Source organism: Vitis riparia, chromosome 3, assembly GCF_004353265.1.
Source record: "Vitis riparia cultivar Riparia Gloire de Montpellier isolate 1030 chromosome 3, EGFV_Vit.rip_1.0, whole genome shotgun sequence".
NCBI lineage: Eukaryota > Viridiplantae > Streptophyta > Magnoliopsida > Vitales > Vitaceae > Vitis > Vitis riparia.
In genome coordinates, this window is record NC_048433.1 from 11954102 (window position 1) to 12026190 (window position 72089).

The 72089-nt window shown below is 36.0% G+C and overlaps 2 protein-coding genes across 14 annotated transcripts; both read right to left on the reverse strand.

The window, feature by feature from the left end:
* Positions 1-4943: 4943 nt before the first annotated feature.
* LOC117911732 (ubiquinone biosynthesis monooxygenase COQ6, mitochondrial-like) lies at positions 4944-45783 on the reverse strand. Of its 10 annotated transcripts, none has more exons than XM_034826138.1 (13): positions 45741-45783; positions 43780-43850; positions 38539-38634; positions 38326-38432; positions 37243-37357; positions 35404-35503; positions 34975-35118; positions 20746-20804; positions 15519-15586; positions 15384-15435; positions 8839-9000; positions 8100-8702; positions 4944-5350 (listed from the first exon to the last, which is right to left on the reverse strand). In XM_034826138.1, exons 3-13 carry the CDS (start codon positions 38539-38541, stop codon positions 5135-5137), a joined length of 1629 nt encoding a protein of 542 aa, XP_034682029.1. In that variant the 5' UTR covers positions 38542-38634; positions 43780-43850; positions 45741-45783; the 3' UTR covers positions 4944-5134. The 10 variants fall into 10 exon arrangements, with proteins under 10 accessions (XP_034682029.1, XP_034682033.1, XP_034682025.1 ...); XM_034826142.1 differs by having other exon boundaries at positions 37276-37357; positions 38539-38670; XM_034826134.1 differs by having other exon boundaries at positions 38539-38670.
* Positions 45784-60773: 14990 nt separating this feature from the next.
* LOC117910844 (uncharacterized protein At4g26485-like) lies at positions 60774-63876 on the reverse strand. 4 transcript variants are annotated; one of them, XM_034825023.1, is made up of 5 exons: positions 63704-63876; positions 63521-63569; positions 62006-62176; positions 61628-61832; positions 60774-61508 (listed from the first exon to the last, which is right to left on the reverse strand). In XM_034825023.1, exons 3-5 carry the CDS (start codon positions 62160-62162, stop codon positions 61076-61078), a joined length of 795 nt encoding a protein of 264 aa, XP_034680914.1. In that variant the 5' UTR covers positions 62163-62176; positions 63521-63569; positions 63704-63876; the 3' UTR covers positions 60774-61075. The 4 variants fall into 4 exon arrangements, with proteins under 4 accessions (XP_034680914.1, XP_034680915.1, XP_034680911.1 ...); XM_034825024.1 differs by lacking the exon at positions 63521-63569 and having other exon boundaries at positions 62006-62208; XM_034825020.1 differs by lacking the exon at positions 63521-63569 and having other exon boundaries at positions 63704-63875.
* Between the last annotated feature and the right edge of the window lie 8213 nt (positions 63877-72089).

Genomic DNA, 72089 nt, shown 5'->3' on the forward strand with positions numbered 1-72089 from the left:
AATTTTAAAATAAAAAGATTAAAAATTAAAAAGCTAAAAGGATATATATATATATATATATATATATTATATATATATATATATATATATATATATATATATATATATATATATATATAAGTGAAGTGATAGTCAATTTTAAAAATTTTAAAAATATGGTTAATGTAGAAAATATAAAAAATAGGATAAAAATATAAATGAAAGGGTAATATAAATTTAAAATAAAAATTAAAAATTAAACTAAAAGATAAATTAAAAAAGATACAAAATATTTGGATGAAAAATCCCAAAATTTTTATCATTGTTTATAATAAGAGCAAAAGGATTCAATATCTTTAAAAATGAAAAACAAAAAAACATTATTGCTTTTTATTTTACATAAAATAGAAATATAGATTAAAAGAAAATGAAAAAAAAAAAGTTAGAAATGAGTAATACTTAATAGGGAATAGAAAAGGGAAAAAAAACACAAAAAAATTGAAATTCACACTCACTTGTGCCTATGTAATGATGAAGGGTATTTTAGGAATTAATGAAAGACAATATCCTAATGCCATAGCTTTGAATTCAACTTCTACACTTGACCTTGCAACTACATTTATTTCTTGCTTTTCAACGTTACAAGGTTACCTCCGAGGGATGTACAATAGCTTGAAGTTGATCTTCTATCATCAATCGATCCAAATAATCTGCATTCGTGTATGCTTCCAATGTCAATTCATTGCCTCTTTTAAACAACACTTCGTTTCTCGAAGTACCTTTTAAGTACCATAAAATTCAACGTGCTGCTTAAATATGTACTTTTTTTGGGTTGTGCACAAATTGATTCACCACTCCTACAACATAGCCTATGTTTGGCTTGTATGAAAAAGATAGATTAGTTTGTCATCTAATCTCTAATAGAATTCTTTATCTACCTTCACATTTTATTAAGCCTCACAAAGCTTGTGATTATGTTCAATGGGAGTCTCTACTTGTTTACACCCTTCTTTCCCTGTTTTAGTTAATATATCTAGCACATACTTTTGTTATGATATAAAGATCCTATGTCAAGAGTGTGCTACTTCAATGTTAGGGAAGTATTTTAACCTGTCAAGTTCTTTAATCTCAAATTCTTGCAATAGACACCTTTGTAATGCCTATATTTTTTGCAAGTCATCTCTTGTTACCACTATGTTATCCGCATAAACTAATAGAGTTGTAACTCCCCTTGAATTGGAATGTTTGACAAATAATGTGTGATCATCCTGACTTTCTTTATAACCTAAAGCTTTTATTACTCTAGCAAAACTACCAAACTAAGCCTTAAGATACTTTTTTACGCCATAAAGTGTCTTTTTCAACATGCACACCCTATTCTTCTTTGACTCAACCCTAGAGGAACCTCCATATAGATTTCTTCATCAAAATCACAATGTAAAAAGACATTCTGTATGTCAAACTACTGCAAACTCCATCCACTATTAGTTGCTAAAGATAATAGGTATTGTACATTTTTGCAATAGGAGCAAATGTTTCAAGATAATCCATCCCATAGGTTTGAGTATACCCCTTAGCCACTAATCTTGCCTTATATTGTTCAAGTGATCTATCTTGAAGACCTATTTATATCCTACTAACTTCTTTCCTTAAGGTAGTTCCACGAAGTCCCATATTTTGTCCTTCTTAAGTGCATTCATCTCAACTTTCATAGCTTATTTCGACTCTTTAATTCTCGATGCTTCAGAAAGAGTTTTTAGGATAGTAATAGTGTTAAGGTGGATAAGAAAAATTTTATGACCACTAGACAACTTCTCATAGGACACAAAGTGAGACTATGGATAGGTAGGCCATTTAGTACACTTCTTAACACCCTTTCTAATTGTGATAGGAATATCATAATCATCAACAAGTACATTACTTTCATAGTATTATGAATTAGGAGTTACCTCAACATCATCAGTACCAAATATTGGTTTTGAATTATGAACCTGCATTGATTGAACAAGGAGTTCCTTTTTCCTTGAATATACTTGCAATGGGTGAGTAGCACTATGAATCTATTTATCCTTTGCCATCAGACTAGGAGTACTTGGATCTAATTCATTTGGTAAAGGAACAAAAATGGATGGCGATGGAAAAACGGAGGATTTTGATTTTCTAAGGATGGGAAGGATGAAAGATCAAGCAAAAACAAATCTCCATCCTTGTCTTCCATGAATGATGTACCCCCTTGAAGATAACGATTTGGAAAGTAATTTTTAGTTTCAACGAAAGTTACATCTATGGAGACAAAGAACCATTTTGTTGGAGGATGATAACACTTATAACTTTTTTTTGTAGAAGAATACCCTATAAAAACACACTTAAGAGCCCTTAGATCAAGTTTCCTATGGTTATTCGAATGAATATGAACAAAGAATACACACCCAAAGACCTTAAGAACCAGGTGATTTGTTGTTTTGAAGTCAGGAATTTTTTTTTTGAAAATAGTTGCAAGGGGGTTGTTATAATCAATAACTCATGTAGGTAGTTTATTAATTAAATGTGTAGTGGTTATAACAACTTCTCCCCAATAATTTTTTGGAAAAGAAAAACTTAGTTAATAGTTAGAAGATGAACATTTTTCTATTCTACCATACCATTTTGTTGTGGTATGTTAATGCATGAAGACTCATGAATGACGCCTTTTTCATTAAACTTGATTAAAATAATCACTAGCATTATTAGACCAAACTCTTTTTATCTTAACCCCAAATTTATTTTTCACTATTTGGAAAAAAAATTGAAAGGTAAAACTAACATTTGATTTTTGTTTTAGGAGAAAAACCCATGACACTTGAGTATAATCATCAATAAATAAGATTAAGACAAACCAACGAGCCCTATAGATATTATTATGAACTGTACAAGGTCCCCAAACATTACTGTGAATAAAAGTAAAAGACATTGAAGACCTTGTATTCCTTATTGGAAAAGAAACATGCATATGTTTTGCAAGGTCACAAACATCACAATGAAACTGACCCAAATCAAATCCTTTAAACAAACCAGGAAACTTTACTTTAAGAATATTGAAAGAAGGATGATTGAGACAAAAGTGATATAACCATATTCTATTTTTATTTGAAAGGGAAGACCCATAAAGTAGAGACAGCGGGATAGGACCCTTAATGTTATTTTTCCCAATAGGTTCCATACAATTCAAATCCTTTGTAAGCTTGTGAATTGAAACTAGATTGGTGGACAATTTTGTTACATGAGAACAGTTTTTAAAACAAGGTTATGATTTATAACTGCGTCCCCTCGGCCAACAACTATAGCCAATGTTCCATTAGTAAAATCATTTTTCTTATTACTAGGACAAGGACTATAAGAGACAAACCCATGAGAAGATTAGATCATATGATCCGTAGCCCCAGAGTCTACTACCCATGTTCCTTTTGAGATCGACACATTAAGAGCATAGAACTAAGAATTACTTGAAAATGAAGGGACAAGTACCTACACCACCACCTGTAGGCTTTTCTAATGTCCTTAAAAAATATCTCAGCTTCTCAATCTCCTCTATTGAACTCGGGTAGCTCTTAAGAGAATTCTCCTTCGCCTCCTGATTGTGTTGAAGTCAAATGTGCCTGTCCTTGCCCTCTTTGATTACTCTTTGCTATTTAAGAAGTATTTTGAGTATTTGAGGGCTTACCATGGAGTTTCCAGCACCTCTCCTTCTTGTCTTGTAGCTTCTTATAGCAGGTACACTATAGAGTCTTTATTACTTGCTCTTGATCCTTTTGATAACCTATTAGTTCCTTCCATTCCATTAGAATAGGCCTTTGACTATAGCTGGTTTGATTTTACAGTTCTGATATTTGCATCTTTTGTAACCAAGGGTGAACCATCTGTTGATTAAGGCCCCATCACAACCCCTCTTCGTCCCTCTTCTCCACGAATTATGGCTATTGTTTCATTGAGTGAAGGAATTTCTTCCTTTCCTAACACTTGTACTTGAATGCTCTGTTTTCAGATTAAAAATAAAGTAGTTCTGCCAAAAAAATCAGTTTTCTCCAGTCTTTTAGAAGAAAGAAAATCAGCGATGAAGGCTGAAGAAAAAATAGAAATCCTAAAGAGTCTAATTTGGCTTTGATACCAAGGGGAGAAACATATATATTTCTTGTTTCACTAAGTTTCTTCTAAGGATCTGAGCATTTGTCTTGTTTCACAAAATGCAACCTATGTATTTTTTGATGAATAAAGGAAATGACAGATGGGGAAACATCTCCTCATCCTCAATAGTTGATCTAATTCTCAGGAAAGGAGAGGGATCCATTTTGCCTCGGTCTTTGACCACTAACAAGTCATACCATCTCTGTTCACAAGAGAGCCATGCTTAGTTTTTCATCAGTATTTGTTCATAATTGGGCAATCCCAGGTTTGAACTAGATTTAAATTCTCAATGGCATGCACAGAGATTATCCAAGAGTTGATTCCAGTGTTGCCAGGCATCTCTGCTACAATACCACCCGAAGGGCTAAATCGATTATCTTCCCGGGTTGCAGCTCGGCTCATCCGGGATGCATTTTTGTAAGATGAAATTGTAGTCTTATTCTCAAAGCCCCCAGGGATTGTGCATGTTTTTATTAACCATATGTCAACACAAGATGATCTGTCCAAACCATGTCTTATTGGTTCGCACGGTTAGATCTGCCCTGCATATTATAGTATCAAATATATATATAGATATAACATTTAGTTGTGCAATTAAGCGGGCCAGACTTTAATCATTAAATAGAAAAAGGCCAAGTGATAACACTAACTTCCACTGTTATTATAACCCAAGGAACAGAGGAAGCAATGTACCCCAGACAGACTGAACCCAGGCCGATCTCCTGAATGGTGTTAGGATACATGGGTTCTGGAGGGGACAAATTTCTGAGGCTTTTGGAGTCCAATCTTAATTAGAGCTGCAATAAATTTTGAATTGAGATTTACATAATTGCATTAACTTAAGTAAATTTCATCCAAATCCAGTTAGTAGCATGCTATACTGATGAGAGAGAGAATGGCATTACCCAATTTATTTAAAGAAGATACTTAAGCCTTGAAGTACAAAATCCAGGAATTCGAGTTTATTAGTTGACAGAGGAAAGTAACACTGATTTCAAGAGAACAGTGGCAATCTCTGCTCACCCGAGGCATATGAGATGATGCTCCTCTTTAATGGTGAAATATACTGTGCCCCATGGAATGCAGCAGCTCTTAATACATTTAGAGGTCCAAAATCAACAGAGTATGCCTTTTGAAAGCCATCCAGGATAGCCATCATCATAATATTTTCCCGTTTTCTCTCTGCTTCAAATTTTTTTAACAGATGCACCTGAGAAAATGAACAAGAGCACCTAGCAATGGATCAGAAACGACTGAACATGTGGGAGCCAATTCAAAGTATGGCATTCAAATCTCTCATTTAAGGCCGCAAAAAACAATTTCAGAATCATATATGACAAAACGACTCAAGTAAAAACTTCTTTTACCATTATCTTCTATATTTTCTGTTTAGCTACCAGGGCCAACCTTGGTGAATTTAGCAGTATTTCACTTTCACAAATCAGGAAGCATCCCATAGGTTTCATGAAGAAAACATAACAAAATTATAATACATCATGAAAATGCAAAAAATATCCCAAAGTTTTTCAACAAAAGAGAACTAGATAGGTCTCCTTAGACTACAAAAAGGGTTTCCTTATAGCTGGCACTAACTTTTCTTCCAAAAAGAACCTACTTCAACACTATTAGATTACATGCATTATACAAAAGAAGAAATTTCATTGAATTTTCACACAAAGTAAGGATAATGCTTAATTCCAGTTGTAAAAAGGTTTTTCCCCAATTGAAATGTGGCTTGGCAAGCACAAAACACTCATTTGTAAACTTTTGTCCTAGGGGAAATTAATGGAGCTTATTGTCACATCAGATTAGTGCCCTCATAGATGGAGATTATTATGCTCACATTAGAACTAAGTTCCAGTGTGATAACTTTCCTTGATATGAACAATGATTGACCAGCCCAAGATCTTTACAAAGAAAGAATACATGTCAGAATTTCTCTGTTATTTAAGATTTTTGTGAAAATTGAAATGCCACAAAAGAGACATTTGAAACCAACCCACCCCCACACCAAAAAGAAAAAAAAAAGAAAAAAAAAGTGTGGAAATAGGGGCATTTTGCCATCTTAACATTCAAAATAAACGAACAAGAGATCAAAAGATTGCTTCCCACCATAGATGAAGGTGAGAATGGATTCTCAAATCACCACCAACCAACAAAGAACTCTAAAAAGGGGTTGAAAATAACAAAAATGTCGTGAGATGGCCTTCTTAGAACAACACCCAAAAGCCCTCATTGGCATATCAACAATTATCTTGCAGACCACAATTAGTTTTGATGAGGAAGCACCAAAGAGAATTAGCACGTGGGAATCTCCAAGCCAATTTTCCAATGTAAGAGGTCTTTGCTGTTCTAGGACAATAGGGTGTTGAAACTGATTGATATGGAAGCAGGTGGGTCTCTATTTCCTGTCGTTTCATTGTGAAGATGACCTCGCTTGGATATTCCCAGGGGTGTATGGGCCAATTCAAAGGGTGGAGAGGGGATTTTTGGGTAGAATTAGGGCTAAAAAAGGTATCTAGGAGGACCCTTGGTGTTTAGGAGAAGACTTTAATGTGGTCGAATTTCTTGGGAAAAGGAGGAATTGCACAAGGTTGTCTTCAGCTATGAAGCGGTTTTTTGAGATCAAAGGGGATTTTAATTTGAGAGACCTACCTCTGGTTGGGTGTTAATTCACATGGTGTGGAGGTCGGGTTTCAATTAGGCCTAACTTAAAGTGTTTTACCAAAGCCAACTTCTAATCACTCTCCTATTGTCCTTAATAGTGATGGGATGAGGAAGGGGAAGTCTCCCTTCAGATTTGAAAATATGTGGCATAAAGAGAATGGACTTAAAGACCTCATAAGAAGCTGGTTTTTGGATTATATAATGTGAGTGGTTCTTTTAGTTATATTCTGGCAGTGAAGTTAAAGGCCCTCAACCAAGACCTAAAATTGTGGAACCAAGAGGTTTTCATGAATGTCTTAACCAGAAAATTGAAGGCCTTAAACCCGATCAGCTTTTGAGATTACAAAGAGAGAGTATCCCTTTCAATTGAAGATGCAGAGGCTAGAAGGGTGGCAATGGAGGAGTTTAGGAAGTGGGCTTCAATGTAAGAAACTATGTGGAGGCAGAAATAAAGAGAAATATGGTTAAGAGAAGGAAGGATAAACACATCAAGCTCTTCCACAAAATGGCCAATGCATGTGGTAGGAAAAATTTATTGGCAAAATTTCAAGTAAATGGTGCTTGGTTGTTGGAGGAGGCTAAGTTAAAGGATGGGGTGTCTATTTCCTTGGTTAGCCTTTTGGCACATTGGTATACATCATGTGTACCTTGATGTTCCCTTTCTAAGGCAGAGTTAACATATGGAGTACCAATAGTGACCCACTTTGAAAACACCCCCTTTTCCTTAAATGGAGCACCAATTGCATCAAACACCTATTTAGTTTCATGATAAATGCAAATAACTGAATGTGCATGTATCATACTGATGACAAGCTTATTAAGATATAGCAGAGAGATAGTGCCATAATCATATTTGCAGCTAAAAGGAAAGTGTTGGTATAGCTACCACATGATACTGTCTGGATTTGAGATGGCATTGGTACTGATTCCTTCAAAAATAAAAAATAAAGAATCTTTCTGAGTAGCATAAGGAAAAATTTCACTGTGCCAAAGTTTCATGATATTTAATCTTTACATTGTCAAGAATGAAAGAGTCTTTTCGCAGGGTTCATGTGTATCTCAATTGAACAGGCAAACCTAAATAGCAGTCAACATGCCTCTCTGCAGAATACATGTTGATAGTCCATTCATAGCACATAATTTATTTAGTATATAAAACAATTTCAATACAATTTCTGAAGAAACAAAGAGATAATAATTTTATGTAATTATATATTCCAGTAAATAAAAGCAAATAGTTGTAACATAAAATGAAGTCTGCACTCAAATCATAAAAAATTTAGAATGCATACCTCCCCAATGTCAGTGCCTACTGCAATACCCTCAGAAATTATTCTTGAAAGAGCAAATGCATCTCCAAAGCCCAAGTTAACTCCTTGGCCAGCCAAAGGATGTACTGTGTGTGCTGCATCACCAATTAGAACAACACGCTTTGATGCATAATTATTAGCATGCCTTAAAGACAATGGAAACACCATTCTTCCAGATACCAATTTAACCACATCCGGTGGAACTTCAAAGCATTCATTAGCTGAAACTGTCAAATCTCTTCTAAACCAAGAAAAAATGTCTCCATTATTACCCAATAAGTTTGACTGAGGATGAGGACCATATCCATAATTCAAAGCATGGTTTAAGGCCTTCACAAAATCATTCTCATTCATTTCTCTACAGGCTGATGATTCTTTTGGGTTCATGGTCCAAACAATATTGCTAAACTTATCACCCACCGGCAAGAGTGCAATTGGACCAGAAGGTAGAAACCGTTGCCATGCACATTGGTTTTCTGTTTTATGTTCTACTGTACAGATTACAGCATTCTGTGAGTAGTTCCATCCAGTTGTTTTGAATCCTGCTAACTCCCTAACACGTGATTTGGCCCCATCAGCTCCTACCTGTAAAAAGCATCGTTATGCCAATCAATATGTTATACATGAAAAATAATATCCAATAGCTCTTACACCAAAGGGCCCTTTGACCTTTTACTTCTTAACAGACAATGTGACCTCAGTTATATGCAAGTAAAATTACCACCAACTTTGCGTATAGGCTGTTGCCATCACTCAGTTCTAGCTTAGCTAAAGAAGCATGCAATGATGATGAAGTGCTGTCCATCATTGTGGGCAAGTGGTTCTGATGCAGAGTCATTGAATTTAATCTGGAAGGATAGATTCTCTTCTTGAGATCTGTGTTCTGATAGAGTTCAATTTTGTTAGTCTCAAAATAGCATAAAAAATATGAAAAATGGAATTCAAATCATATTGCATGAGATAAGATGCAATAAAATATGAGCAGAATAATGGGTTCATTTATTGATGTTACAGCAGGAAAAAAGATAAAGACTAGCTACAAAAACTCATAAACAACAATAGAAGCACCCAAGCCAAAAGAGAAGAAAAGGGAGAAGGATAGGGTAGTTTGGAAGGGCAATAGCAGAGGAAGGTTCTCCATCAAAGCCCTTTACTCTCTTTTGGAACCAGATTGTGTCATCCCTTTTCCTTTAGGGATTATTTGGAACTCCCTAGATTTCTTCTAAAATGAGCTTTTTCATTAGGGAGGCTTGTTAGGGTAAGGTGTTGAGTTTGGACCAGCTCCAAAGAAGAGGATGGTCGTTAGTCAACAAGTGTGCTTTATGCAAAGAGGAAACAAAATCCATTTATCACATTCTTCTTTATTGTGTGAAGGCTAGAATTTTATGGCAATTGATGTTTTCTTTATCTAGTATTCCTTGGGTTATTTCTACCTTGGTAAGAGACACTCACTTAGGGTGGCGTGGTTCTTTTGTAGGTAGAAGGTGAAAGAAGGCTTAGAGAGCCGCTCCCTTAGGTATTTTTTGGACTATTTAGAAGGAAAGAAATTGAAAAGTGTTTGAAAATGAGGGGATGTTAAATCAAAGACTTAAAAGCTCTTATCTTAACAATCTATCTATAACAATCCGCTCCCAACTGTGTAAATATTGTCCGCTTTGGACCCAAAGGGGCCTTCACAGCTTTAAAACGTGTCTATAAGGTTAAGAGGAGTCCATACTTACATAACGTCAGGAACTTTCTCCCCCATCTGATGTAGGATATTACAAACACTCTCCTGTGCAAACACAACGTCCTCGTTGTGTCCCACGGGATTATGGGGCTAAATTGACAAACGTGTGTCATGGGGCCACACAAACCCTCACACTAGGGTTGGGGATCAACTCTACCCTCAAGTTGGATCATAGATATTAATCATGTCCAACTTGCAAATAAAGTCTTCAAAGCTTGATTTCTGTAACCCCTTGGTGAAAATATCGGTCAATTGTTCCCTCGTAAGGATATAAGTCATGCAAATAATCCCTTTCTCAATTTTTTCCTTTATAAAGTGTCTGTCCACTTCTATATGTTTGGTTTTGTCGTGTTGAACAAGATTATGAGAAATATTAATGGCAGCTTTGTTGTCACAACAGAGTTTAATGGGGAGCTCTATTGTAATGCCTAGTTCTTCCAACAATTTCTGCAACCATAATCCTTCACACATACCTAGTGCAACTGCTCTGAATTCAACTTTGGCACTACTTCTGGCTACTACACTCTGCTTCTTACTTCTCCATGTTACTAAATTCCCCCAGACATAGGTACAATAATCTGTAGTAAACCTTCTATCATTTGCTGATCCTGCTCAATTTGCGTCTGTATAGATCTCTACTTTCTTACTATCAGTCTTCTTAAAGAATAGTCCTCTCCCTGGAGAACCCTTTAGGTATCTGAGGATCTTATATGCTGCTTTCAGATGACTTTCCTTTGGTGAGTGCATGTATTGGCTAACCACACTTACGGCAAAAGCAATGTTAGGTCTAGTGTGAGAAAGGTAGATCAATCTACCTACTAGTCTCTGATATTTCTCTCTATCCACGGGCTTTCCATCGCTTTCCATTCTGTTTCTTGCCTTGATAGGGGTATCTCTTAGCTTGCATCCCAGCATACCAGTCTCAGTCAACAAGCCAAGTACATACTTTCTTTGGGAAATACTAATTCCTTTCCTTGATCTAGCGACCTCCATTCTTAGGAAATACCGCATTTGACCCAGATCTTTCACCTCAAATTCCGTGGCAAAGACCTTCTTCAACCTTTCCATTTCTCCAGTGTCATCTCTAGTGAGAATGATGTCATCGACATACACGATTAGAATGGTCATCCTTCCATCATTGGACTGTTTGAAGAACATAGTGTGATCCGATTGTCCTTGTCGGTATCCTTGGTTCTTAATCACCTTTGCAAATCTATCAAACCATGCTCTGGGTGATTGTTTGAGACCATAAAGAGATTTCTTCAATTTGCATACCTTGGTTTCTTCTTCTTCCTTACAGAACCCTGGTGGTAGCATCATAAACACTTCTTCTTCTAGTTCACCATTCAGAAAGGCATTGTTGATATCAAACTAATGGAGTGGCCAGTCGAGGTTTGCTGCCAAGGATAAAAGAACTCGTATAGTGTTCAGCTTTGCTACTGGTGCAAATGTCTCGGTATAGTCAATGCCATAGGTCTGAGTGAACCCCTTTGCAACTAGGCGGGCTTTGTATCGTTCTATTATGTCATCCGCCTTATATTTCACTGTGAAGATCCATTTACAGCCCACTGGTTTCTTCCCCCTTGGCAAATTCATCACTTCCCAAGTCTCATTTTTTTCCAATGCCCTTATTTCTTCCATCACAACCTCTTTCCATTCTAGAATTTCGAAGGCTTCTTGAATGCTTTTAGGAATCTGGATTCTGTCAAGGTTAGTTGTAAAAGCACGACACTTTGTAGAAAGAGAATTATAAGACACAAATTTCGAGATAGGATGGAGAGTACATGAACGAGGTTGTTTCCTAAGAGCAATGGGTAAGTCATCTGTTACCTGATTAGAATTGGAGCCATACTCCCAAGGGGTTGGAACTATCACCGGTTTTGACTCTTTTAGTGCTTCGGAGATGAGTGTCTCATCGAACTTCGATTTTGGCCTCCTTGAGTAGACAAGTGTTTCCCTATTTGTCTGTAATTCCGTATCTCCCCTTGAGTTTAAGTGTCCTTCTGTATTAGGCGAAGGGGTAGATATAAGGCACGGAGTGGATTCAAACATAGCAACATCAAGATGGTCACAGGTTAAGGAAGGTCTAGTTTCACTCATGGACTCCCCCTGAAGCAAGTAATAGGGAGTATGCTCAAAAAATGTGACATCTAGGCTAACATATAGGTTCTGTGAAATTGGGTCATAGCATTTGTAGCCTTTTTGTGTGGAAGAGTAGCCAAGAAAGACACATTTAAGCACTCTGGGATCAAATTTGTTCCGCTTAGGTCCGTGAGTGTGGACAAACACAATGGACCCAAAGACACGAAGTGGAAGATGTGCATCAAGTCTCGAATGAGGAAAAAACTCTTGGAATTTCTGGAAGGGTGTGACAAAGGATAGGACCTGACTAGGCATTTGGTTAATAAGATATGTGGCTGTCAAAATGGAGTCACCCCAAAATTGTGAGGGCATGTGAGATGTAAATAGCAAAGCACGAGCAACTTCAAGAATATGTCTATTTTTCCGTTCTGCAACCCCATTTTGCTGAGGGGTGTCAACACAAGAACTTTGATATATAATACCATTTTCTTGAAATACTCAATACCATTATCAGTACGAAAAATTTGAATTTTGGTGTGAAACTGAGTTTGTATCATAGAGTGAAAGTTCATGAAGACTGATCGAACCTCAGTTTTATCAGTCAACAAATATACCCAACACAGGCGAGTATGATCATCAATAAAAGTAATTAACCATTTTTTATGGGTCCTATTAGGGGTACGTGAGGGACCCCATAGATCACTGTGAATCAGAGTAAATGGTATGGATGGTTTATACTTAGATTTAGGAAAAGACGCCGATGATGTTTGGCAAGTTCACACACTTCACACTGAAAATCCAATAAAGTTTTATTTGAACATAGTGAAGGAAATAAATGTTTTAAGTACTGAAAACTAGGATGACCCATCCTTTTGTGCCATAACAAAAGTTCAATGTCTTTAGGATAAGATGCAGAATTACAAACAGTAGGAGAACTCTGTCCAAGTACACCAGTTTCATCTAAGTAATATAGACCCTCACATTCCTTAGCACTGCCAATCGTCTTCCCCGATGATAGGTCCTGAAAAACACAGTGAGATGGTAGGAATTTAGCTGAGCAATTAGACCTTTTGGTTAACTGGCTAATAGACAGCAAATTGCAAGACAAATTAGGTACATGTAGGACAGGGTTGAGAGTAATTGACTCAGAAATACGAATACTCCCTTTGCCAGCAACTAATGATAAAGTACCATTTGCAATTTTTACTTTTAAATTACCAACACAGGGAGAATATGTAGAAAATAAATGATGAGCATCAGTCATATAATCAGATGCACCAGAGTCAATAATCCAAGGAGTAGTCTGAGACATGGTGCTAAGTACTATAAAAAAGGTACCTTTTTTTGCCAAAGAACCAAAGGATAAAGAAGTAGAAGACTGGCTAGAGGCTTGGAAATTAGAAAAAAGCTCATATAATTTCGCAAGCTGGTCGGAATTAAACCCCACACTAGAAGTTGACTGACAAATTTCTGTAGGTGTTTTTGTCTGCCTGGGTTTCGGTGGAGGCCTGATGACTATGGGCTTTATTGGGCTATCTGGGCTTCCAATCTGCGGGCTTGCCATGTAAAGCCCAACAAGTGTCTTTAGTGTGGCCCAACTTCTTACAATGCTCACAATAAGTCCTCTTGGACTGTCTTGGGCTTGGCCCACTAGATCCAACAGCATGAGGCCCACTAGCAGCAACATGAGGCCCACGTCCAACAACAACACAAGGCCCATGAGTTAAAAGGGTTGAGCCCTCACGCCCAAATGAGAGATCCAACATCACTCTCCTACTTTCCTCTCGCCGCACCTCGGAGAAGACTTCTCGGATGGAGGGCAACGGCCGGCGACTGAGAACCCTACTCCTGACGTCGTCAAGCTCGCAGTTCAACCCCGCTAGGAACTCGAAGACCCTCTCGTTCTCCATCTTCTTCTTGAAGCGCACACTGTCCCCCGTGCAATCCTCTTCACAGCTGAGATCGAGATCTTGCCACAGACCCAACATCTCGGTGTAGTACTCCGTGACTTCCCGATCTCCTTGCTTCATCTGCCAAAGCTGCGTCTTGATTTCAAAGATTTGGGAAGCATTCTCAATATCGGAATACGTTTCCCGTATCGCATCCCACACGTCCTTTGCCGTCGGGAGGAACACATAAGTCTTTCCAATGGCTGGTTTCATGGAGTTAATCAAGCATGAGGTGATAAAGGAGTTTTCGGACCGCCATTTCTGGGATGCTACTACATCAGTCGGAGGTGATTGCCAAGTCTCGCCGGTAAGGAACCCTAACTTTCCCTTTCTGTCAATAACGAGATTGATTGCTTGAGCCCACTCTCTGTAATTCTTACCATTCAGTTTTTCAACGGTAAGGTGGAGTGGGGAGTTGTCGAATGCACCGACAGGGCCAATTGAAGAGTGTATCTCCGACACTCTTTCATGGTTGTTTCCTCTTTGGGCATCCATGGACATATTAGGGTTTTAGAGCAAACGAGGCTCTAATATCATGCAAAAACTGAGAATGATTTTAAAATTCATTCAACACTGTATTTTTTTACATAAACGTATCCCTATTTAACAAATACACAAGAGAACAATCAAAAAGGAAAAAAATACAAATATGGAAGAACACAAATTATCCACAATTGGGGCCTCAATCTTTCCCTATTATCCTACCAATCATCATTCAAAATTATAACGGATTTCCACAATATATTTATTAATATTCATACTCTTATTAGCCTATTAAAAAAAAAAAAATAAGCATAATCATATTTTCTTTTTCATTTTTCAAGATATAGGTTTGTGTATGAAAAAACATATATTTGATAGGCGACTAGGACTTTACAGTGGTAAACCTCAAACAGAATACTGGAATGATCTGGTACCATACATTCTATTCCAATTCAAAGTTCAGAAACAGCTTATCCATTATACAGCAAAGATAAGTTTCTATCTGCATATAGGATTAAACTCCTCAGCAGTTTTATTAATTTTTTGTCCATGGAACATTATTAGTCATCTGTGTACAAGCCAGGGAACTGAAATGTAAAAAAAAAGCACAAAGACAACTACATAAAGGGATGATAACGGCAAATATTTCTAGAATACTCAAAAAACTTGAATTTTACATTTAGTAACATCCTGTCAAGCAAGAGACCACATTCATTTTTTTTCTCTGCGAAGTGAAATTTTTTAAAGGAAAAGAAGTAAGTTGCAGCATGGAAGGCATCAAGTTGAAGTATATCATGAAAATGTAAGTTTTCAAGCATAAGTTAAAGAGAAACAAACAGCCTGAACTGGTGAACTGCAGATAATTAAAAAATTTCCAACAAATTTTCAAATAAAAAACAATATAGTCTACCATGGTGACTACCTGTATGCATGACAATAAAGAACTATGAAGCACCTTATTTAATTAAAAAATTTCCAACAAATTTTCAAATAAAAAACAATATAGTCTACCATGGTGACTACCTGTATGCATGACAATAAAGAACTATGAAGCACCTTATTCTCCACTACACACCTGAAAGCCAAAACACAACTATCTGGTATTAATAACTGCATGATAAACAAAATGAGAATTATCATTCGAGCAAATACGCTTACCCTAATACTTCTTTATCTACATCTCTCGCATTGTATCTTGTGTATCCTAATCCAGTATAATCCCAAACCTAAAAGAAACATAAAGGTCTGAATGAAAATATAGTTTATTCCCTGATATATCAACAGGCTTATTTCAAAATGAAAAAAGTGAATGAGATACCACATGTTATACCATACACAAGTAAATATAATATATATATATATATATACACACACATATATAAATATATGTATGTATGTATGTATGTATGTATGTATGTGTGCATATACACATGCATAAGAATATATAGCTTAACCTATGGCAATTGTGAATAAAAGAAACGAGTCTGCATGTAAAAAGCAAGTTAACAATTCCATTCTAAGCAGAAAATCCCACAGTGAAAATTACAAGTATAGAAAACCTGAAAAGGCCACAACAGAGGAGAGCTAAGAGCATAAAACAGGATGAAGTTTAAAAATCAGCAATGTTTCTCTAATACATTAGATATTGTTCTTTTCTCCCCAACCAAATTTATATGGAAATCTAAAGTCTCATCTAAGATCAAGGCCTTTGCTTGGTTGGTGCCACGCAAGAAAGTAAACATCAATCAACATGCTACAACTGATAAAACCTTTCAAATCCCTTAGGCTAGATTGGTATGTTTTATGTAAGGGAACTGGAGAAACTACTGATCATCATTTTTTGCATTGTCAAATAACTTTGGGGTTTTAGCACTATTTATTCAGACAAGCCAAGATTAATTAGATTCCACCTAGGAGCATATGCGATATGATGATTATTTCATATAGGGATTTGGGGAGCTCTTAGAAACAAGATCCTTTAGTGCTTATCTCACATTGCTTTGGAATGTGTCGTGAGAGAAAAATGCCAAAACTTTTTAGGATAAGTGAGGGACAGTAGAGGGACTGTGGGATTTACTCCACTTCTATTCCTCTTCCAGGGCCCCCTGCACCAAGGTTTTCAAAGGCATTCCTCTTAGTGTAATTCAACTCAATTAGCATTCAATAAGTTATTTAAAAAGGTCTGAGCATCATTAAAAGGAGCTTATTCATAACTTGAGGAGAAGACATCTTTGTCTATTGTATTGTAGTTCAAACCTTTTGTATAAACTCCTATGCATAGCAATCACATTTTGATAAGGTTTTGCGTAATTGTGGGAAGGACTCCTCTTCCTTCTATATGTTTTCATAAAAATTTTTATATACATCACTTGTTTCTAATCAAAAGGGAAAAAAATCAACAATGTTTGTTGAGAAGATGAAGCATCCTACACTATGTCCTATATTTCATTCATATTTTGCTCTATTCATTGAGCATCATAAGAACTCATGTTTAAATAAGCCCCTAGAACCAATCCTACAATTAAAAATAAAAAGAAAAATACAAAAAAAAAACTCCAATATCAACTAGGTATACTATTGTGCTGAGAGCATTCGAGAGACCATCTCATTAAATGAGACCTAGTGTGCAAATCTAAGGTGGTAAGGGGATTGGGGTATAGGATGATCTCTCTCAAGAATCATGCTCTTTTGGGGAAGTGGCTATAGAGATTTTCTAGGGAGAATTATACTCTTCAGCATCATATTATTGTGAACATCAATAAAACTTTCAAGAATAAATATTGAATAATTTACTTCCAAGCTAGGAATGATTAACAGGTATTCCCCAACTTGAGGGGGAGTGTGGATTTCCAATATAATTCTTAACTTTTAGGAATTAGTTTCCAAGTCTTTTGGGGATTAAATTCTAATTAGATTCTGATTTTACTTTGCATTTTAAATAAAGAGATATGAATGATTATATCCAAAACCTTTATTTTTATTATGTCCACATATATCCCTTATTTGAAGGGATTGTTTGTTACTAGAATTGTGGGGATTCCATGACAGGTCTATTGTCATGCTTCTCCTATATATCCTAGTCTTTTCTACTGTTTGTGTGATAAGAAAAATTAGAGCTTTCCTCTCTAAATCTTATTACTTTATATCATTCTCCTTAGACGGTCAAAGCCCATTAACTTTAATCTTGGCAAAAAAAGTTCCTTCTTCCATGCACATTAGCCATTCTGTGAAAGAGTTTAGGGTTTCTATCACCCATAACCAAATCTCCCTAGATTTTTGTCTCTAAGAGCCAAGAGGCTTTTTCTAACTAGACCCACTTACAATACTCTTCTTTTACTATCCTTCTAGCTTTAAGTCCTCTTTAAGAAAGAACAACTTCTCTCTCCTTAGAATCCTAAAAAAATCCACCAGATTAGAAGTCTCCTTCTAGATTGTAACATTACCAAACACCTCTTTGTTCCAAACTTTTTATGTTTGATTTCAACACTTACAATCTAGAAACTAAAATGAAATAATAATAGCTTCTAAAATTGAAACCCATTCACCAACTCTTAAGCACGTCTTTGAAACTCTCCTCCTAACTACATGTTTTTGAACCTAAAAGAAGTGTTGCCTATCCTCATCCCATCCCCTTCTAAAAAAATGGGCGAGTGATCTACCACAAGCCTTAATAGGGTACACTACACCAACCCATTGAAATGACCTTCCCTGCTAAAAATTGATTTAATCTTGATATTTACTGATCGTTCAAAACCACCACGCCATGTAAAGGGACCCTTAAGTAGAGGAAGATCAGGTAACCCTAGATCATCAATAGTCTATAAGAACATTCTCATGCCTGAAGATAATCTGTCACCTCTAATATGTTCCCTAAGAAGCTGACTATGTTAAAATCCCCTCCAATACACTAGGGGTTATCCCATAACCCCTTGATAGCCCCTAACTCAACTCAAAGCCATCTCTTTCCTTCCTTTACGTAGGCCAATACACCCTTAAGAAGACCTAAACAAAGTCATCCTCGCAAATTTGAAAGTGATGTACAATCAAAACCTCACCCATGTCCATTTAAACAAGCTCCTAACACCTTTTTATCCCAAAAAAACCACTATTGCTCCAATAGCAACCGGACAACCACAGTCCCTCCTCTAAAAATCTTCCCACCTCTAAGCTTCTCACTAACCCTACAAACATCTCTTGTAATTTTGTTTTCCGTGAACAAATGACATTAGCCTTCTAAGTTCTAATCAAGAACTCAATAACCTTCTTCCTCCTTCTGTTTGGCTCCTCTCAACACGTGGCCTCTCCTCATCTTCTTCCCTACCCCCAAAGCCACCAACCGAGCAGCTCTCACTTGCCAACACCACCTAAACAAACCATGGATGGATTTCCCACCATAACTGACCAGCAAAGCAACCCGATCCCACCACTATCTCCAAGGAACTAGGTAACTCTTTACCAACCAACTTCACTAAAATCCCAGCCCACTGTAACTTAGAAAAGAAAGCAGTATCTTCATTCACTGCAATAAAACCTCTGCAACCATCACCTATCTTTTTGAACACCTCTCTACTCCACATTTGAAGAGAAAGACCCGCCACCCTCACCCAAGCCACCTTAGTACAAATTCCTTGCTGAAAACACCCCACCTCTAGGTTTCATCTTGCCATATGCAAAAAATTCTCCTTGAGTCTCCTTTCCCCTACAACAAGAACCCATTCAGCTTCACTCAAAGACTCAAACTCAAATAGCAACAACCCTCTACCCATCAAGGCCACCCTCAGTCTCCCCTATAAAAACCAATGGTGGCTCACCTAGCTCCTCAAAAACTCCAACTCAGAGACGAACATAATCCACATCCCACCAGCCCACCAAACACTTGTCCAACTGATCCTTCCTTCCTAGCAGCTCCCTTTCCCCCAACTCCAACCAAACAGAATCACCTATCCTCCTTGGCCTCGGCTTTGCAATCTCTGTATAAGTTTTTGACAACAAACCCTTGTCCCCTAAAGGAGTTGTTGAACCACCCGAGTCCAAAAACCTTACCAAGGAAACAACTCTAAGGTCTCACAGCTTATCCACCAGAATGTTACAGCCGCCAAACAAAGCCCTCCCTTCTGGGAATATAATGCAGTACCTCTTAGACTCAAGATCGAGAACTGAACGGAGAAGGAACCTTCCCGCCTCATTTGAATGTTGCTCCAATCTATATTTCCTTCCCCCCTCCTCCCAAACAAGAACCCACCTTCTATTTCCATTATCCCTACAACAAGCCTCAACTCCATCTAATAACCAACTTAAACTAACTTCCCCAAACCTGATCCATGAAGTGATTCCTCTACATCTCTCCCACATGCACCCCCTCAACTTTCCACCCACCTCCTCAACCTGCAGCTCAAAAGACTTGGACTCTATAGCAAACCAACTCCTTCCACCTCTTGAAGCTTCACTCATCTGGACAAGCATTGCTGCCTCTACAAACAAAAGAAACCTAGGGACGCAATTGCCCCAATATATGCACTATATGGAACTATAAGCAACCTGAGGAAAATTGAGGAAGCAGGTTGGATTTACACGTGAAAAACATTAAAGCTATTGAAATACAATGTCGACTAGATGAAATCAACATTACCTTGTACAGAAAATCAGCCCTTGCACCATAGAATTCTTAAATTAATTTGCAGACTATAGTGATTTCAATCTTTCTTTGTTGTTCCCACTCCTTTTTCCTACTGCTCCATTGTAGCTTACTAAGCACTACAACTTCCTTACCCCCCTTTGAAATTTTGTAGATAAAGTGGTTTTCCTCCTGTTCACATAGGCCCACCGTTTTGTTGCCTTTCTTAATCTATGCTAATTGGTTTAGACTAATTTTATTGAATTGAATATTTTCTAGGTTACCCGAGAACTTGACAGCCTAGCTTTGGTCCTTATTGGAAATAATTCTTACTTCTATTGTAATCCTTGAGTGATGTTTCCATTCCCATCTTGTCCCCAAACTTCTGTTGAAGTAAAACTTCTGACAATCAATTCATTCCTAATTCTATGGTTTTATCTGTTTCCCTTTATTAACTATGGGAGTTGCACTTCCATCACATATATCCTGATCATGTTGGTTTAGTTATTAGCACTCATTTTCTTTTCCAAGACCTACCACAATGAAACAAACACATAATTAAATTAAATCAATGAGTTATTAACCAATGAAATAAAGTGAGACTACACTGAAAACAAAAGCTTCCTATCCATCATCGATGTACATGATGTTTACATTTAAAATATAAGGGAATTTAAAATTCTTTTTGAAATTGTGATATATTCAACAACTAGAAGTGAGTCATGCTGGAAAAGAAAATGCCACAACAGAAGCAACAATGAGGACCACCACCTGCATTTTATCAAAGTATGCATGTCGATGCTGTTGAACGTACTGCCAAGCACCAACATCTGCATAGCAAAACCATAATCATTGGAAGGCCAAAAAAAGAATGCAGTTCCATCCATGCTTGATGCATGAAATAGGAGGATAGTTACAGTTAATTAAGGGGAAATTAAGCCAAATCAAAGTCAAAACTACAACCAAGCAAAAGGCTGCCTAAAAAAATTGCATCCCTGCGACATGCAATTAGAAGTAAAGGACATTTTTGTTGCAGGATATAAAAAGAGGACAGGCCAATAATAGACCTGCAAATTTATAGAAAAGCATACTGCCTGGTGTAAATGGGTACAACTGAGCAAGAAACCAAAGTTTTTGACCTAGGAATTTGGATTGACATCAGGTCATGCTGTGGAAATTGGACTCAAAGAAGTTTAAAACCTTGACTGCATGGCTATAAACTTTTAGTTGAACTTAGTTTCCAACAAGAGCATTAATGCATTTATAAACCACTAGAATTAAGTAGCAATAGGGGTAGTGTCACGAGTTGGAGAGGATGATGAGGGTATTGGTTGAGAGGAAGACTTTCCTGATCAGGTTGGAAGGCGAGCAAGGAGGCGAATGGTGCTCGATAACAGAGAGAAGTAGAGGCTCTGTTTTCGCATTAGGTTTTGAAAGGGAAGCTGTTGGGTGGTTGGTTGATTATTTGACGAAAGCTTTAACTTTGAAGAGTCATATGGGGTTCAACAAAAAATTCAGAGGAAAAAGCAGGGTGCATCTGATGGAAGTTGGCTTCAACAACCATGGAAGGTTTATTAGGATCTCGGAGTTTATTACCAACAAAAAGCCTTCCATTCTGATCATTCCTGAGGGTGACAAGGGCAGAGGTTGGGAGAATATAAAAAATGCGTTATTGTCTCTGTTGATGGCCCCTTATCCGAATGTAACAGAAAAGGGAAGGAATATAAGAGGGGAAAGCTGGCCTCACAAGTACGAAGGATCGATGCACAGATCATTTGCGAAGGTAGTCAGTGATGAAGGACCAAGAGGAGGTGGTCTAGTCCCAATTGGGAGATGGGCACGAGCTGTGGTGTGTGAAAGCAAGTTTGACAGGGAGAATTGGGCTGAGGTTGGAAGATCAGTGGCGAGAAGCTTAGGGAAGAAAGGCGTTGTAACGGTAGTACCCATTTCAGATAGAAATGGTGTTTTCTTTGTTGAAACAATCGAGGAACCTATATTTCTCCATGATTTGAGGATGATAAAGGTTGGGGAAAGGAACTTCATCCAGTTGCGAAGATGGTCGCCGAAGGAGAACGCGGAAATAGACGGGAAGTTTAGAGAAGGCTGGATCGAATTAAGGGGGCTGCCATTTCACCTATGGTCGGAGGTACACCTGAAGAAGATTGTGGAACAATGGGGGACAGTAAATGAAATCGATTGGCGCACGTTGAAGCTGTTCGATCTCAGAAGGGCGAGGTTAAAGATCACAATGAGGGATAGGGCAATCCTTCCAGCTCTGATAGAAGTGTCTGATGGGGATTGGGTGTTTACAGTCGTCGTCGTAGTGATCGGAGATGAAGAAAGAAGGAGAGGTGGCGAAAAAGGTGAGTCGACTCGGGTGGCTGTCGCTTCTCACTCGGGGACAGGTGGAGGAAGACGAGGGGAGAGTGGAAGATCAACGGCGGAAGAGAGATATCGTGTCGGGGAAGACAGCAGACAAAGAAAGGAGGGAGAAAAGGGTAAGGCCATGCTTACCTCAGCCGGCAAATGTGACAAGGGCTACCAACTCCCGTCTCAGTCGTGTTTGAAAACAAATGGGATGGACGGGATCGAAGTAGCAGGAGAAAAGTGGGCCGGAGAAGACGAAGATATCAACGATGTGGGCTGTCGGGCCTGTGAGAGGAGGGCCCAGTCGCTGGCAAGGCCTGGGCTAAAAGTAGATACAACGGGCTGCAAGCTTAAAGGCCCAATGGGGTTGGGCCTAAGCCCAGAAGGGTTCACTCCATTTGAGTCTGGGGCTCCGTTACGCAAGGAAGAAGACTCGTCTTCTGCAAACGAGAAGGGGAAATCAGACCCCGGACTCCTCGAGGTCCAGTCGAGCAGGATAGCGAAGAAGAAGGCGATGCAAGGTTCAAGGAAGTTGTGGGCAACTTTCTTTCCCCCAAGCTCAGAGCACCGACGGGGATTACGGTGCAGCAGCGAGCCCATTTTGCGCGGAAAAAACAAGGTGGATAGTGAAGAGGACTTAAGGGCAGAAGATTCAGGTGCCGAATCTCAGGCGAAAAGAGATTTAAGTGCAAGCTCTCTTTTTTCTCCTCGATTTCCAAGGATTCACAAGAAAAATTTAGGGGAAAGGGCTTCGGAGCCGAGAGAGGAAGGGATTTCGAACAAAGCTTCATCTGACGAAGATATGGAAGGATTTTTGGGCCGAGTGGGGTCTGTTCCTCGTGGCTCAGCAGCCATGGTTATGCCTTCTTCGCCAGAAACCAGAGGTAAAGGGCCTAACTTGTTGGGGAATTGTGGTTCGATGGTTGTGGAGTCTCTGGAGGTAACTCCTTCACTTTTTCAGTCTTCACAGCAACTTATTCCCTCTTCTAGTGGCTTCACTAATTCCCTCTTGAACCCTTCCGTCCCCATTCTGAGTCCTTCTACCCCCATTCTTCCCGTTTCAGTTTCTCAATCTTTGGCTCCTACGGAAAACCGAGTAAATTCCAAATCTTTTTTCAAAAGAGTCAACGATGCTTTCAAAGGTCAAAATCCTGTTGATATCCCTATTTCAGAAATGGAGGTGACCCAGCCTGCTTGTCCCAACCAGATGTGCGAGAGCGTCAACCCTCTCTCAGTTTCCAGTCAGGCTGCAGTTAATCTGGGAGCCTGTGCGGGCTCTCCTCCAGGCGAGTTCCAAATAGAAGGACTATCCCCTAGGAAAATGGCAAAAGTACGTGAGGTTTTAAAGTCTCTGGATATCAAGGTATATTCCAGGAGGAAGAGCAGATGCTCTACAGGATTGTGAGACCAACTGGATTTGGTCCGGGATCAGGGTCAGAGAGTTTTATATGAAGATAGTCAGTTGGAATACCAGGGGTTTGGGTTCTAAGAAAAAGAGAAGGGTGGTTAAGGATTTTCTGAGATCAGAAAAGCCGGATGTAGTGATGATTCAGGAATCTAAAAAGGAGGAGTGTGACAGAAGGTTTGTGGGTAGTGTTTGGTCAGCCAGAAATAAAGATTGGGCAGCCCTTCCGGCAAGTGGGGCTTCGGGTGGGATTTTGGTAATATGGGACTCTAAAAAGTTGCGTAAGGAGGAGGTAGTGTTAGGCTCATTTTCGGTCTCAATCAAGTTCGCGTTGGATGGATGCGAATCTTTGTGGTTATCTGCAGTTTATGGCCCAAACAACTCAGCTCTAAGGAAGGATTTTTGGGTGGAGCTTTCAGACATTGTTGGGCTCTCTCATCCGCGTTGGTGTGTGGGCGGTGATTTTAATGTTATAAGGAGAAGTTCAGAAAAATTGGGTGGTTCTAGATTAACTCCAAGCATGAAGGATTTTGATGACTTCATAAGAGATTGCGAATTGATAGATTCACCTTTAAGGAGCGCATCATATACTTGGTCAAACATGCAAGAGAATCCAGTATGCAAGAGATTAGATCGCTTCTTGTACTCAAATGAGTGGGAACAAGTATTTCCTCAAAGTCTTCAAGGAGTACTGCCAAGGTGGACTTCGGATCATTGGCCGATTGTTTTGGAAACCAATCCATTCAAGTGGGGTCCAACGCCTTTCAGGTTTGAGAATATGTGGTTGCAACATTCTAGTTTTAAGGAGAATTTTGGAAGATGGTGGAGAGAGTTTCAAGGAAATGGGTGGGAAGGACACAAGTTCATGAGGAAATTACAGTTCGTTAAAGCCAAATTGAAAGAGTGGAATAAGACTTCTTTTGGAGAGATAAGTAAAAAGAAAAAAGATATATTATCTGTCTTAGCTAACTTTGATTCCTTGGAGCAAGAAGGGGGACTATCCCATGAACTTTTAGTCCAAAGAGCTTTAAGAAAAGGGGAGCTAGAGGAGTTGATTTTGAGAGAAGAAATACATTGGAGACAAAAAGCTAGGGTGAAATGGGTAAAAGAAGGGGATTGCAACTCAAAATTTTTTCATAAGGTGACCAATGGCAGGCGAAATAGGAAATTTATCAAGGAGTTGGAGAATGAAAGTGGTCTAATGTTGAATAATCCAGAGAGTATAAAGGAGGAGATCCTAAGGTATTTCGAAAAGCTTTACGCGAGTCCTTCTGGAGAATCGTGGAGAGTGGAAGGCTTAGATTGGTCCCCTATTTCTGGTGAGAATGCGTCTAGATTGGAATCCCCCTTTACTGAAGAAGAGATTTATAAGGCCATTTTTCAAATGGATAGGGATAAGGCTCCTGGGCCGGATGGCTTTACCATTGCAGTGTTTCAAGACTGTTGGGAAGTGATAAAGGAGGATATAGTGAGAGTGTTTGCAGAATTCCATAGGAGTGGAATTATCAATCAGAGCACTAACGCTTCCTTTATAGTTTTGTTACCCAAAAAAAGCATGTCAAGGAGAATCTCAGACTTTAGACCCATTAGCTTGATCACTAGTCTTTACAAGATAATAGCCAAAGTGTTAGCAGGGCGACTAAGAGGAGTACTTCACGAGACTATCCATTCCACTCAAGGAGCCTTCGTGCAAGGGAGACAAATTTTGGATGCAGTTCTCATAGCCAATGAGATAGTGGATGAGAAAAGAAGAACAGGGGAGGAAGGAGTTGTATTTAAAATTGACTTTGAAAAGGCCTATGACCATGTGAGTTGGGATTTTTTGGATCATGTGTTGGAGATGAAAGGGTTTAGTCTTAGATGGAGGAAATGGATGAGAGGTTGCTTATCCTCGGTTTCTTATGCAGTCCTAGTGAACGGTAATGCGAAAGGGTGGGTTAAGGCATCTAGAGGTTTAAGACAAGGCGACCCTTTATCACCTTTTTGTTCACTATAGTGGCAGATGTATTGAGTAGGATGTTATTGAAAGCTGAGGAGAGAAACGTCTTGGAAGGATTCAGGGTGGGTAGGAACAGAACAAGGGTATCCCATTTACAATTTGCAGATGATACCATTTTCTTCTCCAGTACTCGAGAAGAGGATATGATGACGCTTAAGAATGTTCTGCTAGTGTTTGGATATATATCTGGTTTGAAAGTTAATCTTGATAAAAGCAACATCTATGGCATTAATATTGAACAGAATCACCTTTCTAGGCTGGCCGAGATGCTTGACTGCAAGGCTTCTGGGTGGCCTATACTTTACCTAGGTCTTCCTCTGGGAGGGAATCCTAAGGCGAGAGGCTTTTGGGATCCTGTGATTGAGAGGATATCAAGGAGATTAGATGGATGGCAGAAGGCGTATTTATCTTTTGGAGGTAGGATAACTCTCATTCAATCTTGTCTAACCCATATGCCTTGTTACTTTCTCTCCCTTTTTAAGATTCCCGCTTCTGTGGCAGCAAAAATTGAGAGAATGCAAAGAGAATTTCTTTGGTCAGGCGTAGGGGAAGGCAAAAGAGACCATTTGGTTAATTGGGACGTTGTGTGCAAACCGAAGTCGAGAGGGGGTTTGGGTTTCGGAAAGATTTCTATGAGGAATGTCGCTCTTTTAGGGAAGTGGTTGTGGAGATATCCTAGGGAGGGTTCTGCTCTGTGGCATCAGGTTATCTTAAGCATTTATGGTTCTCACTCCAATGGCTGGGATGTCAACAATATTGTTAGATGGTCTCATCGTTGTCCTTGGAAGGCCATTGCACTAGTCTTCCAAGAGTTTTCCAAATTTACTCGGTTTGTGGTAGGGGACGGGGATAGAATTCGGTTCTGGGATGACTTGTGGTGGGGGGATCAACCTTTGGGAATACAATATCCAAGATTACTTAGCGTAGTCACGGATAAAAATGTTCCTATTTCATCAATTCTCGGATATTCCCGTCCTTTCTCTTGGAATTTCAATTTTCGCCGAAATCTTACTGATCCTGAGATAGAAGATTTAGAAAGCCTTATGCGGTCTCTTGATCGTCTACACATATCTCCTTCGGTTCCAGATAAGAGATCATGGTCCTTATCTCCTTCAGGTCTTTTCACAGTCAAATCTTTCTTTCTGGCCTTATCCCAATATTCTGAGTCGCCTCCAGTGTTCCCTACTAAGTTTGTCTGGAATTCTCAAGTCCCTTTCAAAGTCAAGTCCTTTGTCTGGTTGGTGGCGCACAAGAAGGTTAATACTAATGACTTGCTACAATTGAGGAGACCCCACAAAGCACTTAGTCCCGACATATGTAAGTTGTGCATGAAGCATGGAGAAACAGTAGATCACCTTTTCCTCCATTGCTCTTTGACCAAGGGGTTGTGGCACAGATTATTTCAGTTAGCAAAGATGGATTGGGTCTCCCCAAGGAGCATATCTGACATGTTTTTTACTAATTTTCATGGTTTCGGATCTTCTAAGAGAGGGGTTGTTTTATGGCAAGACGCGTGCATCGCGTTAATGTGGGTGGTGTGGCGGGAAAGGAATGCAAGGATTTTGAGGATAAAGCAAGGAATTCAGGGTATCTTTGGGATTCTATTCGTTTTTTGGCTTCTCTATGGGCTTTTTGTTCTAAGGTTTTTAAGGGGATACCTCTTAACGTGTTACAACTTGATTGGTTAGCGGTGTGTAAATAGGCCGTTAGTCTTTTTCTCGTTGTATATCTTATATTTGATTACTTGTAGTCTTGTTTTTCTTTGGTGGGAGGATTTCTCATCCTTCTAATTGTATCTTCTTTTTATCAATATATTCCGTTATCGTTTCCTATCAAAAAAAAAAATAGGGGTAGTGTCACATTTTGTTTTACATTGCACAACTATTCTTCACAAAAACCTAACCTTTGAGAACTTTTATTAAAATTTATTTATTTATTTATTTATTTTTTTTATCGGTAAAAGAGATTCTATTAAAGAAAGAGACACCAAGAAGGCGGCTCAAGAATTACAAACCTATACACCCTCCTTCAAGAAAATGGTAAAAGAACAAAAGGCCCCAAAATACAACCCTAATTAGAGCCCATCCAATCTATGAAATTAGCTATAGTTAGAGGGCAATCAACTATGAACAATTTTGTTTCAGCCCAAAGAGAAAGAATAAAAGAGTATTTCAATCTTTGAATTGACAACATATCATCCTGAAAGCCAAGCAATTCCTCGCCTTCCAAACCGTCCAAAAAATGTGCAGAGGAGCCGCTCTCCATACCTTCTTACGCTTTTTGCCCACAAAAGAACCATGCCAGCTTAGAAGTGTTTCTTTAACAGAAGAAGGCAACACCCAAGAAACCCCAAAAACAGTGAAAAGAAGATCCCATAAAACCTTTGTTCTTGAACAATGAAGAAGGAGATGATCTATGGTCTCCTCATTCTCAAGACACAAAAAACATCTATTTGCCAAAGCCCATCCTCTTTTCTGCACCTTGTCCAAGGTTAGTGCTTTGCCCCACGTAGCCTCCCATGCAAAAAAACTAATCTTGGGCTGCACATTCTCATTCCAAATAAGGCTTGAAGGAAACCGAGCCGAACCCCCCGCTTCAAGGGCCAAGTATAGAGAGTTAACCGAGAATTTACCACTCTTAGTTTCAGTCCAAGATACCCTGTCCTCCACCTCCTCAATAATTCTGTGACGATGTAACCGCTCCATAAAACTTGACGCTTCCTCTACCTCCCAATCATTGAAAGCTCTTAAAAGCATGGATTCCAACCCCCCTTCCCCCCTCCGCCAAGGAATCCCAAACATCTGCCACACTTTCTTCCTTATCAACAGTCAAAGCAAATAGAGACGGGAAGGACGAACACAAAGGAGAATCCCCACACCACTTATCCCTCCAAAACCTCACCCTCCTTCCATTACCAACAATGAAGACCAACCTATTGCTCACTAATTCCCAATCCATCCTTATCCCTTTCCACAACCCCAAGCCATGAGCCTCTCTCACTTCCCGAGAGGACCAACCCCCTCTCTCTTCTCCATATTTCCCTCTAATCACTTGATTCCATAAAGCTTCTCTCTCATTAGCAAACCGCCAATTCCATTTAGCCAGAAGAGCCTTGTTGAGAATATATAGGTTTTTTACCCCTAAGCCCCCTTTCTTCTTACTCAAGCACACCACCTCCCATCTCACTAGATGAGGCTTTCGCTCCAAATTACCCCCACCCCAAAGGAAGTCCCTTTGAATCTTTTCTAGTCTCCGTCTGACTACACTTGGTAAGCACAACAAAGACATAAGATAGATTGGTAAGTTCGATAACGTGCTTCGAATTAAAGTCGTCCTCCCTCCTTTGGATAAGTATTGTTTCTTCCACATTCCTAGCCTTTTACGGAAGCGATCTTCCACTCCATCCCAAACTGATGTTGATTTGAAAGAAGCCCCCAAGGGCATCCCCAAATATGTGGACGGCAAACTACCCACTTTGCACCCAAACTCCCAAGCAAGGTCATCCATATTCTCTACCCTTCCTACAGGAATGAGTTCACTTTTTTCCAAATTTATTCTCAATCCCGAAGCGGCCTCGAACCACATAAGCAACCAACTAAGATAAGTCAAGTGGTCTTGAGACGGCTTACAAACACCAAAGTATCATCGGCGAACAACAAATGGGATATAAGGACCCCTTCTTCACTTCTCCCCTTGACTCTACACCCCGATAAATAGCCTCCCTCTACAGCCCTTTTAAGAAAAGCGCTAAAAACCTCCATTGCTATAACAAAGAGATAAGGGGAAAGGGGATCACCCTGCCTCAATCCCTTTGAACTTTGGAAGAAACCTGTAGGGGTTCCATTGACCAACACAGAAAAACTTGCAGTGGAAGTGCACCATTTAATCCACCTGATCCATTTCTCCCCAAAACCCATTTTCTGCATAACTGTGAGAATAAAAGTCCAGTCCACATTGTCATAGGCCTTCTCTATGTCCAATTTGCACAAGATGGCACTCTCATTATTTTTCAGAGTCGAATCAATGGCTTCATTGGCTATCAGTACTGCGTCTAGTATTTGTCTTCCTTCCACAAACGCCCCTCGGGCCTTGGAAATCACCTTTCCAACCACCTTTTTTAGCCTATTGGCTAAAACCTTGGCCAACCACTTATACAAGCTTCCCACCAAGCTTATAGGCCTAAGTCCCCAAATCTTCAGCTCCCACTTTTTTGGAATTAAGACCAAAAAGTTGCATTTAGGCTTTTTAACAAATTTTCCATTTTCATAGAATTCCTTGAAAAAACACAACACATCCGCCTTCACAAAATCCCAAGCAAATTGCCAGAAAGCCATAGAGAGTCCATCTGGCCTGGAGCTTTATCCCCATTGCAACTCAACAAGGCATTGAACACCTCCTCTTCCGTGAACGGGCTCTCCAACGTACTAGCATCCAACTGATCCAGAGTCTCTAACTGCAGCCCGGATATAGAAGGACGCCAGTCCCCCGAACTGGACAGTAGTAACTTAAAAGCATTGAGGATCCCTTCCTTAATTCCATTCTCCTCTGTGCACCAAGCTCCATTAATCTTGATTCTGTCCACATTATTCCTCCTCCTGTGAGCATTAGCCATCTCGTGGAAAATAACCCGTATTTCTGTCCCCCTCTTTCAGCCACACTTCCCTAGATTTTTGCCTCCAACTGATTTCTTCAATTAAAACCCATTTTTTATAATCTTCCATCGCTTCTTTCCTAGCTTCCAACTCTTCCAAATTCAGTCTGCTAATTTTCTCCTTTGCATCCCAAAACTGCACCTGCTCCAACGCCGCATTTTTTCTGAGCTCAATCCTGCCAAATGAGTCTCTATTCCACTCCTTCAGCTTAGCCTTCAAAACTTCTATTTTTTCAGCCAAAATAAAACTTGCTGATCCATTGATTCTGACCCCCTCCCACCAAGACTTCATAAGCTCCTTCACACCTTCCACTTTCAACCACATGTTTTCAAATCTAAAAGGGGAAGGGCCTCTTCTTACACCCCCTACATCCAATAGAATCGGGAAGTGATCGGAGACTGGTCTTGGAAGGACACACTGCCTCACATCACCAAAGTGGATGTCCCAACCCTCATTAATCAAGAACCTATCCAGCCTTGAGAAGGTCTGATTATTCACCCCTCCGTTCCAAGTAAAAGGGCCCCCGACTAAAGGCACATCCTTTAACTCTAAGTCTTCTATGATTTCTAAGAACCTTCTCATATTCGAATTCAGGCTCCCCCCTCTGTTGCGCTCTTCAGGACTTAGGATGGCATTAAAATCCCCTGCCGCACACCATGGCCCATTCCAGAGCCCCTTAATAGCCCCCAACTCCTCCCAAAAACTCTCCCTTTCTCTCCTCAATATCGGGCCATATACCCCTGTAAACATCCACATGAAGCCGTCCTCGTTGTTCTTAAAGATACAGGAAATGGAAAACAATCCTTTTTGAATATCAACCAAGTCCAATACTCTGTTGTCCCAAAACACAACTATACCACCAGCTGCCCCTCTTGAGTCCACTGCCCCCCAGTCAAGATATCTTTCCACCCCTAGGCTGCGAATAATACCCTCTGACATGTCTTGGATCTTAGTTTCCTGGAGGCAAACCAGATCCACCTTATACTTCTTTATCAAAGCTTTTATAACCTTCCTCTTGTCACAATTGTTGGCCCCTCTTACATTCCAAGTGAGCATACGGAATTTCATTTAGACCTGCACGTGTTTACCCCTTCTTCTCCTCCTTCTCCAATATAGTTCACTGTCCATTCCAATTTCCTCAATTCTCTTTCAAATTTTGACGACTTCAATTTTTTCTTTTTTCTGCCGTCCAAATGTCCTTTCTGAATCTTCCTTTCTTTCATTCTTTTCATTAATAACAAAATTTCCCTTTCGAATCCCTCCGTCGGCATTCCAATATAGCGGCTAAACTTAGCCAAACTACTAGATTGCCAACCAGGTTCCTCCTCTTCTTCCCTCTCCTCCATATCCTCATGGAGGATCCTATCCGTACCCCCCTCTGGTTTCTCTCCGAAAACCCCTGCTTCCCTACCCGTAATTTCCAATACCTCGGCCTCCCTCCCATCTGCCCATATCATCCTTAAGGGACCCATAACTGCTCCCCCAATTTCATCCGAGCTACTGCTCTGAATGAAGACCCCAGCCATGGCTGCACTTTCCCCATCTCGACCAGAAGGAGTAGAAGAAAGAGATATTTCCCGCTTCCCCAAAAAAGACAAAGACCGAAAAGATTGATCTGAGTACCTGGACGCCTCCTCCAACAAGGCTTCGTTGGTGAACTCTGTGAGATTGACGGCCGGTGAACGCAACCCCATCTGAGAGCCTATCATCTCCCCCTCAAGCTCTCCGCTGACGCCCAGTCCCCTGTCGGGAGCCCTAGCCTCAATGGATCGATCCATCACCACCTCAGGGCCTTTATAGGGTGAAGACTTGGGCCGGCCCAATTCCTTTAATTCATTTTGGTCTTCAGTCATCTGGCCCTTCTCCGTGGGCCTTCGCCCCAAGTCCACCACCATTTGCCGGCCCAACGGAAAGGATTTCCCAGGCCCGCAACTAATTTTCTTCTCCCATGCTATTTGCTGGTTAAACGTGGACCCAACACCATCTGCTGCTTTTTCCGACATCGCTTCAGAGAACACAGCTGCCTTTCTGCATCCCCCTTCACCAGTTCCACACGGCACGTCCACTTTTGCAGGTTCTCCATGCGTCCGTACATCCGCCATTTGGAAACCAGCGCGTGAGTCTCCTTCTCCTTCATCCCTAACCTTGCGCTCGTTGCCTATCTCGTTTCTGGTCACCGAAACCACCTCCGTCACCCCTGGTTTCACCTCCCACCATAGCTGTATTGAATAACAGGCAGACCCGACTGCCACTTGCAGTGAGCTCGGCCACTCTAAGCCTTCCGATCTCACTAATAGTCTGGCCCATTTTAATTCCTTAAAATTTGCGGTGTCTTCATCCACTGCAAGGAACCCCCCGCAACAATCACCGATTTTTCTGAGTATCTCCTGGTTCCAAAAATGCAACGGCATTCCCACAACTCTCACCCAGACACTCTTATCCCTCTCACCATTATTAGAACACCCCACCTTTGGGTCCCACCTTTCCAAGTTCAGGAATGATTCCTTAAACCACCGGTGTCCTCTTAACAACACCTTTTCTGCCTCTTCTTTAGTCTCAAATTCGATTAACAACAGAGGGCCTCCCAACCTCGAAAACTTCACCCCTCCTTTAGTATTCCACACAGATCTCCCCCAACTTTCGAGAGCTTGCATATCTGGGTCCAACATTGAGGATTGTCCCCATCTTCCCACCAGACACCGTCCCAGGAATTTCCTATCATTTGACACTTCTTCCTCCCCTAGTTGTAGCCACACTACCTCCCCTAACTTTTTCCCTCTTGTCTTTATCGCTTCAACATAAGATTTTTTGGCTTTCCTCACAAATTCTCCATCTGAACACCCTGTCCCATAAAATGCAGCAGCTCCCTTGGACCCCTCCCGAGACATAACTCCAAGAAAGCGAAGTTTTTCGGCCAACAAGACCCACCCTCCCAAAACACCTTTTCCCTCTGGAAACACTAAACAAAATCTCTTTGATTCCGAGTCAACCACAGAGCATAGTCCTTCTGCCATGCATCTAGGTATTATAAGCATCAAAATTTCAAAAGTAAAACAATCATGAAGACATTCTTCATTATTATTCCACAATAAAGATGTCAGTAGAACCTCCTCATCAACAAAGAATCACTGAATACAATTAAGGATGCAAAGTTTTGACAATAAGGGATCAGAACAAACATGTTCATTCAATTAGGATTTTAAAGACATGCAGGTGAATACAGGCTTAAAAGTATCACTAATTATTCAACAAATAAATAATAATATTCGAAATTTAGCTTCAAAAGCGAAGTCAAAGCACATGACTTAAAAGGATTCCAAAGAAACTATAATTTCTCTTCATTTTCTGCAGTCTTGTAAACCAATGACATTGTTGAATTGTTATCTCAAGTATCTGCAGATAATCATATGAAATTGATGATTGTCCAAAATGCTAATATCTCAGCCAAAACCCCGCACTGATGTATCTTTTCATTTTCTTTCTCTTTTTTTCTTTTTTGACAGCTAACTTTTGTTTGTTTGTTTATTTGTTTTTCCTTTTGATAATGCTGCAACTTGAACCTGGAACCTTACACATCCTCATCCCAACTGCTTGTCACTTAAGCCAGGTCGCAAAGGCCATGTCTATGACTCTTTTCTTTCTATGAGATCCATAAGCAATTTGCTATCCACAAAAGCCGAAGGCTGTAAGATCTGTGTGGATTCCTCCACCAAAAGGAAGCCTTAGGCTGAAATTTTAGGCATGCTCCTTGAGCCCAAATGAATATTGGTGGCCTCTTATGGGACCACAGAGGTGTTTAGGGCCTTCTTGAAGCAAGGTTTGGTCCAGCTACTGAGGGTGAGATTCTAGCTTTATTTGAAGGCCTAAAAGTCAAATTTGGTGGGTGCTTTAAACTTTTTCTTTCTTTTTTCTTTTTTTTCCCCCAAGGGTGGTGCTTTTTAACTTCTTGGTGGAGGCAGATTCAATGACAATTCTATCTTCAGTGTCCTAAGGTAGACAGAAACCTTGGAGAAACAACCATTGGCTTAAGAAGGATTTTAGATCTTTGCAATGATTTGAATTGTTCTCTTGCTTGGAGGTTTAGATCAGCAAATCAAGCAGCCAATATGCTGGCATAGAGAGGAGATTCTGCTTCTATTGCCTTTGTAGGAAATTTCTTACCCCTTAGTGTCTTTTAGTCTTCTTTTTCTTTCTGTATCTACTCTTTTTTATTATCCACCTAAAAGGAGATCTGGTCCTTTCGTGTAATTGACTTCCTTTCATTATAACATTATTTTGTTTCTTATTGAAAAAATTTTCAGTACCTTTACTGTATTTTTTTATCAGAAACAAAGATAAATTTTTATTGATAAAAGAAAGAGAGAAGGATGAGAGATCCTTCTCACAAAATACAACCTGATCAAAATAAGAGTAGACAAGGAGAACTAAACACATAGGCAAACACAAAAACTTAGAAACTGAAATCAACTCCTCTCAGTACCTTTATTGTATTAGTACAGGATATCATGAATTGAGACCTCAAATCTGAAGTTCACACAGAACATGATAAAGAATGAAAAAGCTATTGAACTTAGTACCTTTAAAAAGAGAAATAGTTGCAGGAGTGACTGTACTGACCCTTGGATCAGGGGGGTCTTCTTTCTTGATGCAGGTTTTGCCCTCCAAAGCGGGATTGCTATCAATGATGGCAACATTCAACTGTTTTGTCAATGGCATGCTTGCTGCAAGCATACAGTTGATAAGATAGCAGTTGCAAAATGTAATATCATCAGTAACAAAATAAATCCGAAAGTTGATATCTTTTTTACCATCATTACAACAAGAAGAAAAATTTTAAATGCCTTCATTCTGCATTTAAACTTTTCTTCTTTTGAGACATATTTTAGTGGTATGTCACAGAAGAATCAAAGATGGAGGTAGGACCTTCCATAGATTAAAAATTAGGGAATACGATCTACTGTTTTAGATGAGGCAACTAGAATGCATGAATGAAAAATAGTACCTACCCAAGGAACAGGCAAGAGCCATGCCAACCATGCCACCTCCAACAATGGCGATATCATAATGGACAACATTGTTTGGCAAACCCTGATTCTCCTCATGCTCCTAGGATGTCAAAGCAAAACAATTAAATCCAACAGCATACTCCACAAGACCTAAATAGAACTCCTTGGAAACCAGGATAGTTCCAAAGGATAAGAGCTGCACATGGATACAACTAAAAACATCCACAAATTTGACTGAAGCTTTTGCTTAGTAACTAGTTACAACAATCATATACATGGACTGCCAAATATTGCTTGGAGAGGATATTATTGTACAGATGCTATGATATCCACCAAACAAGAGCAAAGACATAAAATTTCAACAAGTAAATTCCACCAATAAAAAAAAAAAAAAGAAGAAAGAAAGAAAGAGAGAGAGAGAGCACATGCTAACAGAATTATTTGAAGATTCTTTGGTTATCAACTTATTGATTGGTTCTTAATTATCCATTCATGCTTTAAAGGTTTTTTTCGTTTTTGCTCCACAAATATTTTAAACTTTTCTTTTCATTGTATGAGTTGTTTTAAATACTTCTATCCAGTAAATAGTTTTCATGTGATTACCATGTTTTCTCATCAACTATTTGCTTTATGTTTTTTGAAAAATACTACATATTTAATTATATGTGAAGTTTTATATAGATATTCAGTGATTTAGTTACTGCAATTTTAGAAGGTTTATCCAAATTAAAGATTGCTTTTTGCAAATACACTTTGTAAATGATGTAGTTTTATTATAGTATGATATTTTTATTAAAACATAACATATTGCAATTTGTAATTTCTAGAAAGTTTCATGTATATAGTATAAATGGACTTGAAAGGTTATTTTGGAAGTTCATGATAACTTCGATTTCCATTCGTATACAAACAAAACATTGTTATAAGAGTGGAAAGAATTCTATAATTTTGAATCATGTATTAAATAGGATTCCTAAGTTTTGCATTCCAGGAATGGGTATCCCATTACCATTACTTCATTCCATGAACCAAATGAGACCATGAAGTTACGTCAAGAAAAGTCACAAAAACCACAATTAAAACAACTAGAACTACATATAATCCATATGTATAGAATATATACCAAAGTTAGAACCAAATAAAATCTTAGTACAATGAAAATATTAAGAAAATGAGTGATTTTTGCCTCATTGCTCATTTTACCAGTTTGTTCCCCCTCTTGTTTGTAATCTTTTATTTATATTAAACTTCATGGTTAACTCACTGTTGCTTGTTTTCTTCACTATAAATGTTCACTACACACACAAGCGTGCGTTTGTAGCAGCAAGATTACTACAACTAAATTGTATCAACACTAAGATAAGTTATTCTTAATATATTACATAATGAATTATTGGCATTAAACTAAATAAATATAATGTAAGAAAGCAAGCATGTTCTGCAAGGTTTTTAAACTCATTTGGCATCAACCTTTAATCTACTTGAGTAAAATTTAAATAAAATAAGCTAAAACACCGGAATAAAATTTTGCAGGTTGACATTACGACAACCCAGATAAGAAGCCTTTTGATATATCCCTACAATATTGACATACTAAACATTATTTCTCTTATTAGAGGAACCAGCTCCTGCCCCACAATGGCAGCCCGATTTGGTGGTTTGCACCATAATTGATATATACTTTCCAATGGTTGCAATAACAAATAGAAGAAAGGATTACAGAGCACAACTGAAACATAAAAGTAAAAAGAACAGCATAAAGATAAATATTTTGCAGTTCCAACATAAATAAGATGGAGCATAAAAGAATCAGCAGTCTTATATGGTGAAGATTATTACATAGCTAGGTTGGACACTATTAGAAGTACATACTCTTGCAGCAATATTATTACAGAAAGTCCTTCGCGGAACCTTCAGTCCACAGACCTCTGCAGCAATTTTTGCAGCAACCGCCCTATTTCCAACAGATAATGCATTAGACTACAACCACAAACTATCAGTCTGACCTAAGATATTACAGAATAAGCATAGCTGCATTAGAATTGGATTTGATTTGAAATTCAAAATAATGCAATGTTGCTTTTGTTGGGGCTTACAGAATCCAAACAACCAATGTTCAAAGCAACCAATTCCCATCCTAAGCTCTTATTCCATGTAACCAAATGCACCACAAATATGCATTAATGGAATGAAAACAGTATTTGGCATGCCACCCATATACTTATCAAACCAAATTCACAAAAGTTAGACCCTAATTCACTAAACATTTGAGGGCCTTTTGAATAGATTTCATATCATTTATCTCTATCTACACTACATATGAAGAGTTTAGAAACTTTTTTTCTTCCCAATGTACCCCCCTATTTTACCAATTATTTTCCCTCATAATTTACATCCTTATTATTTAACTGTAACAATCACATTGGGAAGAATAATTGTTACAGTTAAATAATAAGGATGTAAATTATGAGGGAAAATAATTGGTAAAATAGGGGGGTACATTGGGAAGAAAAAAAGTTTCTAAACTGTAACAACCATCCTTTTTTTTAGGGGCTTCCAGTCACATTGGGATTCAAGGACAACGAGGTAGCTATCATATATGTTTCCCTGGTAAAATCAGTGATTGCTAATTCAAGTCATGTTGTGACCAAGACATTAACATCAAATTCCCATGCCTAGGTACTGTTGTCACAAAGAAATGTACTTCAAACATTTTGAAATGTCCATGAAATGTAGATGAACTTGATTTGATATCCCAAAGAATCTCTGAAATCCTCACTTTCTCCTAAAAAATCCTAACATTTCTTTCCCACCAAACGAAGCACAACTAATTTCTTTAAAAAGATTAATGAATAACATATACATAAAAACATCATATGATAAATCAAGACAATTTACTGCCTAGGAGAACATAATTTATACCTTCCCTTTGCCTTTTTCTGAGATGTGGATTGATCACCTTTGACAAAACGAGCAACAATCTCTCTCTGCTGCAAGAGATACTTCAAGCTTCCCTTCCCTCTATTATTCTGCCAATTAAAATGGGCATTAATGACTATGGCCATCACACTCAACAGACTGAATACACTGAATTCAACATGTAGGAAAGTGAGTTTTTCAGTACAAAAAGCATACCATATCAGCACCAGTAAAAGCGTTTTGAGCATCCAATATTTGATGAATATTCTGTTTCTTCACCTTTTGTATTTATCTAAGCCTGGCCTTTTCAGGCTGGCAAATTACAGTGTTAGCCCCAGCGTTTCCATCCTAACATATGGATAAAAATTAAAAATAAAAATAAAAAAAATGTCATCCAAACTGGCAATAGTTCTACAGTTGTTCAAAGAGAAACCTTAAAATTTAAAACATAAGTTATAAAGAATAGTGAAATCCGACCCTCTGTTTGGTTACCAAGAAAACAAATAAAATAAAAAAAGGAAAAAAAAACGACATTGTGATACATATGTTAGCTCTCTTTCTTTGCTATCAAAAATCCCAAAAAAAAAAAAAGCATAGATCAACCAAGCCAAAGATGTGTATTCCTAAACCCTAGATGAGAAAATTTTCCGATTCAATATTTATTTTTTCAGCATCCATACGATTGTATCTAACCTAGAAGCCGATTGATCGAATTAGTAATAGAGATTGGATCAGTACCTTGAACTCAAAGATTAATTGAAAAAGACTATAAATGTTTGAATGCTTGTTTAAAACTGTAAATAGCACAAATTTAATTTTATAATAAAAATTTTATTTTGTAAAATAAGTAATATAAAAAAATAAAAAATTAATAAAAAAAATTTAATTTAGGATACATGGGATATGTATATCCTAAATTTGAACATGGGATATGTACATCCTAAATTTGAACATAGGATAAACACATCTTGTGTATAATGAATATAAAAAGGAGGGTAGATAATATATCTCACTATTTATCTTATCCCATGTTTTGTTGAATATAAGATAGGATAAGTGATGGGATAACTTATTATATCCCTTCACCAACCAAATATAAGATAAAATATGTTATACATTTCTTATTCTATCTCATACTATATCTAGCCAACTAAACATAGTCAAAGAGGGCGTTTGTTTTTTTAGCATTTATTAGAAAGTAATTTGCTTTCAAACTTTAGGTTATTTGTTTTTCTACTTTTTCATGACTTATTATAAACTTTTTGCTTAATAGAAAAAACCAAAATATTTGGCTTTTTCTAAATGGAAAAAATAACATGTTGTTTTTTTTTTACTTGTTAATATTTAATAGAAATAAAATATTAAAAAAACAAACAACCTAATACTTAACACTATTAAGCATTAAAGTTCTATTTAGAATTAATTAAAAAAAAACTGAGTGTATCACCCCAAATGAAATTAGGATATTTCTACAATTTGAAAATTTTATATAATTATTTAAGACATTTTCACAATAAGTTATAATCAATGTTTTCAAAACCAGACTGGTAATTAAACCAAAAAAATTATCGATTCACATCACTAGTCGAACCGGTGGTTGAATCACATTCGAATCGGTGATGTCATAAATATATAATTTATATATTATTAAAATTAAGAATATTTATAAAAAATTAAATATATATATATATATATATATATAAAATTAAAATTTTTAACAAAATTATATTTTTACATTTGATATATTCAATTAAATGATAAAGATAAATATAAATATATTTTGAGAAAACTCAATCTTTAGGTCCATTTTAGAGAGCCCAATTTTTAAGTCCATTTATATCATTTTTTAGAGAACCCATATAGCCCCTCCATTTTCACACTTAATCTCCACCATTCATTTTAAAAAACCCTAAAACCCATTTTTTTTTATTTATTGGCGTTTACACACAATAAACATATATTAGAAAAGAGCCCCTTAAAGCAGGCCCAAAAGCATACAGGGAGTATACAAGAGGCGCCCTAGGGCACAAAAAGAAGCAGAAATACAATACCAACCCTCACCTAGCACCTAGCCAATCGAAAAAACTGAGTAAAGAGAGAGGACCATCATTTACAACCGATTTAGTCCACACCCAAAGATTACAAACAAAAGAATTTTTCAACCTATTCATCGATAGCTCCTCATTATCAAAAGTAATCCTATTTCTTTCCTTCCACACCACCCAAAAGATACACAAAGGGGTTGCCTTCCACACCTTTCTGCACTTCTTGCCCAAATTAAAGCCACTCCACCCACTAAGGGTATCTCTAACTGAATAAGGCAAGACCCAAGTAACACCAAAAAGAGCAAACAATAATTCCCATAACACTCTTGCCCTAGAGCACTGAATAAGAATATGATCAATAGACTCTTCTTCCTCACAGCAAAGAAAGCATCTGTCAGCTAAACACCGACCCCTCTTTTTGAGTTGATCCAAAGTTAGCACCTTACCCCAAAAAGCTTCCCAAGCAAAGAAACACACTTTAGTAGGCACACAAGGATTCCAAATAATGTTGATAGGGAACTGAACACCTCTTCTTGAATCTAAAATACTGTAAAGAGATTTAACTGAGAAAATCCCATCCTTTGTCTCTTTCCACAACAAACTATCTTCCGAGGATTAAGCCTCCTACCCCGGATTATCAAAAGTAATCTCTCCACCTCCTCCACTTCCCATTCATTAAAGGGCTTAGAGAAGCTAGGACTCCAAACCCCTTCTCCTCCCGAATGATCCCACATCTCCTCTATCCAAGCCTTTTTATATGTTGCAAAGGCATACAAAAAGGGAAAGGAATTACAGAGAGTGAAATTCCCACACCAATTATCTTTCCAAAATTTCACCCTTCTACCATTCCCCACAGAGAAGCCCACCTTGTTTTGCAAAAGAGCACCTTCCTTCCTTATATCCTTCCAAAAGTCTACTCCAAAGCCCTCCCTGACCTCTTTAGAATACCACCCCCCTTCTTCCTCCCCTTCTTCCTACTAATGACGCGCCTCCAAAGAGTATCCCTTTCATTCGCAAAGCGCCAAGTCCACTTGCATAAAAGGGCCCTATTGAAAGTAGACAAACGTCTAACTCCCAAACCATCCTTTCTTTTATCCAAACACACGGTATCCCAATTTACTAGATGAGGCTTTCTCTCCAAAGCTCCTCCTCCCCATAAAAAAATCCCTTTGAATTTTTTCCAATCTTAAAATAACCACTCTAGGAATTCGAAGTAACGACATCAAGTATATAGGCATACTTGACAAGGTACTCCGAATTAGAGTCATTCTCCCGCCTTTGGAGATAAATTGTCTTTTCCACATGGCAAGCCTTTTCCAGAACCTCTCTTCCACTCCATCCCAAACGGCCACGGACTTGTGATTTGCCCCCAAAGGGATCCCCAAGTAAGAAGTTGGTAGCCTTCCCACTTTACAACCAACCTCATGAGCCAACAACTCCAAATTCTCTACTCTCCCAACCGGCAAGATTTCGCTCTTATCCAAATTGATTCTCAAACCTGATATGGCTTCAAACCACATCAACAGTCAGCTTAAATAAGTCATCTGATCTTGGGATGTATCACAAAAAACTAAAGTATCGTCAGCGAGTAGCAAATGAGATACCATCGCCCCATCTCCTCTTCTACCTTTTATCCTACAGCCTGAAAGAAACCCCCCTCTCACAGCCCTATGAATAAGCCTACTAAAGGTCTCCATCCCAATCACAAAAAGATTGGGAGAAAGAGGATCCCCCTGACGCAAACCCCTTGAACTATTGAAGAAACCCTCTGGAGTACCATTGATTAACACCGAAAAAGTTGTTGTGGAAATGCACCAAGATATCCAAACAGTCCACTTCTCCCCGAAACCCATTTCTTCCCATCACCAACCTCACCTCCCCTTTTTCCCCATTTCTCTTCTTCTTCTCCATTTCTGCTTCTTCTTCTCTTCTCTCTTTTCTTTTCTTTCTTTCCCTCTCTATCTCACCATACCCAAGCATACCCTTGCCTACCCTAACCACCAGCCACCTCGCCACCAGCAATAGCTCCAACAACTATTGGTCATCAACCAACAATCGTCCCATCACCACCATCCCACCATCTCTCTCTCGTGGGAAAAAAAAAACATGCAGTGAATTGTTCGATTTACTACACAACCGCCGGTTCACTCATTTCATTGGTTGGACCGTCAGTTCTAACAGTTTGAGACCAGTTCAATAAGTTGCCGACTCAAAAGGGTGGATCAAACCAATTTTGGTCACCAGCCAGTCCAGTCTGGTTTTTAAAACATTGGTTATAATTGAATTATGTTTAGAATTGGGTGATTTTGAAATTAGTTTAAGCTCAATATGTTAGTCTTAGGGTAATATAAATTTTTAGGTTGGATTAAGAGATCAGGTTTTCTTTCATATATATATAAGGTGTTTTTCACTTTTTATTTCCAAAAATACCCTTATCAATACAAATAATCAACTTAAATGATAATTTAATCCTTTCATTTAATTAGTGTTGTAATTACTTGAGGAAGTCATTTTTTAAATTGTTATCACAAACCTAAAAAGTAATTCAAAATTTAATCTTTTCACTACTAATAATCAACTTAAATGAAAATTTAATTTTTTTCATTTAGTTAGGGTGTTAATTACTTGAATGGAAGTTATTCCTAAATTTACCATCACAAACCTAAAAGATAATTGAAAATTTAATTTTTTTTTCCATACTATGGTTCTGCAAGACAGTTCAGAGGTGGCATTCCCTGAGAATGATTCCCACAAAGAGGATTTGCTTTCCGACAAGGAGCTCTCCAGTTTCAAAGAATGTAGCAGATTTTTGGGAATGCTAGTTCAGGGGTGCGAAGAAAAAATTGGTTTGTTACCGAGGAAGTTGGGGAAGAAGGCTGGTGGGGGAATCCTTGTAGAGGGAAGAAGAAGAAATCGGTGTCCACTTCACATTTCAAAAGGGAACTTAGGAGATTGGATTGCACAGTTAGCCATGGAGAACCTATGCTTGCGTCCAGAAGGAGCAGTAGGAACAATTGGGAATTGATTACAGTGGATATGAAGATCAAAACTCTCTCTTGGAATGTTAAAGGGCTCAATGACGGGGAGAAAAGGAAGATGATTAAGTCGGTGGTTAGATCCCAGAAGACACATTAATAATCCGCTCAGCATAAGATTTGAAAGACAATTTTCCTAGAACAAAGAAAAATCTAAATTGAAAAAATCAAACTAAACCACAATCAAGATACAAATATTCAGTAAACATCATTTTTTTTTCCGAGTTCTTTCCAAGAATCGCATATCTAACTGATAGAAAAAATGAAAAAAAAATTACTTCAAGAATCACATCTATTGTACGGTTCTTGGAAGAAAAACACACACACAAAAAAAACCCTAATTGGTACAATATGTATGTCGAGAGGAAGAGAAAAACCTGGAGAGTGAGTGGCAGCGGCGATAGTGGATGTGGATTGCAAGCGAAATTGCGCCAGATGTTGTAACCATCTGCGTGACGAGAAAGTTAGGGATAGGTTCCTTTTGTTCCTTTTGTTCTCGATTTAAACAAAATTGTTATGTACTTCTTCAAATTTCAAATTTCAACAAAATAGAAATATGTCCCTTTTTTCTTTTTTTTTGTTAAACGTGAACTTACATGCACTCGACAATCCCACCGACCCTAAACAAAATAGAAATATGTATAGAATCTTTTGTTTTGAAGCTTTTGTCTCAAACATCTTTAAATTTATGGATAACTCACTTTGTTAGTGATATTGTTTTTTCAATACTATACTTTATAACCTTATGCTAATTTATAATTGTTGTATTTTCTTTAAATAGTTTATCAATATTTTGAAGTTTATATATTTATGGATAAATGTGATGTTTGGGCAGCTTACATGCACCCCTGGTTGTTCCCCTCACATTTACTGCTCCCCCACCAAAACTTCGCACCACCCTAATGGACATCTCCTAGATCGTAGTCTCGACAAACCAGATCCACCCTTTGAGCCCTGATTAAAGTTTTAATAACCTTCCTCTTATTGTTGTCATTAGCCTCTCTTACTTTCCAAGAAAACAATTTTAACTTCATTTACAACTTGATACTCTAACCCCTCCTCCTTTGGCCACCCCACTCTCTCTGTCGCCTCCATTATAATTGATCGACCACCCTAGCTTTTTCAGTTCTCGGTCAAACCTCGTTGTCAAACAAAGACACTTCCTCTTAACCCTGTTCTCTTCTGTTTTTTATCCTCCTAAGCAAACTTAATAATTCCCCTTCAAACCCCTCTATCGAGAAACCCAAGAATTTGTTGAATTTCACCAAACTACTCTCATCCCACTGGTCACCAAGTTCTCCTACTTCTTAACTAGCCCCTGCATCCACAGCCTTTTCTTCAAAGTCCATCACTCCCCCTTTAGCCAAAACCTCCCTCCTTCCTTCTACCACCTCCCACTCACTACCGTCATCCAAGACAATGGTCAAAGGATCCAACGTCCTCTCTTCTTTTGTCCCAACCATCACACCCAAGCCAAAGGACCCACAAACCACCAAGGCCCGACCAAAATCAAAAGAAGAAGGGGTAGATAAGAGAGACGGAGGGCTCACAAGACCAAAAGGAAGAACGTCGAACCTGGAGGCCTTTTCCAACAGTGCCTCGTTCGTAATCGTTGCCTTGGCGAACTCTGCTTGAGTCGTCTCTGTCTAGTCAAGCAATGGGGCCAGCGCAAGCATCAAGTCCCCTCGAAGAGGCCAGAAACTGGTCTTCCACCATCTTCGTCTTCACTTTAGGACTCCTCCTGAGCCCTAACTTCCAAGGATGAAAGTTTCCATTTTTTTCTCCGAAATTTCGGGTTTCGGTGGCCGGCGATACGAAAGAGGGGGCCGAAATGTCGATGGGAGAAATTTCGCCAAATTTCGGTTAAAATCGCCGAAAAATGGATGCAGGCGAAAAATCGGCGAAATCTTCCAAAAATCGCCGGATACTGCAATTTATCGGCGAATTTTCGGTTTGTATCGCCGATTTTATTTCCGATTTTTCGGGAAATTTCCCGATATTTCCTACCAGTCCAGCCCGCGCACAGGATACAAAATCTGATCATGATTTGCAGGCAAAGGTTGTGTTTTTTAGACTGGCTCAAAAATCGTGGATTTAGGGTTCGTGAAATTTAAATCCAATGGCACAAAAGCAAAGCGACCCCTAGAACAGATCCAGAAAACACAGGAAGCAAAAAAAAAAAAGCAATCTTTCTGGTTTTCCTTGGGGGTTTTGCATGGATTTTCTCGGAAATCAAACGAGGATGAACTTTCCCGGAAAACGAATGGGGGATGGATTTTCTTGGGAATCAAACGGGGTTGCAGAAAAATAAAAATAAATAACAAGATTAGATTAGTACCTGGGAGGAGTGAGAGTGGCAGAGGAAAATAGGGCCTTTTTAGGTATTCTCTCGTCTGGAGGGCAACTTCAGAAAAGGGCTTCTTGATGCCCGAGTGAGAGAAGTGGCTGGCCGTTTTTATTTTTAGATCCAGTAGAGATTAAAAAAGAAGAAGAAGGAAACATATCATGAGAGCAATTTTCCACTCGAGATATAAATAATTATTAATTATCCCTCTTTATTTTGATTAAATCACTATCATGGATTAATTATTAATTATCCATCTTTATTTTGATTAAATCACTATCATGGATTAAAATTTCGATTTTAATCAATGATATTTTATGAATTAAAATTAATTTAATAAGATAAATTATTAATAATTTTAATTATTTAAATAAATTAATGTTAATAAAAAAAAGTTATTATCACATATTTTTAATAAAATTTTAGAAATTAAATCTTAAATAAAATATTTTATTGATATTTTAATTTTGGACCCTTGCATCTGATGGTCCAAATTGAAACTAGATGTGATCCAATGGTCAGAATTGAACCTCAAGCTATGTGATAATATGTATAAATTATTAATATTTACTAAAATAAGTTTTTCATGAAACTTCATAATAAATGTATAAATACAACCGATATAATATAATTATGTATAATATCACAAATCGTATTATACATATCTATATATATATATCAAATTCTTCACCAAAATAATTTTAAATTGTTTATTATACTTTTAATTATATTAATATAAGGTTTTTTTTACATTTCCATGAGTTTTGATCAATTTTTTACTTACCAAATTTTTTTTTCAAAATATCCATCGATATTTCTCCGATATATCCGTAAAATCAAGTTACCGATATATCCGTGATTACCGATATTTTCATTTCCAATGTACCCCCCTATTTTACCAATTATTTTTCCTCATAATTTACATCCTTATTATTTAACTGTAACAATCATGATCATGTTTCCCTGGTAAAATCAGTCATTGCTAATTCTGTTTCTTCTCCTTTTGTATTTATATGGCCTTTTCGCGCTGGCAAATTACAGTGTTAGCCACAGCGTTTCCATCCTAACATATGGATAAAAATTAATAATAAAAATAAAAGAAATGTCATCCAAACTGGCAATAGTTCTACAGTTGTTTAAAGAGAAACCTTAAAACTTAAAACTTAAGTTATAAAGAACAGTGAAATCCGACCCTCTGTTTGGTTACCAAGAAAACAAATAAAAAAAAAGGAAAAAAAAAACGAAATTGTGATAGATATGTTAGCTCTCTCTTTCTTTGCTGTCAAAAATCCCAAAAAAAAAAAAAAAAACAGCATATTTATTTTCCGATTCAATATTTATTTTTTCAGCATCCAAACGATTGTATCTAACCTAAAAGCCGGTTGATCGAATTAGTAATAGAGATTGGATCAGTACCTTGAACTCGGAGATTAATTGAAAAAGAGTATAAATGTTTGAATGCTTGTGTAAAACTTCAAATAGCACAAATTTAATTTTATAATAAAAATTTTATTTTGTAAAATAAGTAATATAAAAAAATAAAAGATTAATAAAAAAATTTTAATTTAGGATACATGGGATATGTATATCCTAAATTTTAACATAGAATAAACACATCTTGTGTATAATGATTATAAAAAGGAGGGTAGATAATATATCTCACTATTTATTTTATCTCACATTTTGTTAAATATAAGATAGGATAAGTGATGTGATAACTTATCATATCCCTTCACCAACCAAATATAAGATAAAATATGTTATCCATTTCTTATTATATGTCATACTATATCTAGCCAACTAAACATAGTCAAAGAGAGCGTTTGTTTTTTTAGCATTTTATTGAAAGTAATTTGCTTTCAAACTTTAGGTTATTTGTTTTTCTACTTTTTCATGACTTATTATAAACTTTTTACTGAATAGAGAAAACCAAAATATTTGGCTTTTCCTAAATGGAAAAAATAACATGTTGGTTTTTTTTTACTTGTTAATGTTTAATAAAAATAAAATATTAAAAAAACAAACAACCTAATACTTAACACTATTAAGCATTAAAGTTCTATTTAGAATTAAGTAAAAAAAACTGAGTGTATCACCCCAAATGAAATTAGGGTATTTCTATAATTTGAAAATTTTATATAATTATTTAAGACATTTTCACAATAAGTTATAATCAATGTTTTTAAAACCAGACTGGTAATTAAACCAAAAAAATTATCGAGATATTTTGTGTAATTACCTATTTTCTTCTTGTAATCAGCTAAAGATATTTTTAGATATTTAGGATATCTAAATGAAGGGTTAAAAATATCTCTCTCTATATATATCTTAAAATATATCTTTTGTAATATCTCGGAAAAAATTCTAGAGAACACTCGTAAATTCTTTTAGTAAGAAATACATAGAGTTTTGCTCTGCCTTACCTTCTCATTTTGTTTTTATTTTCTTTCTAGCCAAACAACCTCCATGGATGTTTTCTCAGAGGATGAGTGGCTAGGTTTTTCGTTTCTTGGACTGAAGGAAGCTAGGTAAGGGATCCGGATACAAAGGTGGGAGTTTTCCTTGCTTTAAATGAGGAGAGTTGTTACCCGTTAATGGTTTTTATTTTAAGGTTTAACTTAAAATCTCTTAAAATCATCTGGGCTAATACTTGGTAAGCTTTTCAGACTCCCTGGAGATCCATTAGTTATTTCTTACGAGCATTTAAAGGGTAATCCAAGGTTAGGATCACCTTGAATGACCAATACTTGGTAAGTTTTTCGGGCTCCATGGAATCCATGGATGTCTATTAGTTATCATGTACGAGCCATTGAAAGATGATTCACAATGAGAGGTCTTTAGTGTTTGAAACCATTAATGGGAAGCAACTGCAATTTTTCATGGACTTGTGGGATCAAATCTTGGTTGCTAAATACACACCGGTTCGGGAGATAACCATTCTTTATGTTATTATCCCCAACGCGAGGAAAAGATCCGAAATCTCCCCCTTTTGTCTAAGGAACCTGAACTTAGTGACCTAAAACTCCAAGAAACCTTTTCTTTGTAATTAATCTCAGTTACTATTTTTGACTAACTTAAAACCAATCATTTTCAACCAAAATTATGTTTTCTTTTAAAGCTAACTCATAAAAGAAAAAACACCATTTCAGTACTTTAATTAATATCACTTGTAATATGAAAACCCATCCATGTGGACGATCCTAGAACCACTATATTATGCTAGCTATGCTACCTTAGTGTATGGTGAATTAGGTTTATAACTCCCGTCTGAGGATTGAATCAAATAGTACACCAATTGGGGATGAATCACATGCGTTGCTATTTGAGCATTGTTTATTGGGTTCATCATTGAGGGTTTATATGAGTTTTCCATGAGGACGTTTTCGCTGCTTGAGCCACTTTCATTATGCAGTTGGAAGGATGAAAGTTGTTTGTGAGAGTCTTGAGTTTTGTGAGATCCTTGTCCCTTGGATCAAAGTTGTTGTACTTTATAGGTATGAGAGTTGAGTAACCTTTTCACGAAGATCTCAGAATCAGAGTTTTCTTTACTACTCCATTATAGGTGATATGACTTACCTTTATTGTATTGATATGCGTTGCTCATCATTCCTTTTTCCTGTCTCACTACCTTCATTCGATTTTCCTATATTTCTTTCTTACTATTTATCCTATTTGTTATCCCATCTGACACCTATACACCTTCCTGATTTGACACCTTTCTTCATGATCCACTGATGGGTTGACCACTTCTCATTTCTCATTTCACCATCGACATTCCCATGGACTCCTCTTAAGTTCCATGGCTCATGAGATTTTTTCTATGCATTATGCTATACACGAGGGTATGGATTTGATCATTGGGTATTTAAGCCTAGTTTATCTTCATTTCTTTCACCTTATCACATTAGCCTACGTTACGTCCCGCATCTTAAGACCACCCTAAAGCCATAAAATCAGACGTTATCTTTGGCAATTTTCACTTGGCTGGGCTTTTGTAGATTGGTTGAAGTATAGTCGTTACTATGTTTTCTCTTATTGGAAATAATTTTGGAAACATTTAGTTTCTTTCTCTTGCTTGGCATATTGATGTTTGATGGATTTTTTAGTTTGGAGACAGTCCATTGATGATATCGGAGTCATCATTTTGTTGTACATCAGATATCCACACTAGGGCATATTTCCCCTTTACTCTGAGATCCTTAGTCGTGGTTGGGTTGTGTGGTTATCCTTGATCTTGATTATTGAGATGTTTGATTGATGTTAACAGATGATTGATTGACTTTGATAGATGTTTGGTTGGCAATGTCATATTCTTCGTTGTGTACCAGATATCCATACCGAGGCATATTCCCTCTCTCATCGATGAGGTTTGATTAGGTAGTAGTACGAGGATGGATGAGAGGAGTTGGCTATTTACCTCATGACTTTGACATCAGATCTTGTACTGGGGCATATTTCCCCATTTTCTTTTAGTATTCCTGGGATTGAAGTGGCTGCCAACTTGATTTCAGATTGAGCATCAGTCTGGGACTTCCGATGATTTATGATATCAGGACCTTCCTACATGGTCTGGTTGTGATGGAGATGGACCGCATCAGGTTTCACTTAAGGAGCATTGATAGGTTCTTTAGTCGGGTGTTTATATGATAGTTTGTCTCCATCATATTTACATTGCAGATTGGGTTATCCGGATGAGCAGTATCTTGTGCACTTTGAGATTTGTTTTTAGATGGGTTACGATGTACACACTTCGAGATTTAGTTTATGAATTTTTTTTATATATCATCTCTCACGACCCAAAATTTGTTTTTTCTAATTTATGACCTAGAGTCGTTTTTTTTCCATTTAGAGCCCAAAGCTCATGACCTAGAGTCGTTTTTCTCATTTATGGCCCAGAGTATTTTCTTTTCCATTTAGAGCCCAGAGCTCATGACCTAGAGTCATTTTTCTCATTTATGACCTAGAGTAATTTTTTTTTCCATTTAGAGTATGTAGCTCACGACCCAGAGTCATTTTTTTCATTTATGACCCAAAGTCATTTTTTTCCATTTAGAGCCCAAAGCTCACGACCCAGAGTTGTTTTTCTCATTTATGACCTAGAGTCATTTCTTTTCCATTTCAAGCTCAGAGCTCACGACCTAGAGTCATTTTTTTCATTTATAACCTAGAGTCATTTTTTTTCCCACTTAGAGCCTAGAGCTCACGGCCTAGAGTCGTTTTTCTCATTTATAACCTGTAGTCATTTCTTTTCCATTTAGAGTCTAAACCTCACAACACAGAGTCGTTTTTATCATTTATGACCCAGAGTCATTTATTTTCCATTTAGAGCCCAGAGCTCATGACCCAAAGTCATTTTTCTCATTTATGACCTAGAGTAATTTATTTTCCATTTAGAGCCCAGAGCTAATGACCTAGAGTCGTTTTTTTCAATTTATAACCTAGAGTCATTTCTTTTCCATTTAGAGCCCAGAGCTCACGACCTAGAGTCGTTTTTCTCATTTATGACCCAGAGTCATTTCTTTTCCATTTAGAGCCCAGAGCTCATGACTCAGAGTTGTTTTTCTCATTTATGACCCATAGTAATTTCTTTTCTATTTAAAGCCTAGAGCTCATGATCTAGAGTTGTTTTTTTCATTTATGACCCAAAGTCATTTTTTTTTTCCATTTAGAGCCTAGAGCTCACAACCCAGGGTTGTTTTTTTTTTTTTTTTTTTTCATTTATGACCCTGAGTCATTTCTTTTCCATTTAGAGCCCAAAGCTCACGATCTAGAGTCATTTCTTTCATTTTTGACCTAGAGTAATTTATTTTCCATTTAGAGCCTAGAGCTCACGACCTAGAGTCGTTTTTCTCATTTATGACCCAAAGTAATTTCTTTTCCATTAAGAGCCCAAAGCTCATGACCTAGAGTTGTTTTTTTCATTTATGACCCAAAGTTATTTTTTTTTTTCCATTTAGAGCCCATAGCTCATGACCTAGAGTCGTTTTTATCATTTATGACCCAGAGTCATTTCTTTTCCATTTAGAGCCTAGAGCTCACGACCTAGAGTCGTTTTTCTCATTTATGATCCAAAGTCATTTATTTTCCATGTAGAGTCATGAGCTCACAACCTAGAGTCGTTTTTCTCATTTATGGCATAGAGTCATCCTTTCCATGTAGAACCTTGAGCTCACGACGTAGAGTTGTTCCATTTTTGTGATTGCGACCCCGTGTTCCGAGCTTACTCTTGTCATGTGCTAGGACAAAATCTCTAGTCCTTTTCTTTTAGTTCTTTAGTGTAGTTCACTTCGTTCCACTCATTATTCGTATTTTATTCACATTCCCTACACTCGTAATTTCTACCAAAGAGGGGCATATTTGTAAACCCCCCATTATGTCTTTTTAGCTCATGTCCTATTAGGTATTTGTTTGGTACTTTACAGCAATTCCTTGGTGGCCCATTACTACTCGTGTAGCCTATCTTTTCTAAGCCACCTTGGAGACTTTGGTTGAGGGATTTATTTAACTCCATTGTGACTCTTGGCAGCCCTAACTTAGGCACCCTAGGCCCATTTAGGTACACTTGGCCCACTAGGCATCACTTAGGCCCATTTAAGTTCATTTAGGCCCACTTAAGTCCACCTAGGCTCATTTAGGCACATTTAGACTTTTTCTAGTCCCATTTAGGCATGACTAGCCCACTTAGTTTTACTAGCCTTGCCTAGGTCACCTTTTAGGCACATCTTGCATGGTTGCATGGCTTCATGGCTCACATTTTTGCATGGCTTGCATGACTTTCCTTTTTATTATTATCTATTTAGCCATTTTGTATATTATTTTGTGTATTTTTTTTATCATTTCATAAAATACTTTTATTTAATCTAATAATTTTGTAAAACACTTTGAATATAATCTAATAATTTTGTACAATACTTTTGTCTAATTTAATCTAATAATTTCATCAAATACTTTTATTTAATCTAATAATGGTATAAAATGTACATTTTTTTGTCAATCTAATAATTTTTACTCATTTTCTAAAACATGTTTTTTTTTTTTATTATTTAATTTAACCTATTAACTTTGGAATTTTGTAGGGAGATTTATCAATGGAGAGTTTGGATTTTTTGGGAAAGAAAGATAGGCGGCCTTTTCAAGGGGCATATTTAGTCCACGTTAGGAAGAGAATCAATGTAGGAAAGGAAACTTGGGGGTTGTGATTGGAGAGGATATTCAAACTGCATTCGAAAAAATAAAAAAAGGAAAGAGAGGCCCAGGATGGAAAGATAGGAAGATGTTCTGGTAAGTGATAATTTTCAGCATTTTTTTTTTATATAAGAGGGAATTTTTCAGGGGGATTACGAGGGAGTTTGGAGAGCAAAGAGGATATTTTTGGTGAAGAGAATTGACCATTAAAACAAAATCAGCCTTCAAAAAGAGAGGAGCATGTTTTGGGGATCAGTTTCATCCCATGTTCTGGGATGATTTTTCAACGCAATATAGACCGTTTCAGGTCGTGATTTTGAGAGAGAGAGAGGATGTGGGTAGGGAAAGGAGTCCATTTTGGTGAGAGATCTTTGACTTGGGAAATGATTTTAAGGGAAGAAAACATGCCAGTTTGACGGGAAAGGAAAATGATTTTCAGCTCGTGGAGGAGAAAAATGATAGGCTGGTGGAGGAATTAATCTCACTTTCGGGGAAGATACAGAGAGCATTTTGAAGGGCATTAAACTGATTTTGGGTGAATATTCAATGCTCTATTTAAGGAGGAAGAGGCAGCCACAAAGGAGAAAAAATGAAAGAATTTTTTTTTTTTTTGGGCATTCGGGAGGTGAAAAAAGAGGAGTCGGTTTCACCGTTCTAAGAAGTAAGGGAGATGAATCCTCTTTGTGGGACGTTTCTGCTACTAGAAGAATCACCCTATCCATCTAGTAAGAAAAGACACCATTAGAGAGTGGAAGAAAGGTGCAGCCACGTCATTGGAGATGAATGTGGTGCAACCACACCATTGACAGAAAAGGAAGACAACTTGGGTGAGAAAGGAGAGCTTGGGTCAACTTTTTTTTGGAGAGGCGATCAGCCCGTGTTTGGAAAAGCTCGGGGGACTGCTTTTTTTGGAGTATCAATCCATATTTTTTAAGAAGTTTGGGCTACAAATAAAGCATCTTGAGGGGCTCATTGACCCAGAATTTTCAGGGGATGCAATATCTTAGAATCAACATAGGATGCCATTTTGATAAAGTTGCGGGAGACACCATTAGACAATTTTAGACTAGGATTTTGAGAAGAAGATGTTGTTGGTTTGGATATTTGGAGACATTGTAACCAAGAGGAAACAAAGAGACAACACCACCACATTCTTTGCCACCAAAAGGACCCACATACTATCACTTAGGAGAGCAAAGAAGCATCACGCACTGTTGAATGTTCAGGAAATCTGAGGCTGCCAAGTTTCCACTAAACTAAGAGCATTTGAAGCCATCTTTCTCCATGTTAAATAGCCACAGACAGTCCACCTAGAACATCACTCATCCAGTTTTCATCCGTATAGCTGCCACCTTGAAAAGAGAATAGTCCACGCACCTACATAACCTTTGCAGGAAGCATTTTCAGCACCAACTCCACGCCACAGCGAGTTGACATCTGCTCGCACCTCACCACACCAACTGCACGCCATCCAGGTTACTTTGTAGCACCACAGCCGGCTAGGTAAGTTGATATTTTTATATGGGCTTTATCTGGAGAATTTAAAGTTTAGTTTATTTTCAATTTGGATTCATTATGTCGAGTTGAGTGGTTTTGATTTATTTTGTTCGCTTCAGTTTAGATTTGTTTTATCAAGGTGTGGAAGCATGAATTTAATTTATATTTAATTTTGATCTATTACTTAGAGGTTAGAACTGTGTTTAAATTTAGTTTTGATGTATCATTTTAAATTAAGAAAATTCGATTTTGTGTAGTTTTAGCTTTGATTTATTATAGGAAAAAAAATGATTTGATCTCTATTTAATTTAATTTTGATTCATTGCATCAAATTGAGAACATTTGAGTTTTATTTATTTATTTATTTGCTACTCATTTAATTACTTGTTATTTATTTATTAATAAGACTGATCCTATAGGTTAAAGATTTAGTTTCAAAAATTTGTTTTGGTTTGTTTTGATCTAACTTTAGGTTTAAGTAAAATTTTAGTTTGTTGAAATAATTTATCTTATGTGTTAAATATTTGATTTTAGACTTGCCTTAATTAGTGTTAAAAACATTTTTTAAGCTTAGATTTTATTTTAATAATGTATGTTTATTTAGAAAGTTGATTCCATGAATTCATATGTTGTTTTTAGTTTGCTTTCATTTAATTTGATTCATTTTAACTATTTTAGGTGTTTATATAATTTTAAGTTATTAATAAAATCAATTCTATATTCGAAGGTGTCTATCTTTAGTTTACTTTGATTTAGCTTCACTCATCTATTCAGTTTAGATATTTTCTATAATATTAGTTCATTAATAAAATTAATTTTATGATTGAAAATTATTATTTGCCTTGATTTAATTTGATTCATTATAATCAGTCTAGATGCGTTTGTGTGTTTAATTGATCATGTGTTAATTCTTGATTGTTACTCTTAATTGACGTGTTTCTTGAAAATTAGTCATTAATTCTTGGTGAGTATCTCATTAGTTTATTTGATCTGAGTTTGAATAGTTTATTACTTTGGTAATCTCTAATAATTGTTATTCTCAATTGATGTGTTTATTGCATATTAGTCATGAATTCTTGGAGGGTATCTCATTAGCTTATTTTATCTCAGTTTGAATAGTTTATTGCTTTGGTACTCTGGTAAAATTTACTCTTCAGAGGCCATTGGAAAATCATGAAGATTGACCTCTACCCTCACCTTTATTAGTTTTTGTTGATTACTAAAAAAAATGTTACTTTGTGATTCTGTTTTCTTTTGGGTTGCCTATGTTTGATCTTTGTGTATTGTCATTTGCGAATAATGTATTTCCTTTTTAAAAGAAACCTTTTCTCAAAAATGTTCCTTGTTAAAGTGCATTTAAAAAAATACATTTAGACCTTAGAATCAAAATCTCATTTTCTTAAATAATATGCAACCATGTTTTGATCAATTCATATCTTTCTTAGTTTTCAATAAAAATTTTGGTTTTAAGTGGAACACGAACCCAAGTTTGTGATCCCAAACAAATGGGATAATTCTGGGCTAGATTTGTGTATATCAATTGGGGAATTGGTGAAACCCCTACATAAGAAATTTTTTCAAAACTCATCTTTGCAACCTTTGCTATTTGATTAAATCATGTCTCTTTATTTTTTTAAGAGTTATATACAAGATGTATGTGATAATTGATGATTTCGTACACTTTGATCATTTTTGCTATACTAATTAAATAACAAACATGCTAGGATTTTTGTATTTATTATTTATTATCTAACCCTTCATGACTTGCGGGAGCACGTTACAAGTTATTTATGCTATCCAGGTACGCCCCCTATCACTTACCTTTTAAATTCTGTGAATATGCTTGTCACTGTGAACTGCGCCTATGTTTGATAGTGCTTGGGTGTCTTGATATATATGTTTCATTGTTTGATTATTTCTGATAAAGTGCATGCTGAGTGATATACTATTTGAACTAACTTTGATGTTTCTGTGATAGCACTTAAGAAGCAGTCCAGGTATGCACCCTAAATCTTCTTTATGATTGTGATTATTTTTCTTGTTAGACATGCCATTTTTTTTTAAATCACCTTGCCTACTTAGGTATCTATAATTAACCAATTAATTGTCACATCTCTCTCGGCTTAGTCAGTAGAGACCTTTGTAGGGCTTAAAGGGGTGTTACCTTTTAAAGGTACCTTCCCAATAGGTAACCTGATCCCCGGACCTAGACTCGGGTTTTTCAAAGAGACTTTTTTCCAAAAACTATGGAGTCATTTTTTTAGGGTTTTATTTCTTGTTTTATTTTCCCTTTTAAAATAAAATAAAATAAGTGGCGACTTCAACTTTTCCAAAACTATTTTTATAACAAAAAATAGAAGTGAGTCTTGTCGATTGAGTGGGGACGCACGTGAAAAATGCAGGTCCACAATTTTCTTAATTAAAAATTCATAAAAGTGTTTTTAGGAAAATTTAGAATTTTTTTTAATAAAATTAAAAAAAAATATTTTTAATAATAATTGTTTGAAAATTGTTTTATAAATAAAGTTGTCCCAAAAATTAATTTTTAATAAAATTGTCCAAAAAATATTTTTGTAAATAAATTATTTTCCTTAATTAAAATGGGATTAAAAGTAATTTTTAGAAATAGAGGATTTAAATAATTTTTTTAATAAGAATAGGATGAGAATTTTTGCAAATCAAAATTGGAAAAATCATTTTTATGATAAAATTGAATTGAAAATATTTTTGTAAATAAAGTTTATAAAAAAAATCGTCCTTTGTAAATAAAAATAAAATTGATATATATATAGAGTTGTAAAAATTCATTCTTTTTCTAGTAAAAGTAAGTGGAAATCATGTTTATTGTCAAATTGAAATAAACAAATTCTTTTGATACAATAAGTATAAATAACTTTTTTAAAATTGAGTACAAATGAAATTGAATCAAATCACTTGAACAAAATAAATTGATTTTTTTTTTCTTGTAAATAAATAAATTGAAATCATTAATTAAAAATTGTTTTTAATAAAATTCTTTCAAATTTCTTAAAAAACTAATTTTTGAAATATAAATTTTTTAATCAATTTGTATAATTTTCATGTAATTTATTTTGCCTATTCTTGTGATTCGATTTTATCATGATTTGTACATATTTAATCATGTCATTCTATTCTTGGTATCCATGATCAATTAATTAATTGTCATAATTCTCTTCATTAGTTTAATAGTGACCATAGGTTTACGAGCATAGAAGAGTACGACTTATCACCGTACCTTTTTGATAAGTAATCTGACCCTTAGATCTAGATTCGGTTTCTGCAAACATGTCTTTTCCAAATAACGAGTCACACTAGACTTTATTTTTTATTTTGTTTTCCCTTAAAAAAAACTAAAATTAGTGGCAACCCCAAGTCTTTTTAAAAAAAATCATTTTTTTACAAATAAAAAGTGAGTCTCACCAGTGAGTGGGAACACACATGAAAAATGTGGGCACGCAAAAATTCATTTTCAATTAGAAGCTTTAAATAATACATATAAGAGGCTTAAATTAGCTTTTAGAATTGCAAACATAAATTTGAAATCATTGAAATAGCCTTAATATCTTTCATAATTATACAATTCCATTGAAAACCATAATAGTACTTTTCAATTCATCTTTAAAAATTGCTTGTATTTTTAGAAATATTAAAATTTAACTTCAAATTATATAAAGATACTCCACTTATCTTATAATCTACCATGCAATAATAATAATAATAATAATAATAATAATAATAATAATAATAATAATAGTATAAATAATACATAATTTTGAATCTTAAAATTAATACACGTTTGTGAAAATCCATAAATCTTTTAGTTATATCTTCAATAACTAGAGAAGGTTTAGCAACTTTATCTTTAAAAACATTAAAGGTATGTTTGACCATGATTTTCGAGAATAGTTTTATGTTCTTCAAACCAAAAGAACAAGAAAACATATTTAACAATTAAAAACTATTTTTTGTTTTCTGTTCTTAAGAGCATAAAATATGTTATTTTCAAATAACATCTTTTAGTTGTTTTCACTTGTATTTTTATGGCTATTTTAAAAAATAATTTTACAAACATATAGAATGATTAAAAATAAAGTATTAGATATAAAAATTATTTTTATAACACATTCAAAAATATTAAAAATATGTTAAAAACATATCAGGTTCCTAAACAGACTTTTATTCTACAAAACATTAATAAACAAATTTCAAAAATTATTTTAAAAAACTATTTTTCAGAATTGGTTTCGAAAACTGTTACCAAACAGGGCCTAACTTATTCCTATAATTTCAAATATTCTAAAAATAATAGGAAAAGTTTTCGTATGGTTTTCATAAAATTTGTTCAAATTATAATAATTATCATAAATGCGATTTAATTGCTTGATGATAAAATTACCTTCAAATAAAAATGTTAAAGAATTACCGTATTTGTTCATATCTCATGAGAAAAATGACAAATCTTAGCAATATTATTAGTGTGCATGTTAGGTGGTGTTTGCTTTTTTTACTTAATTCCAAATAGAGTTTTAATGCTTAATAGTATTAAGTATTACGTTATTTATTTTTTTAATATTTTATTTCTATTAAACATTAAAAAGTAAAGAAAAATCAACATGTTATTTTTTCTATTTAGAAAAAGCCAAATATTTTAGTTTTTTCTATTCAGCAAAAAACTTATATTAAATTATAAAAAAGTAGAAAAACAAACAACTTAAAGTCTAAAAGCAAGTTGTTTTTAGTAAAAAGTTAAAAAAAAAAAAAAACCAAACGGTCTCTTAGTTTGAGTAATAAAATAGCACACAAGAAAAATTGAAAATACCTTTAAAATAAATAAAATTTCCAACAAATAAATAATATAAATTAATAATAAACAAATAAACAAATAAATAAATAACATAAGAAATAACCTTCAATTTCCCAACTTAATTTTTATTTGAAAGGCTTTAGTAACTTTCCATCATATGATCTTTTTGTATAAACTATTAATGTTTCCAATTAACTTATCTTAGGGTGTATACTTTCAAGTGCAACTACCTTCCAAACAAGAAGTGGGAGCCAATAAAGTTGCATAGGAGAATACAAAGATTAAAGAACCTCTTAAATTCATCAATATCACCAATCCTAACAATCGTTCTCTCTACATCCTTCAATTTCGACATAGGACTAGGTTTAAAATTAGGCTCTTCGAGAACCTAGTTGGTTGCATGTTATCGTGGACACTAATGAATATTTGCATCCAAAAATGGAATTCTTAAGCACTACCTTGTTACACATAAGTCATGAATTTTAATTTTTAAAGGCTTTTCAAATGCATTCAAGTCTTATAATTGTGTCATACCCGCTCACATTTCCATTCTCCTTTTAAAAATAATTCAAACCCATTAGTAAAGTGTATTTGTTTTAAGACACGGGGTTTGATGAGAAGAATTGTTCAAACAAAATGGCATGTGACGAGTACATAAGCCATAAATTTGTTAATATTCAACGTTCAATATTAGTCTATTGCATTCATCTGGGTCTAAAATTATAAGTGGAAGCTGAAAAATGTTTTGCACAAAGTGAGAAATTCAACAAAGAGGAGGCCGAATTTGAGTCTGCAGTCTATGCAAAGGTGTGTGCCTTAATTATCACTGCTTTGACACTTGATCTGTAAAAAAATGGAGCTGGATATTGCTCTTTCTTAATCTGTAAATAAGTGGAGCTTGTAACATAGACTGTTATAGAATCATCCATCAACAATGTTTCTGTTGGAGGGGAAGCAATTCTCAGAACTGCGACATTAGATTTTCCGCAAGTCTGTAAGCACGTAAGCCCGTAAGCCCGTAAACTTGTTATGACACGGTTGTTTTGAAGAAGGCTCACAGAAGATGGTTCTGAGAACTATCAGTCCTCGACAATGTGGAGGATCAGTCCAACCCACTAATTATCTGTAATTAAGCTAATCGATATTTTAGAATTAATTTCACAATGGGACTGTAATTTTTATCATGAAACACTAATTAATATTTGACAATCACAAGATTCCAGTCCTCCTAACAGTCCGTTTTCAACTGGGGCTGGAAAGTATATTATGCTTTTGTTAGATTTCTTTATTTTCCATTATCACCCAAGACACAAAAACATGATATATATATATATATATATATATATATATGTATGTATGTATATCAAGCATTCAAAACATTCTTTTGATCTTTGATCTCTGGATAGGGAACCAATCTGAACCCATTTTAGATTTTGTTGAAGATGTATGGATCTTCTAAGGCTGTGGAGGGCACCACCTTTCCTTTGAATTCTCTCTGATGATGGGAGCGGGAGAGAACAGGAGAGAACAAGTTCCTTTTGTTTCAAATCGTTGTTATCATACAAGAAACTGACACTTGGATTTATACCCTCCTGCCTTAGGGACCATACCCTTCGGCTATTGGGCCTCACGAGTCTTAGGCCCCATCATCTAAGGCCCGTGATGGCGTTGGGCTCTACAGTGGCCCATACTCTTGATCAAATAGAAATTGTATGTATATGGATAGCTAAATCCCAACAATGTTTAATATAATGTTGGTCCATATTTATTCTACCAGCTTTTCCTTTCTTCAGAGTACCAAAACCGCACCTTAGTTGTATACTCACTTAATATGCAGACGTTTCATCACAGGTAATATCCATCCAATTTCATCATCGAGACTTCCACTAGATGTAGTGTCCTCATCATCATCAACATCATCATCGGAATTGTCATCATAATCGTCATCATCTTCTTCATCTTCTTCTTCTTCGCTTTCCCAAGTACCAACAGAGAATTTGAAGGTATAGCAGTCTTTGAGAGGGAATGTTTTGTTACTATGGATAGCACCGCCTCTCTTGTTATGATACCCAGGGTAGTCCTTCTTTTGGAATTCTACTTTCTCTTTCAGATAAAGACCCGCTCCGTTGGCTAGTTTCTCCACCTTCCATATATTATAGGGATAGTCATCTCTGTGTGTGACATGAACTTCCCCTCCACTGCTCAGCATATCACTCGCACTCTTAAAGAATGCCTCCAGAATCTCTCTGTGCATCCTGATTCATTTCCACCCGAAAACATAATAAATACAAATGAATAGTGAATCATAACCATAATTAAGCTTGCTGACCCTGCAGAATTACTTGTACCACTTGAGAAAAGCAGCTGCACTTACTTGATGAGTTTGACATTTCTTTCACATAACCCTGGGAAATGGCCAGCATGAGGGAAGTTAAAGACGATAACATCAAATTCCATGTTTATTAAGGTGGGATGTCTGTTCATTTCTTTCACATCAACTTCATGCAGAACTCGACATCCTAATCTTTTTAGTTCTTGCAAATGTGTTTCACAGCTCCAATGCTTAGCATACACTATCTCTGCAGTAAGACCAAAAAAAAAAAAATGCAAATTAGATGGCTGCAATCACAAGCTAACCAGTATGCTGAACTGATGATCCTTTAGGCCGGCCAGTGTGCATGAAACACAAAATACAGAGAGTAGTGAGGAGATTAATGGATGTCAACAGAGTTTCATATAGAATGAAGAACACCTTGAGGGTCGAGTGAAGTGGCAACCATGTTAACAGCAGAACCAAACTGTCTAGCTAAACAAGCTGAGAATGAAAAGTCGCCTTCACCCACAAGCAGTATCTTCTGAAAGCTGCTGTAGTGCTGTATCCATCTCTCTTTCTTCTTCATTCTCTTCATATCTCCCTCTCCAACTGTGTTTGTGGGAGGTAGTAAAATTTATGGATTTCGTGTTCCCGAAAAAGACAAACCAAACGTCAAGGATTCAGGGATGCACATATGCGCAGAATATGTAAGGTCAAGCCTTCAAGCCTTCAAAACTATATTCATATACCTATACTTATGTATATAATGTTAATGTATTTAATTAGCAAAGATATTGGTAATGAACACATAACATTGATACTCTCCCAAACTGCTTCTCTAATTAATCCCATCATATTACATATAAATCTTGTGGATGCATTCAGGGGTTCATTTCTTGAATTGGCTGGCGAGTTCTTGAAACCACTAGGCAATGGAATTTTGGGGTTTTGGTGGTTTGTGCATTGACTCATCAGCGGGAATTTTAAGGTCTTGGGACTGTGTTTTGAGGGTTTTCAATCAATATTTTAAAAACCAGTCATCCAATCCAATTGACTCAAGTGAACCGCTTCTACAAGGGATCGGTATTGAGCCATCCAAACCAGCACTCAAGTGAATCGCTCCTACAAGGACTGGTGTCAAACTGTCGAATCCGGCGGTCCAACCATCAAACCGATCGGTTTTCCCGTGAACCGGTCAACATGGTTTGTCCGATTTCCCTTGAACCGTTTAACATTGTTTTGACCAAAATCTTAACATTGGGATTGCTTGTAATATTAGTAAGGAAAAATAAACTTCTTGCATGCTTATGATTTGATAAGGAAAAACAAGCTTCTTGCATGTTGAGGGCACGACGGATTGGATTAAAAATCCCATGATTGGACCACTAGGCTATGCAACCAAACTTAGTAAATGTTTAAATAAAATAAAATATATAAACTATTGATTTTTTTTTTTCAAATTTTTATCATTTAAGTTTATTTAACAAATATAAATATTTACATTCGTAATTATTTTTATAATAATTATATAATGATGAGTATAAAAATAATATAATAATTTGTAAAAGTTTAAAATAATAAAATAAATAAAGATAAAGCTAAATATAAAAATTTTCTTTTCATCTTAAATATATTTTATAGTTAAATATTATGCATATTTTATTTAATAAAATTTATTATATTAGTATATTTATATTTATCGTTATTATTTAATTTAACATATTAAATATATATTTTTAAAAAAAAGTATTATTAAAATATTATATATATATATTCAATGGTTTTCTATGTAATCAGAACCAAGAAAAGAGAACTAGAGAACTGACAAAGGAGGACACAAAAAACTCAGAAGCACTCGAGGATAATCATATAGAGAAGTGAAGAACGAAATCGAGAAGATCAAAGCTCGACAGACAAACTGGAACAATAAATGCACTTCAAGAAAGAAAATACCCAGAATCTATAGAAAACCCAGTGCAAAGGGAAAGTTAGTTTCCAATCTCTGAAATCAAAACCCAGAACGAGTTATCACTAAAAAACTCAAATGCAAAGAGACTTCAAAAAGAAAAACAGAATCCCAAGAAAGAAAAATACAGCATCAAAACAAATAGGAAAAAAAATGCAATTCAAACTTACCTGAGCAAACAAACAATGCCAGACACAAACTCACATTAAAATAAGCTCAACGTGAAGCAAATTTCAGGAGAAGGAAATAAGGAAGAAAGACAGGCAAGGTTGACGCCCAAAGCAAGGAACCCCAGAAATTTTGTAAGAAGAAAAAGAAGAATAACAAGAGAGAAAAGATGCTTAGCTTAAGCCATAAGAGAAAAGAATAGAAAAGAAAGAAAGGACCAGAGCGTCCTTTTTTCTGCTTTTTCTTTTTCTGTTGTTGATGAGGTTATGTGTGAAAATACCACTTTATTAGAGAGATGGAAAATGGGGGGAGTCTTATTAATGATGGAGTGGGGTTGGGGTTTGGATCCTTCCAGCTTGTCCTTACTGATCCCAACAAAAAAAAACTGAGAGGTATTACAAGTTTTACTTCATATGTAGATTGTGGGCATTGTAAAGGTGCTCTACCTAGTCTATCTACTCCACCTTTGTCCTAGCTCTCCACCTCCATATTTATTGTTAAAGAGGATGTAGATTGAGTTTAAGAAATAGATAGTTTAACATAGTATTAAATCTTATTTTGACAGAAAGTCATTGGCAGTTCAACATATATGATATATCTAATCCATGATTTTCATTTGCAAATTTTTGGCCATCTTTCTTTCTTCTTTCCACCGTTTTATTTTTTTGTCCAAACTCTAAGTTTGTCTGCATTTTACAACAACAAACTTGTTCCTTTGGGATTAATACTTTAAATCTTTTTTTTTTTTTTCAACATTTACATCTTCTCTCCCTTTAATTTGCATTTCACTAAATCACTCAAATTTGTTTGAATTAAACTTCGTAGATAAGATTGAGTTCATCTTTTTGCTTTAATTTTTAAATGACTTTATTATTAACTCAAGTTCATTTGGGCTGAATTGGTGCCTAAAAGAGTTGTGTACAATTTGATCATATTATTTTATATTTTATTTATGTCTTATTTGTTTTTGAGAAAATAAAGGGCTAATCTAAATAGTTAAAAACACTCGGGGGTGGTGGAATTGGAGTAAAAAAAATTCTTTCTAAACGCAATAAAATTAAGCACAAAAAACACAAATATAAAGAGATAAGGAAATAGAAACCAAACTCAGATTTATAGTGGTTTGACACTTTCTTACCTACATCCACTCAAGCTCCTAATCGAGTGAGGGTTCCATTCATACTTGAAGCTTCAACCAAACTTCTAATCACTTTTTACACTTGGATTCCGGCTCCAATAGGCTCTTACACAATCTCTTCAAGTCTCTACACATTTGATCGTTTTAACACTCAATTAAAAAGTTTGAATCTCTCAACCTAGCTCAACAATGTCTTAAATACAACTCAAGGTTAGGATGAATCACAAAGGTGCATTAAAGAATATGAAAATGGAGATTTAATGCACCAAGAAAAGAACGAGAGCTTTTATAGCAAGAACAAGTAGGTAAACAAATAAATACAGGTGTTCTTTTACTCATAAATGAAGTGGAGTTCTCAATTTATAGGTTTCTAACATCGGGAGCCAAATAACCAAAAAACAGCCTCAATCAGTCGAGCTGGGGGTCGACCGATTCACTAGTCATTGGAGCATTAAATGCTTGGCATGTGACTGTTACCCTTGACCGGACCTCGACTGGGAAGACAAATTTTTCGACCGGGAAAGAAAGGCTACTAGAAGAGAGAGTATTTTTTGCATCTCTTGACCGGACCTCAATCAAGAAGGAGTAATCGGTCGATCGGTACCCTAGCTGGTTGAGCCGGTTGGCCAGTGCCTCGACCAGTTCACTACTTTTGGCTTAAAAACCTATCTTTTTATGGTCTTTTTGCTTCTAGCATTTAGGCAAGGTCTTTAGGTAAAATAATATGCCAATTTTGAAATGTTTTGCCTAAGGTTCATTTGATAGAACTCGGATTTTGATGGAAATGTAACTTTAAAGCATAAACCGAGTTTTCAAATATGCATGAAATGATATGAAAATCCTAAGTGCACCCATGCATTCATCTTACATATGTTTCCTATGATTAAAAGGTCTTTCAAAAGTCTTGATCTTGCATCCATTAGGTCATTTGATGAATTTCCAAATCAACACCTGAAATTCTTTATAATTCAAACCAATTAGTAACTTAACCATGGTTTGTTATCATCAAAACATGATTAGGAGAACCCTTGGGCTAACAATTTTTATCTTAATTAGTGACCTAAATTTCATAATACATTTTCAATTATCGAAATTGAAAGTTCAAGAATTACTAAATTAATATCCTAACATTTTTCTTGTATTTATTTTTTCCTAATGTGAGTCAAAAACTACAAATAAGTTATCCCATCTAAGCTTTACTAATTTGGGAAGTCATTGTTAAAACAAACAACAAACATGATAAGTCTACACAACCTTGCCAACTTATCAATCACCCTAGCTATTTGCTTGATTTCTTTTTTACACCACATATTTCAATACATGTATAACATCTTAGCTTCATTTTTAGATAAATCCCCCAAATTCAACTTCTAATGTAGACTATGGCGTCATTTGGGTAGATGACAAAATGGATAAATATTTGCAACTTGAAGAATTGTTCCAAAGTTTCTATCTTAATTTATTTAAAATAACATATTGTTTTTCATAGTTAACATTATTTGTTTCAACCAAAAAATAGAGAAAAATGAAGACTCAAGAGAGGAGAAAATAACTCAACTTCTTATTGATTGAAACATAGAAATATACAGAGTACAAAATGAGCTATATGAGTTTTGGAACTTTCGCTTAATCAACTATACAACTCTATGTAAAAAAATGAAAAAAAAATCACAAAGGGTAATTTGTTATATAAGGACTAAGTTATTACAAAAAATACCCTGCTACTCTAATATTCCCCCTCAAAATGGAGAATGAATATTGTGAATTCCCATTTTGTGAAGAAGAAACTTGTACTGGTTTGGAAAAAGTGGCTTGGTGAGAAGATATAAAATCTGGTTTTGAGAAAAGACATGGAGTGTTTTGAGACAACCTGCTTGTATCTTTCTCGAATAAGATGAAAATCTATCTCAATATGCTTGGTCCACTCATGAAACACTAGATTGGCTGCAATGTGGAGGGTTGCTTCATTATCATAGTATAAAATCGCTGGTTGCTTGTGTTGAATGCCAAAGTCTCGAAAAAGCGATAAAAACCACACAAGTTCACAAGTCACATTTTCCATTGCTCTATATTCGGCCTCATCTGATGATCGTGATACTGTATTTTGCTTCTTAGATTTCCATGAAACTAGAGAGTTCCCAAGAAAGAAGCAAAATCTACTAATAGATCGTCTTGAATCCTTACAAGATCCCCAATTCACATCGACAAAGCCCTTGAGTTGAGTTGTTGAAGATGAAGGAAAGTATAGACCCTATCCAATCGATCCTTTGATATATTGCAGAACTTGGTAAACAACTTGAAGATGACTAGATCTTGGATTGACAAGGAACTAGCTAAGATGGTTAATTGAGTATGAGAGATCGGGTCAAGTGATTGTGAGGTAAACAAGCTTACCAATCAGTCGTCTATACAATCCTAGGTCTTCAAGAAATTCCCCATCATCTTGTGAAAACTTAACATTAGCTTCCATAGGCGTGATTGCAGGTTTACAAGCCAAGAACCCTGTGTCAGACAATATCTGAAGGGCATAATGCTTTTGGCTAACTAAAATCCCTTTACTCAACCTAGCAACCTTAAGGCCAAAAAAAAAAAAAAAAAAAAAAAAAAATACTGGAGTTGTCCAAGATCCTTGAATTTGAATCCACCATCAAGAAATGTTTTGAGATCTTCAATTGATTTTGTGTTATTACTAATGATGACAATGTCATCAGCATATACTAGTAATGTAAGAAAGGAATTACCTTCCTGTTTTATGAATAAGGAGTGATCTGTAGTAGATTGAGTGAACCCTTCTTCCAATAACACACTTGAAAATCAGGCAAACCATTGTCTAGAGGCTTGTTTAAGCCCATAGATTGATTTATGTGATTGAAAAACAATGTTATATGTTAGTTGCTCTCCTTCACAGTGATATCTAAGAGGTAAGCGCATATAAACCTCCTTAGTTAGGTCGCCGTGAAAAAAAACATTGTTTACATCTAATTGAACTATAAATCAACCATTAAGGGCAACCAATGCTAAAAAAATCTTAATTATGACTAACTTTGCCACGAGAAAGAAAGTATCAAGATAATCAACAGCCTTTTGCTGAGTATAACACTTGGTAACTTGCTTTGTGTTGCTTAAGAGAGCCATCAACTCGGAATTTGAGCTTATATACCCATTTTCAGCCCACAAGATGTTTACTAGGTGGGAGAGTAGTGAGAGACCAAGTTTCATTCTGTTTAAGAGCCTGAAGTTCATTTTGCATTGCTTGGTGCCACTTGGGAATAGCAATAGCTTGTGAAAAGGAAATGGACTCAACATGAGAAGAAATGGCATTGATGAGAGCACAATGAGATGAAGAGAGTTTAGCATATCCAAGAACATCGGAGAATGAAAAAAATAAGAAAGGAAGAGTGAGAAATAGTAGAATAGCAGTGGAAATCCTTGAGATATGAGGGAGGTCAGGTCATGCAGATAGGGTGAGAATGAGATGGAGAAAGTGTGGGAGGTTCAAGAGAAGGAGAAATAAGGCTAAGGTCATGAAATGGTGAAAAAGGTTGATGAAAAGTATAAGGAAATGAAAATGGAAGCACAATCTCAAACAAAAAATTTGTAGAAGTGAGGGTGGAATTGGTGGACTAGAAAAAAATATAAATTTATGAAAGATAACTTCTTGACTAATGTAAATGGCATTGTGTAGACCCCAAAATTTGTCTTAATTTTATTTTTAAATTAATTTTGAGCCCAATTTTGTCCTTAGATTTAAAATCCTGATTACATATGATATTTTTGGCCCACTCACCATCTCATTGTTAGATTTTATTATTTTGTATATTATTACTATTATTATTATTACTATTATTATTATTATTATTATTATTATTATTATTATTATTATTATTATAGTATTATTATTATTATTATTATTATTATTATTATTATTATTATATTTTAGTATTATTATTATTATTATTATTATTATTATTATTATTATTTTCTTTTTCTTTATTTTCTCTCTCCTCTCTCTTCTCTTTTCCTAAATTCCCCAACCACCCCACCCACTTTTTCTCTCTCATGCCCATACCCCCATGTGAGACCTATACCCCCCTTTCCTCTTTTCTCTCTTTTCTCTTTTCTCTTTTTCCATTTTTCTTTGGGCATTTTCCTTCCCATTGGCAGCTCTCTCTTTGGGGGGCCTCACTCATAATGGACTGAAAAAAGAAAAAAAAAAGAAAGAAAGAAAGAAAGAAAAACACTCGAAGCCCAGATTTTTTTTTCTTCAATTTCTTCCATCATTTTCCCTCACTTTCTTTCCATCCAAACACCATTCTTTTGATTTCTTCTTATTTTCTTTTCTTTCATTTCTTTTTATCATCATTATTATTATTTTCTACTCTCTTCTCACCATACCCATTTTCTTTTCATCCACCACCCTCACTGCCATTGCCGATCACCACCAGCCACCGCCCGCCATTGCCGGCTAACAATCTGACCATCCATAGTTCTTAAAAAAAATGGCCAAATTTTCTTTTTACTTTATTTTATTTTCATTTTTTTATCTTTATTTATTTATTTGGTTTGCAAAGTAATTGATTTGGACTTGGGCCTATTGGTTATTGGTTTAGGTTTATTGGATTGGGCTTGAGATAATATTATTTCCTTTGGCCATGTGTATTATTAATGTGGGCTTATTAATTGATATGAATTTTGGGCCCACAATGTGAGTGAGATTTGTTGGATGACTTGAATATTTGATATGAGCTTAGCCAATTTGAACTATTTAATTTGGACATGGGACAATTGTGGTGTATATTAAATTAGGCTTGGATTATGAAATATTAAATTTAGGCCTTGTAAATTTTATTTTAATTTATCCAATTTTAGTTTGGTTGATTGTGTTTGTATTTTTGGTTATTAATTTGGATATTTTGGGCTAGGGCCTATAGTAATTTGGGCTCATTTTAATTGGAGAAATTTATTGGACTAATTTGAAATTTGAATTTGGATTTAAATATTTGTTTGGGATTTTGTACATCTGTGGATATTTACACTTTGGGTTATTTTTGTTTTTCTATGAACTCATTTTGTAATTCTGTCGATTGAGACGGATTTATGACACGCGGAGCACGAAATATCATGGAAGAAAGTGAGAATAAAAAAACTATAGAAAGACATTCAACATGTTGTAAGCTTATTGGGGTACACATTTTATTACCTATTTTTATTAGTTTTTGTAAATATTTGTTTGTATATGTTTATTTGTTGTGTACAAAATTAAATATCGAACAAATAAGAAATTTTATTTAAATAAGAGGAATAATTCAGTAAATATGTTTTAATAAAATAATAATTTTAAAATATTCTTCTTAATAAAAGATTTTTTTTATTAATAAAAAAATTAGAAAATGCTTTTAGAAAAATCCAAAAAATTATTTTTAATAGAATTTGAAAATTTGTTTTTAATAATAATTGTCTAAAAATTTATTTGTTTAATAAAAATTATCCAAAAATTGTTTTGTAAATAAAGTTTTCCCCAAAATTATTTTTTAATTAAAAATTATTTTGCAAATAAAGTTATTTATTTATTTATTTTTAATAATTTGTATTAGTCATTTTTCTTAAATGAAAACAAATTGAAATACTTTTGTAAATAAAATTGTAATAATTCATTCTTTTCTAGTAAAACCAAGTAAAAATAATTTTTGTGCCCAAATTGAAATTTTGTAATAAATTCTTTTGATACAATAAGTGTCAATAACTTTCTTGAGAATTGAATACAAATGAAATTGAGAAAATAAATTGACTCTTTTTTTTTGTAAATAAATAAATTGAAATCATTTATTCAAAATCATTTTGAATAAAATCCTTTGAAATTTCTTGAAAACTATTTTTTTATCTTTTTTTTTTTATTTAGTTCAATAAATCATTTTGCATAATTCTCTTCTTATTGATTTTGTGTATTATTTTAATTAGATTTCATCATTATTTTTGTGTATATTGATTTTCACCATGACTTGTACATTGATTATTTTTCTTGGTATCCATAATTAATTAATTAATTGCCACAATTCCCTTAATTTGTTTAGTAGAGGTCGTACATATACGGGCTTAGAGGGGTGTTACAGCTCACCATCGTACCTTTCCAATAGGTAACCTAACCCCCAGACCTGACTTTGGTTTTCCATAGACCGTCTTTTCCAAATAAGGAGTCACACTTAAGGTTTTCTTTCTTATTTTGTTTTTCTTTTAAAAAATAAAACAAAAATAAGTGACGACTCCAAGTCTTTTTAAAAAAAAATCAAAATTTCACCAAATAAAAAGCGAGTCTCGCCGTCGAGTGTGGACACATGTGAAAAACGTGGGTCCACACATTGGTTGACAAGTTCAGGAGTTTATATCCTTTATAACTAGACGGGTAACCAAGAAAAATAAAGGGAATGGCTCTAGGAGAGAACTTAGTGCGATGACAATCAAGAGTTGAACCATAACACAAACAACCAAAAGCATGTAAATGAGAATAGAAGGGAACCTTATTATAAAGAATCTCAAAAGGTGTTTTATTAGATAAAATCATAAATGGAATGCGATTAATGAGATAAGTGGCAGTGAGAATACAATCACTCCAATATTCCAATGGAATGCTAGATTGAAACAAGAGTGCACATGCAACACTAAGAAGATGTGGATGCTTTCGTTCAACCACAAATTTTTTTAGAGGTGTATCAACACACAAATGGAAAGAAACTACTCCCTTACTAAAAAAAAAAAAAATCAGAAAAAGATAACTCAGATGCATTATCATTATGAAAAATTTGATATCCACACCAAATTGAGTTTGAATCAACTTGAAAAAAATCAGGAAAAATGCTAATGACATCAAATTTGGCATGTAACAAATAAACCTGAGTAAAATGCGAAAAATCATCCACAATAGTAAGAAGATAACAGTATCCTTCATGTGTAAGATGATGAAAAGGTCCCCAAATATCAAGACGAATCAACTCAAAAGGAGAATGTGTAACTCTATTAGAAACATCAAATGGTAATGGTTTCTGTTTTGCCAAATGACAAACTTTACAATGAGAAGGATGAACAAATAAATCCTTGAGTTTGAATTCATTTCTCAAAGTGTTAAGCCTAACAAGAGAAGGGTGTCCTAAACAGTTATGTCAAAGTTGATGATCAGACCTTGTGGGATTATTACAAATAGCTGAGATGTGGGAAACCATAGGAAAAATGTTGGTAGGATCCAAGATATAGACGTT

Coding starts and splice junctions, on each gene's coding strand:
- LOC117911732 (XM_034826141.1), bottom strand. Junction 37,358..38,325: donor CAGAAAAAGGCAAAGGGAAG/GTATAAATTATG, acceptor TGTTGGAAATAG/GGCGGTTGCTGCAAAAATTG. Junction 35,119..35,403: donor GGCTCTTGCCTGTTCCTTGG/GTAGGTACTATT, acceptor GTATGCTTGCAG/CAAGCATGCCATTGACAAAA.
- LOC117910844 (XM_034825024.1), bottom strand. CDS start 62,162: ATGAAGAGAATGAAGAAGAAAGAGAGATGGATACAGCACTACAGCAGC. Junction 61,833..62,005: donor CACTTCACTCGACCCTCAAG/GTGTTCTTCATT, acceptor GTCTTACTGCAG/AGATAGTGTATGCTAAGCAT. Junction 61,509..61,627: donor AGAAATGTCAAACTCATCAA/GTAAGTGCAGCT, acceptor GAAATGAATCAG/GATGCACAGAGAGATTCTGG.